We start from the raw sequence: 72,089 nt of genomic DNA on the forward strand, positions 1-72,089 counted from the left end.
TAGGAACCCCCTTTAAGACCTCATTTAAGTGTAATCATCTCCTAAAAGTCCTATCACCAAATACAGTTACACCGGGGGATGGGACTTCAACATGAATTTTGGAGATTCACAATTCAACCCATAAAATTCACTATTAGAAATTATAACCAAACAATGTTTTTGTTTTATTATTATTCCCAACTTTCCGCCTATTCAGGATTAAGAGAAGATACGCTTAGGACTCTTCTCTCATTTGAATATTTACTGTAGATTTTATACCATTGGCAATAATGGCAACAACAATAATCCTCAAGTATTGGTTGTCTTGATTTTCCTTTTTGAGGAATCATTAGGATGAACTGTACGTCTAGATTCATGATCTGTGATGGGGGCGGGGAGGTCATCTGATTCTCGTTCCTAAAATTTGCAGAGAAAGGAGGACTATTCTTTAGTTAGAAGCTCTAAATCAATTTTAAAGAACCATTAGTAGAAGATTTTAGGAATTCTTTATCTAGTGCATTTAAGTACACCACACTGCTCCCACACAGCAATAGACATGGGTTAGATCAATTTACTAATAACATTTGCCAAATGATTTTGGTGGGTTACTCCATAGACAAAACAAACAGTTGATGGACTGCACTGGGGTCTTTTCAACTGGTCACTCTGACATATTTTAGATAAAGCCAATATTATTTTAAGGTAGAATGTTAAGCAGATACTACACTTCTTCCTCTCACATGAATAAGTGAATTCTTTTTCCTCTCAATCTAATTGCAAAGCCATCTACAGTGAAATAACTTGCCCAGGAAGGATAGGATTCACACTTCTCAAATGAATTTGAGTGGAAGAGTAAACTAAATGTTGGATGGAAAGTATAAAGCTTACATCTTATCAAATTTTAAAACATGAAAGTCCTTAATAGAATTATGATTTTCTGTTCATTTTATATTTTTCTCTTAAATTATTGCCATGGGAAAATACTCCTGGACTGTGAACCAAAGGACCAGGTCCAAGTTCTGCTTATACATGTAACTAGCTGCATGAACTTGGATGAGCTCTCTAACTTCACTGGGTCTCAGTGTCCTCTTTAATGTCCTGACAGCAGGGATGGGTTCCATAGGGTTAATTGAGATGATGCATACAAAGGGATTTTGTTTAGTGCTTAACATGTAGTAAACATTTATAAATACTGGTGGTTGCTGTAATGGTAGTTGTTGCCATCTCTTAGGCCCTTTTTAACAGTAACATTCCATTTTTTTCCATTTCCATTTTTGGCTAGGGGTAAGGTTTTATAGACAATAACAGGGGTAAGATTTCATAGAATTTAAGACTTTCAGCAATAACAAGATAATAATAATAACTCAAAATGAGTAAAAGATGATAGTCATATGTTTGCATCATGAAAAAACATAGACTTGCATTGGATCTTTTATGGAAAATGGAGACAAATTTGCTATTGCTGATGAGGGAAGCCCTCAATCAACAAACCCACCAAATAAACAAAAATGTCTTTTAAAATGATGCTGTTGACACTTTGGGAGGCTGAAGTGGGAGGGTCACTTGAGGCCAGAAGTTTGAGACCAGTCTGGGCAACAAAGTGAGATTCTGTCTCTGTGAAAAATAAAAAAATTATCTGGGTGTGGTGGCATGTGCTTATAATCTCAGGTACTCAGGAGGGTGAGGCAGGAGGATGACTTCAGCCCAGGAGTTTGAGGCTGCCGTGAGCTCTGATTACACCACTGAACTCCAGTCTGGGTGGGAGAGCAAAACGCTCTCCAAATAAGAAAAATGATGCTATTGAATAAAAACTTCAAACTTTTAGAAAGAAGGAATAAATAATCCATGCCTGTCTAATAAGAATATTTACATATGATTTCCCATTAAATGGGGGCAGATAATAGAATCATTAAGCCTCCATTTCAGTCTCACTTAAATATATACATTTTATTTTAATTTTCATATATGCATTCATATTCATATATATTTTCAAGTATTAAAAATCACCTGAGAACTGAACCAGTTATGGCATGTATTGTTTATCATTTTGTCTTTAAGAAGAAATTTAAAAAATTATAGTATATTGTTATGTCATAAAAAACATTGAAAGGCTTAAATGTTTCACCTTCAATTTTTCTATTTCTACCAAGTGACTCTACTTGATTCCAATTATTTTGCATCCTTTTCTCCCCCTTTAATTATCTTTTACAAGGTGTTCAAAGTCTGTGTCTTAATGATGAATAATCTTAGAATAACTGTAGTTTATCTCCTCATGCCTTGTGGACATTTATCCACTAGATCAAAAGCTTCATGGACTTCCCAAGCAATAAACAATTAGCCTTAGAAATTTTACATAAACCGTTTAGGTTAGGCAGCATTTCCATTTTCCCCCCTTATTTTTAAATAACTTTTCTCACTGTGGAAGAGACTCTTGATCCGACAGATGTCTTTTCTTTTTCCCTTGGACTCTTTCAGTTTGTGTTGTAAATTTTAAAAAAATCCTTAAAAGACAACATGAATATAATATGCTTGGTAAGACGTGTTCTTTTTTTTCTACAAAAATTAAACATTGACATATAAAAACAACTCACATTGTAAGGGGCTTCCATCTTTCATACTGAAAGTGTTACTGACACATACCAGGTGAAACGAGTTAAAGAGTAATTTTATCTCAAAACGTCTGCAGATTTTTTTTGTCCTTCACCTATACAAAATGACAAATAGGAATAAAACATTCTTTATCACATCCTAGAATACTCATGAATTTTTATATCAAGTGACTGATGTCTATTTTTCAAAAAATATTGTTTTCGTGACATGAAAGAAAAATGTAGTATACACTGGGCTGATGGCTGTTTGTAAGATGGCAGCATACTTTGTCATCCCACAAATTTTTCGACAGGAAAAATGTTGAGAGGGACGATATCTTTTTTGACTGCTTGTTTCTGAAATGTTAAATAAGCTACATTAACATGCTTCACTTACATTAATTCCAAATATGCAAAACCATCAGAGGAATTTTCATCATTAGGATAATCCATGCCAATTTCTTTTCTCCAAAAATATAAAGATAACAGAGAAACTGGTATTTTGGGAAAGAGCTTAAATTATCTAAACAATTGCCTTCCTTCCTCCCTCTGCTTCACAATCATTGTAAGTTCTTAAATATTCTAAAATATTTTAGCTTTCTTTTCTCATATTTTAATGTTTGGTCTGGGCCAGATTGAGGTAAACATGCTGTTTCACTTACAATTACATCCAAAAGAGTGGGATCACTTTGTCTAAATCATCTTTTTATTTCTAGTTTCTATAGTTGATTTCCTTTGACGGCATGCACAATGTTAACTTCAGTTAACAGCTACCATTCCACAACCAAACTCGACTGAGAGTTGTAAACTTGTGGAAACAAAAAAACTTAAATGCCTCTGACAAAAGGGAAAAGGATTTTTAAAAAGGTGGGCAAGACAAAAGTTATCATGAGGGCTGTGGGTAACTCTATAGTGTAAGTAGCTATTGACCTGTCTACCAAGTTACTGAAACCTCTCCCCAAGCTCCAGGAAGGAAAATAAAGTGTTAGTAGAAGTTTCCTGTAATCCTTCCTCATTGTGACATAAGATCCCTTGGGAAATCTGCTGCTGTTGTTGGATTTCTCTGCTTCTATGTGGAATAGTGGTTATCTTTCCAATGCCATATTCTAGGCCCCTTAGCGAGTGGTCCAATTCATTCTTACTCAGATACCATCTTCATCAGCAGGTCTTCTCAAATTGCTGTGTTTTTAAAATTCTACTTTCACTTCAATATGGGCACATAAACAGTGTGTAAAGGTTACAGTTTAGCACACTGGAGCTCTTTCTTCAAAATGGCAAACAGCATATAGATTGCATTAATTGACTGAAAAGAAAAAATTAACCAGACTTAGTATTTTAGGGATATTATGACAGAATTTCACTTTTTAGCAGCTTTTTGGAAGTATAATTTGCATACCATAAAATTATCTCTTACAATTCAATGATCTTAGTAAGTTTTTAGAATTGTGAACCATCACTACAGTACAATTTTAGACCATTTCCATTACCCCAAAAGTTCTCTCCTGCCCATTTGCAGTTAATCCTCACTTACCTAGCCCCAGGCAATCATTGATCTGTTTTCTGTGTCTAAACATTTGCCTTTTCTAGACATACTATAGAAATTATAAAGTACATGAATCAGAGTATGTAATCATTTGTGTCTTCCTTCTTTCACTTAACATGTTTTTGGGGTTCATCTATATTATGGCATATATGTATGTGCATTTTGTTCCTTTTAATTGTTGCATGGTATTCTTGCATTTCAATTTTTAACCAGATATTTGGCATATTATGGAAACACAGATCCAGCTAAAGGACAGCATTTTTGACTTTAGTATTAAGAACTATATATTAAGTGTTTTAAAGAGAAACAAAATAAGTACTCTCCTTTCACTTCTGAAAACCACAGTGGAGTGTGATGACTACTTCTTCCAGTTCTTACAACACTGTAATTTGTTGTGGGAAGGTTATAATAGATAGACCAACTTTTTCTTTCTATCAGTAATTCCTGAGAAAGAAACTATGTTACTACCATGATCTTTTCATGCAGACACTGGCTTGGATATATTATTTCTGCTTCTATTCTGGGATTATATTAGGTATGAAGAAGGAGGAAAAAACTGAACAACAATACAAGATAGAAAGCAAAAGCTTAATATTATGCACCAGGAATATTGAGACAAACTACAGCCATATTCAACATAATGGATGAATCATAGAAGCGTGCTTAATCATATGAATATTGAATGAAAAATCAAGCCATAGACTACATACAATATGATTGTATATTGTATGTGATAAAACTACATAGAAACATAAGGGATTGTTGAAAACCAAATTCAGAATGTGATTTTATCTAGGGATTTTAGGGGTATGTGCCTGGTGGAGCACAAAAATAGATTTATAGGTGTTGGCAATGTAGTTTTTGTGTTGAATGGTGGTTCTGGGTGTTTTAAATGAATGGTGACGAAGGTGTTTGTGTGGATCAAATATTATGTAATTTTGTACTTGTATGATATAAAACCATGAAACTCAATATAACCTCATAAGTTTTATAAAATCATTAATTATACCTTCTGGAATAATGTAGAAATGGATTTGTATTTATGATGATGATAGCCATTCTTTCATAGTACTGAATTATTTCCATTGTTAACATTCAAAAGAAAATCTACAGTCCATTCTCCAGCCATATGCCAGGAAGAATAAGCTGTTGAAAGTGATAACCACAGACCAAACACTTTTTTTACCCACTTGACTGAATACATTTGGGGTTTACCACTTTAGCCTTTGGGACTGAGTGTTAAGTTATTTTTTCCATTCACCTTTTGGGATTTTTCACTACTCATTAAGCACCTCCATTAGAGAAGAGGGAAAGGGAAGGAGAGGAGGTGAAATTCAAAACGCTCAATGTTATTTCAGTGTTGGTTAGCAAGTTGTACTGGTGAGAGTTACGGGACAGACACTGAAATTAATAGCCATACCAAATACTTTGGATTATCTGTGAAACTCACTATCTATTGAAAGGTGTTCTTTAAATAGAGTTACAAACAAAAATAGGCCTTTTGGATGGGTTCTGCATCAAGTGACAGAAAACCCATTTTGACTTAAGAAAGAAGTGGGGAATTTATTGGCCCGTATAGGTCAAAATTCCAAGGATATAGTTGCCAACTATAGAGCTTAAATTATTAGAAATCAGTCCACATTTCTCTCTGCCTTCTTTTTAATTTTTATTTAATTTTTATTTTTTGAGAGAGACTCTCACCTGCTGCCCAGGCTGGAGTGCAGTGGCACCACCACAGCTCACTGCAGCTGCCCAGGCTGAAGAGCAGTGGTGTGATATCAGCTCACTGTAGCCTCAACCTCCCACACTTAAGCGATCCTCCCACCTCAGCCTCCCAAATAGATGGGACTACAGGTGCACGCCACTATGCCTGGCTAATTTTTATATTTTTTGTAGAGATGGGGTTTGGCCATATCAGCCAGACTGGTCTCAAACTCCTGGGTTCAAGTGATCTTCCCGCCTTGGCCTCTCAAAGTGCTGGAATTACAGGTGCCTAGTCTTTATTCCTAAAGTGCTGGAATTACTGTGCCTGGTCTTCTCTGCCTTCTGCTGGTTGACTTCTGTGTCAGACCGCAAATGGCATTAGAGTCACTGCCTGATGGTCCAGACCTCTTCCTAGGCATAGCCTTGGTGGGAAGAAGAGGGAATGCTCTCCTCTTTCAGCTCCAGCAAAAGGTTTGCAGCTGTGAAAGGCCCACTGGACAGCACAGACTTAAACCTGAACAAATCTGTAGGTTACTTGTTCTCTCTAGTCTTTCCCCCAGGCACAGATGAATGTTTTGAGTATGTCATATCTTTGACCCCCACTTTCACCTATACTAACTCTTGTGATCAGAATTCTTTCTTTCCCAATATTCTGAACTTGCTTTCGTAAGGCCACTGTCACATTTCTAATGAAAAATAGCAATGGCCTTTTTCTTGGTTTTCATCCTCTTTGTTTTTTTCATACAGCATTGGTAGCTGGCTTATTATTGGTTTATTGTAAACATTTTATAGTGTTTACCACCAGTTTACACAAAGAGTGCATAAGTATATTTTTTATGGTAAAGCTTCAAATAAAGCAGAATCAAAATGAGAAAGTTCCACTTCACACTGCTATTCTACGCCTCCTTTTCTCTCCATGTGGTGGTCAAGCTTAAAGTCCACCAAATACTTATAGTCTATGAATATCTATCATCTATCAATTAGATATATAGACATGTGCGTGAGTATATATTTTACATATATTTTATAATGTTTTAAATTTTCTTCTTACATGTTTGGAAACTTAACCACACATATATTATTCTGTGATTTAATAATAGGGCTTGGAAATCCTTCCATGGTAGCAAGCATAGATCTACCTTTCCCAATGGTTGTGTAATATCCTGTGGTATTACATCATTATTTAATCATTTCCTGATTGATAGGCATTTAGGTAAACTTTTAAAAATGTTATTTCAAATAATGCTATATCACTTTCCAAGTCTTTAATTAGTAGTTGTACATGTATGGTTGTCCAATTAGGTTTTCCTCTGGATTTAAATCCTGCAGTTCAGAAATGAATCTTCAAATGCTTTCTGGTCATTTCCTTATGCATTTATCTCACAGGCAGCATGCTCCAAGCTAAGCTCTTTACTTTCTCTTTCAAACTAACTCCTCCATGTCAACATTGATCATTGATGAGAAGGAAGCCTTGGCTATTTGATAAGAAGAAATAATTGGGATTTCAATGAAATATTTGAGAGAATTTTGATTGAATTAATTTGAAATCATTACTGAATGTTAGATAATGTTTTGTTAAATTACAAATTTTGATTTATTTGTTGTATAAGTAGGGTTTGCATTAATAAAACCATAATATCAATAAATTGATCAATATAAAAAGTACAAACAATAGGAATTATTCCTGTCCAAGCAGGACTCTCCTTAAATATATAAAATAATGCTATCAATACCCATAACAACTCATGCTTATTGCCTGCCCCTCAAGCTCCTTTTTCATTTAGCAAATATTTATTAGTACCTTCCATGTATCAAGTAATGTACAAGATTCTGTGGACTTTTATGGTTTGCATGTCTCTTGTTCATCTCCATCTCCATCTTATTCTTTGGGTTGAAATACAAGGCACAGCATCTTGTTTCGGCCAGCAGGCTGTACTTGCAAGCTGCAAATCAACAGATGAAATGCTGAATGGGCATTTATTTTCTCCTTTCATTTAACACACATTTTGAACTGTCACATTTTCCTGTTTTAGTCTGTTTTATCAATTTAGATTTGTGCCTTAAATAAAACAATTGAGTTTTTTTGGCTGCAAAATAGCCAGATCTGAAGCCAAAGGGGATCCTTAGTTTATAGTGACCTTTCTCTTCTTTCAGTGAACTAGCTGCTGGAGGGAAATGAGTAACTATGAGAGGCAGAATAGTACAGCTAGGTTTGGTGCCAGATGAATGGATCATTCTCCTCCTTTCTGGCTGCATGAGCTTGGGCATAATTAACCTATGTAGCTTCATATGCTTGTTTTGAGAATGATGTGAAATTGTACAAATACACACACACACACAAATTAGCACATCTTAAGTACTCGATAAGTATTAACTCATTATTACATGCTCTATTCGTGCTTCCTGTACATTCCAGGTTAGAGGTCTTTTTCTGCCATTTTTTTAAGTAAAATATATTATTTCACTTATTTAGATGTATACCTTAATTTAAACTTTCTAGAGAAATCATCATTCTCTGTATAATGTGAACTTTTAATGAATTGTCAGCTACCAATCCCAATTCTATGTGCTTGGGCAAACAAAGTTACCATGGAAATCTCTGTATAACAAAAAGATTATAAAACCCATATAATTTATGTGTTTTAATAAACAATGACTAAAATGTGAATTTCAAGGCAATCAAAATATTTGAGATTTTAAAATACTTGAATTTTTGCCATAAAAGAATTAGATCCACAGTGTTGTCATAATTTTGATAAAACTACTGAGCTGTGTTATACATGTGATAGATATAAAAACACCATTCTACATTTAAAGAAGTTCAAAGCAAAGAAATATATTTGAAAAATCTGGATCCCATGCCTCTTTAATGGACATATTTCACTTTGATAATATTATATTTTACAGTTCTTCAACACATTTGGTAATTTCATACAAATATAAATTTTATATGATCCTTTGTAACAATACTTTCTGCATCGGGTGTTAAGTATTTACAAGCGTACAAACTCATTTCTCAATATTAACCTCCAAAAGTATTATTTTCATTTAAAAGGTGGTAAAATAATTTGTACCAAGGTGCACAGGATTAGCTGTTTTACATTCACTAATTACTTGCTTATTAAAAGCAAATTTAGCAATTCAAAAAACCCTCTAATTTGAAGGAAAAGATTTACTGTGTACCAGGTGGGTTGAGGGCTTTACATGCATCATCATATTCAATCTCATAATAATATTTCTAAGTAGATAATATCTCCCTTTACACACATAAAACCAGTACTTAGTAAGATTATTTACTCAAGTTCACTCTTTCAAAGCAGGAAGAAGCTGATGAAATCCAAGTCTTTCTGAGTGATATTTCTCCATTGCCTCACATCACTTCCTAATTATCTGCTTGTGGTAGAAATATTTCTTAGTAGAGAAACTTCCAAATGCCTTTATTTGTTAGGTGGACTGATGTTCTCTCAGAGATGGATTCTTGGATCTTTATAGAATTGTTCAAACTATTTCTTTTCTTTAATTTTACTTATTTATCAACAAAATTTTAAATATTTATATATTTATTTTTTAGAGACAGGGTTTCACTCTGTCACCTAGGCTGGAGTGCATATTGCAGCCTTTAACTCCTGGGCTAAAGTGATCCTCCCGCCTCAGCCTCGTGAGTAGCTAGGACTATAGGCACACACCACGACATCTAGCTAATTTTGAAACTGTTTGTAGAGACGGTGTCTTGCTGTGTTGCCCAGGTTAGTCTTGAATTTCAGTCCTCAAGTGACCCTCCTGCCTCAGCTTCCCAAAGTGCTGGGATGCCCAAACTATTTTAGGGACTTGGCTTAGTATCTTTGTAATATGTGTAGATAGCTACTAATTGCATAAATATGTATATTAACTTATTAATTATGTCTCTATTTACTTGAGTTTAAAAATTGAGATACTCCTGTTCCCAGGGGTACAGACCATGGACATAGAGCAAGCAAGCTTCATTCTTCTCGAGCAACACCTACTATAGGAGACAGAAACCCAGGATGGATTCTTGATACTTCTTCCTGTCTCATTTTCCACATTAGATAATCCATCACCAATTTCTCTTAACTCTACCATCTAAAAATCATTGGAATACATCCATTTCTTTCATCGTTCTAGCTAACACTAAAGCTGAAGCTACCATTATACTTCACCCTGATAACTGCAACTGAGTTAGTACAAAGAAGTCTCTCCATATCCTTTCTTGCCCACCTGTATTTATTCTCTGCGATGCAGTCAAAATAATCTTTGGAAACACAATTCTAATTAGCTCAGTCTTCTGTTTAAAACTCTTTCCTTTCCATTGCATTTAAGTTGAAAACTGTCTTAGTCCGTCCAGGCTACTATAACAAAATGCCCCAGACTGGGTAATTTAGAACCAATAGAAATTTATTGCTGACAGTTCTGGAGGTTGGAAAGTCCCAGATCAAAGCATCAGCAGATTTGGTGTCTTTTCCTCATAGATGGCACTTTCTGTGTCCTCATGAGGCAGAAGAGGCAAGGAGGCTCCCTTTGGCTACTTTTATTAGGGAACAAATCCCATCCATTAAGGCAGAGCTCTCATAACCTAACCACCTTCTAAAGGCCCCCTCTTAATACTATTGCATTGGAGATTAGGTTTCAACATATGAATTCTGGGGAGACACAAACATTAAAACTATAGCAAAAACCAATACTGGTTTTTGGTGGGAGATAGACTGAGTGTGGCACATATACTTATTTATGGACTAATACAATAAATTGGTTCTGATAGAGTGGAGTGCTGCTATAAGGATACCTGGAAATGTAGAAGTGACTTTGGAACTGGGTAATAGGCAGAGGTTGGAACAGTTTGGAGAACTCAGAAGTAGACAGGACTATGTGGGAAAATTTGGAACTTCCTGGAGGCTTGTTGAATGGCTTTGACCAAAATGCTGATAGTGATATGGACAATGAAGTCTAGGCTGAGTTGGCCTCAGATGGAGATAAGGAACTTGTTGGGAATGGGAGCAAAGGTGACTCTTATTATACTTTAGCAAAGAGACTGGCAGCATTTTGCCCCTGTCCTAGACATCTGTGGAACTTTGAACTTTAGAGAGGTGGTTTAGGGTATCTGGCCCCGATGCCTTTGCTGTTCCAGCCTTTGGGCTTTGGAGTGTCTGAACCGACTCAGGGCAGAAGGGATTCCCCAGCACAGCACAGCCGTTGTAGCAAACATGGCCAGACTGCTGCTTTAAGTAGGTGCCCAATCCCATTCCTCCTCACTGGACTGGACCTCCCAACCAGGACCTCCAGCCGCCCCTGCCCAAGCTCTCCAGCCAAAACAGATCTGAATTCCCCTGGGACAGTGTGTCCAGAGGGAGGGGCGGGCCACCATCTTTGCTGTTTAGGCAACTTAGTTGTTCTAGCCTTTGGGCTTTGGAGAATCTGAGCCGACCTGGGGTGGAAGGAATCCCCAGCACAGCACAGCTGCTCTACCAAAATGGGACCAGACTGCTGCATTAAGTGGGTGCCTCACCCTGTTGCTACTTACTGGGTGGGACCTTCCAAACAGGGCCTCCAGACACTCCTGCCTGAGTTCTCCTGCTGAGAGACATCTGAATTCCTCCTGGAACAGCTCTCCCAGAGGGAGAGGTGGGCCACCATCTTTGCTGTTTGGGCTACTTAGTCATATCAGCCTTTCGGTTTCAGAGTGTCTGAGGTGACCGGAGGCTGAAGTGGACCCCCAGCATAGCATAGATGCTGTAGCAAAACATGGCCAGACTGCTTTTTAAAGCAGGTCCTGATCCCAGTCTTCCTCATTGGGTGGGACCTCCCATCCAGGATCTCCAGCCACTTCCTACAGGTGTCTTTGGGCCAGCAACAGGTCTGTAACTCCCTGCGACAAAGCTTCCAGAGGGAGGGGCAGATTGCCATCTTTACGTTTTTGCAGTCTTCACTGGTGACACCTTTAGGTTCTGGAAAATCCAAGGTGACTAGAGACTGGAGTGGGCTCCAACCATACCACAGCAGCCCTACAGAAAAGTGGCCAGACTGTTACATGAGTGGCTATTCCCATATCTCTTTACCAGGCAGGTCCTTCAGGCCTGGGCCCCCAGCCACCTCCTGCCAAAGCTATTGAGCCAATACCAACTCAGCAACTATCTGGACGGAGCCTCCAGGGGCAATTGAAAGCCTCTTGGCCACTTCCCCTGCAGTGGAACTGTCCTTGCCACCTCAGACTAACGAAAGAGCAAAGACCCTAAGTGCCTTATCCATACCTCCAACAAGTTGTAGTCAGCCTAAGGAGAGGAGGCCAGTCCATTTCCCATAAGTCCCACACACTTCCCATGGCTCATCACTAGACAGGGAACCCCTGGGTTGAACTCACAGCACAAACCCTCCATCTTGCTGACTGAACTGCGTGATTGCTGACCTGCATCTCTCTGGGATGGAGCCCTCAAGAGACAACCAAATGGCCCATGGCCACAGCCACTACTAAGATCTCTTCCTCTGCTGTCTCTAAGCTGGGGAAGGAACATAAACACTGAGATTGTCCAGAGCTACAGTGGGCAGCCCAGGAGTGCCAAGTTGTGAGCTACAGGCAGCACTCAAGGGGGAGAGGAATCCACATTTTCAGATAACTGAGAGGGAACATGGCTGCAACTGTGAGGAAATATAGGGGAGCCACACAACTGAGCAAGAGTCTACTAACTGAACAATACACCTCGGTGTCACCCACTGGATCACATCCAAGGCTTCAACACCAAAAATACCTCACTGACATACCTCTGAAGCCAGAGGCAAGAAGTCAGCTTCAAATAGAGACCCTACACAAAGCCCTGTTTCAGTGAAAACATCCAAAAAAGAAGTCTATTGACCGTACTCAGTGTACACTGGAGTTAAAGGAACACCCACACACAAAGAACTCCAGTAACTCAAATGGCCAGAGTGTCATATGTCCTCCAAACAACTACACCAGTTCTCGAAAAAGAGTTCTTAACCAGGCTGAACTGGCTGGAATGACAGAAATAGAATTCAGAATATGAATATGAACAAAGATCATCAAGATTCAGGAGGATGGCAAAACCAATCCAAGGAAAATAAGAATCAAGATAAAGTAACATATTTGCTGAAGGATGTATAAAAAAGAAACCAATGGTTCTGACAGAGTTGAATAACAAAATATAAGAATTTCACAATGTAATCACAAGTATTAATAGCAGGATAAAACAATTTGAGGAAAGAATCTCAGAACTTGAAGACTGGTTCTCTGAAATAAGACAGTCAGACAAAAATAAAGAAAAAAAATAAAAAGGAATGAACAAAACCTCTGAAAAGTATGGGATTAGGTAAAGAGGGCAAATCTATGAATCAGTGAATCTATGAATCACTGAAAGGGAGGGGGAGAAAGCAAACAACTTGGAAAATATATTTCAGGATATAATCCATGAAAACTTCCCAAACCTTGTTAGGGAGGCCAACAGTCAAATTCAGGAAATATGGAGAACTCCTTCAATATCCTACACAGGAAGATTATCCCCAAGACACATAATTGTCAGATTTTCTGAGGTTGAAATGAAAGAAAGAATGTTAAATGCAGCTAGAGAGACAGGGCATGTCACCTACAAAGGGATCCCCATAAGGCTCCCTGTCACCTACAAAGCGATCCCCATAAGGCTAACAGTAGACCTCTCAGCTGAAACCCTACAAGCCAGAAGAAAATAGGAGCCAATACTCAACATTCTTAAAGAAAAAAATCTTCAACCAAGAATTTCATATTCAGCCAAACTAAGCTACCTAAGTGAAGGAGAACTAAGATCCTTTGGAGATAAGCAAATGTTGAAAGAGTTCATTACTACCAGACCTGCCTTACAAGAGAGCCTGAAAGAGGCACTAAATATAAAAAGGAAAGACTGCTACCAGCTAATACAAAAACACACTTAGACACACAGACCAGTGTCACTGTAAAGCAACCATACAAACAAGTCAACATAATAGCCAGCTAACAGCACAATGACAAGATCAAATCCACACATATCAATACTAACCTTGAATGTAAACAGGCATAAATGAGCCACTTAAAAGGAACAGAATGGCAAGCTGGACAAAAAAGCAAGACCCAATGGTATGCTGTCTGCAAGAGACACATCTCACACATAATGACACTTACAGGATTAAAATGAAGGGATGGAGAAAAATCTACCAAGCAAATGGAAAATGCAGGGGCTTCAATTCCAATATCAGAAAAAACAAATTTCAAATCAACAAAGATAAAAAAGAACAAGGAAGGGTATTACATATGGTAAAGGGTTCAATGTATCATGAAGACCTAACTATCCTAAATATATATGCACCCAACTCAGGATAATGAGTTCTTCTTGATGAATTGAGCACCCAGATTTATGAAGCAAGTCTTAAGAGACATACAAAGAGACATAGACTACCACACAGTAATAGTGGGTGACTTCCACACTCCACTGACAATATTAGATAAGGCAGAAAATTAACAAAGATGTTCAGGACCTAACCTTAGGGTTGAGCCAAATGAATGTGATAGACGTTTACAGACGTCTCCACCCCCAAAAAACAGAATATACATTTTTTTCATCACCACATGGCACATACTCTAAAATCAACCACATAATTGGAAATTAAAAAGTCCTCAACAAACGTAAAAGAGGCAAAATTATACCAGACACACCCTTGGACCACAGTGAAATGAAAATAGAAGTCAACATAATGAATATTGCTCAAAACTATGCCATTACATGAAAATTAAACAACATGCGCCTCAATGACTTTTAGGTAAATAATAAAATTAACGCAGAAATCAAGAAGTTCTTTGAAAATAATGAGAACAAAGATACAACATACCAGAATCTCTGGGACACAGTTATGGCAGTGTTAAGAGGGAAATTCATAGCACTAAATGCCCACATGAAAAAGTTAGAAAGATCTTAAATTAATAACCCAACTTCACAACGGAAAGAATTAGAGAAGCAAGAAAAAATCAACCCCAAAGCTAGCAGAGGATGAGAAACAACAAAAATCAGAGCTGAACTGAAGGAAATTGAGACAGGAAAAACCATTCAAAAGATAAATGAATCCAGGAGTTGGGTTTTTGAAAAGAATAATAAATAAATAGGCCACTAGCTAGGCTAAAAAAGGAGAACAGAGAGAAGATCTAAATAAATACAATTAGAAATGATGAAGGCAATGCTACTACTCACCCCACAGAAATAAAAGCAACCATCAGAAACTACTAAGAACACCTCTGACCACACCAGCAAGAAAGCCTAGAAGAGATGGATAAATTCCTGGTCACATACACCCTCCTAAGACTGAGCCAGGAAGAAATTGATTCCTTGAATAGACCAAGAAATTGATTCCTTGAATAGACCAATAATGAGCTCTGAAATTGAATCAGTAATAAATAACCTACCAACAGAAAAAAGCTCAGGACCTGCTGGATTCACAGCTGAATTCTACCAGATGTACAACGAAGCACTGGTACCATTCCTATAGAAACTATTCCAAAAAACTGAGAAGAAGGGACTTCTCCCCAACTCATTCTATGAGGCCAGCATCATCTTGATACCAAAACCAGGTAGAGACATGACAAAGAAAGCAAACTTTGGGCAAATATCCTTGATGAGCATTGATGCAAAAATCCTCAACAAAATAATTGCAAACCAAATCCAGGAGGACATCAAGAAGCTAATCCACCATGATCAAGTAGGCTTCATCCCATGATGCAAGATTGGTTCAACATATAAAAATCAATAAATGTAATTCATCGCATAAACAGAGCTAAAGACAAAAACCACATGGTTATCTCAATAGACGCAGAAAAGGCATCTGATAAAATTCAACATCTCTTCATGTTAAAAGCTCTCAATAAACTAGATATTGAAGGATCATATCTCAAAATAATAAGAGCCATCTATGCAAACTCACAGACAACATTATACTGAATGGGCAAAAGCTGGAAGCATTCCCTTTAAAAACTAGCACAAGACAAAGATCCCTTCTCTCATCACTTCTATTCAAGATAGTATTGGAACTCCTAGTCAGAGCAATCAGGCAAGAGAAAGAAAGGGCATCCAAATAGGAAGAGAGGAAGTCAGACTCTCTTTGTTTACAAATGACATGATTCTATATCTAGAAAACTCCATAGTCTTGGTCCAAGAGCTCCTTCAACTAATAAACAACTTCAGTAAAGTTTTAGGATACAAAGTCAATGTACAAAAATCACTAGCATTACTATACACCAACCACAACCAAACTGAGAGCCAAATCAGAAAGGCATTCCCATTCACAATTGCCACACACACACACACACACACACACAAATAGCTAGGAATACAGTTCATCAGGGAGGTGAAAGGTCTCTACAATGAGAATTACAAAACACTGCTCAAAGCAATCAGAGAAGACACAAACAAATGGAAAAATATCTCATGCTCATGCATAGAATAATCAATATCATTAAAATGGCTGCACTGCCCAAAGCAAGTTACAGATTTAATGCTATTCCAATCAAACTACCAATGACATTCTTCATAGAACTAGAAGCAATTATTTTAAAAAGTATATGAAACCAAAAAGAGTCCAAATAGCCAAGGCAATTCTAAGCAAAAAGAACAAAGCTGGAGGAATCGTGTTATCCAACTTCAGACTATACTACAAGGCTACAGTGACCAAAACAGCATGGTACTGGCATAAAAACAGGCACATAGACCACTGGAATAGAATATAGAGCGTAGAAATAAAGCCGTATGTCTAAGACCATCTGATCTTTGAGAAAGCTCACAAAAAGAAGCAATGAGGAAAAGAGTTCCTATTCAATAAATGGTGCTGGGATAACTGGCTAGCCATATGCAGAAGATTGAAGCTGGATGCCGTCCTTATACCATATACAAAAATTAACTCAAAATGGATTAAAGACTTAAATTTAAAACCCAAAACTATAACGACCCTGGAAGACAAACTAGGCAATATCATTCTGGACATAGGAATGGGCAAGGACAAAGACACCAAAAGCAATTGCAACAAAAGCAAAAATTGACAAATGGGATCTAATTAAACTTAAAATTTTCTGTACAGCAAAAGAAACTATCAACAGAATAAACAGGCAGCCTAAAGAATGGGAGAAAATATTTGTAAACTACGCATCTGACGAAGATCTAATATCTAGCTTCTATAAGGAACTTAAACACATTTGCAAGAGAAAAACAGCCCCATCCAAAAGTGGGCAAAAGACATGAACAGACACTCCTCAAAAGATGACATACGGGCTGGGCATGGTGGCTCATGCCTATAATCCCAGCACTTTGGGAGGCCAAGGCAGGCAGATCACAAGGTCATGAGATCAAGACAATCCTGGTCAACATGGTAAAACCACATCTCTACTAAAAATACAAAAATTAGCTGGGTGTAGTGGCTTGTGCCTGTAGTCCCAACTACTCAGGAGGCTGAGACAGGAGAATCACTTGAACCCGGGAGACGGAGGTTGCAGTGAACTGGGATTGTGCCACTGCACTCCAGCCTGGTGACAGAGTGAGATGCTGTCTCAAAAAAAAAAAAAAAAAAAAAAAAAAGAAGAAGAAGACATACATCTGACCAACAAGCATATTAAATAAAGAAAGCTCAATATCATTGATCATTGAAGTAATGCAAATCAAAACCACAATGAGATAACATCTCACACCAGTCAGAATGGCTATTATTAAAAAGTTAAAAAAAAAAAAAAAAAAAACAAGAAACAGATACTGGCAAGGTTGCAATGAAAAGGGAACCCTTACACACTGTTGGTGGGAGCGTAAATTAGTTCAACCATTATGGAAAGCAGTATGGCGATTCCTCAAAGAGCTAAAAGCAAAACTACCATTTAACCCAGCAATCCCATTACTGGGTATATACCCACAGAAATATAGAGCATTCTATCATAAAGACACATGCACATGAATGTTCACTGCAGCACTGTTCACAATAGCAAAGACATGGACTTAATCTAAATGCCCATCAATGACAAACTGAATAAAGAAAATGTGGAACATATACACCATGGAATATTATGCAGGCATTAAAAAGAACAAGATCATGTCTTTTGCAGGAACATGGATGGAGGTGGAGGCTATCATTCTTAGGAAACTAATACAGGAACAGAAAACCAAATACCACATATTCTCACTTGTAGGTCTGAGCTAAATGATAAGAACTAATGAACACAAAGGGGGAAACAACAGACATGGGTCTACTTGAAGGTAGAGGGTGGGAGGAGGGAGAGGAGCAGAAAAGATAACTATTGGGTACTGTGCTTAATACCTGTGTAATGTTGTAATATGTACAAGAAACCCATGTGACATGTGTTTATCTATGTAACAAAACTTCACATGTACCCCAAAACCAAAAATAATAATTAAAAAAATAAAAGTATTGTTATAACTAAATAGAAATGTTAGTAATATCACAAAAACATATGATGAAGCACTAGACACAGTCTCACTGAAGTCAGAGACAAAAGATATATTATCTCTACTATTGTTTATTATGGTTCTGGAAGTCTTAGCCAAGGCAAGTAAATAAGAGGAAGAAATTGAATCAGTAAACTGCATAGGACAGTTTATTATTGTTTTCAGATCATAAACCTGTATACCTGGATAATTGAAGAGAATCAGTTGAAAAGCTATGGAAAGGATAAGAATAATAAAACAATAAAACAAAGGAAACAATATTTAGAAAAAAACTCAAAAAGCAATGCTCAGGACCTAATAATAATTAAGAAATACTTTTTGAGCATTTACTATTGCCAAACATTGTTTAAGTGCTTTGAATGGAACTTTAAATTCTTTTAATTCATTTCATTCTTATTACCACTCTCTGAGGCAGGTGCTATTGTTGTTTCTATTTTGTTTGTGAGAAAATGGAGGTACAAAGTGTTTATGCAACTTACTCAAGGTCTCATAAACGTGAGTCTATGCTCTTAATCAGTATAATATACTTCTTCCTGTACAATCTAAATCTCACAAAGGAGCATTTTTATAACTTGGGAGAAAACCTTCTGCCATAAAACCATAGTTGCTCTGGGGTAAGAAGATTCAATATTTTGAAGACACCAATTCTCCCTATCTAATTAATCAATTCAGTGCAATCTCAATCATAATATATGTACATTTTTTAAAGCTAGGTACACTTGTTCTTATATTGCCAGAAACATTAAAGAAAAGAATAAGTAATAAAGTAATGAGGGAGGAATGTTATATATGTATTAGTATATATACACACTAATATATATTAGTATAATTAGTATATATACTAATATATATTAGTATATATAAACAATATATATACTAATTTAAATAATTATGTGTTGACACCTGAGTAAACAGATACATTATTCAATCAATGTGAAGAGCCTAGAAACTCAAATATAAATAAAAATTTAATTTATGGGATAGCTGATATTTTAGATCAGTGGAAAAATATATTCCATAAATTGTGTTAGGACGAATAAACTATATCCTTACTTCACTGTTTGAACCCAAATAATTTCTAAATGGACTGAAGATGTAAAAGTAAAAAATGAAGGCTATAAAAGTACTAGAAGAAAAGTGAGAAAAGTTTTTAAAAATGTAATTTTATCGTGTGTGTGTATAGGCAGGGGAGGGAGCTTTCTTAGCAAATGTAAAACCTAAAAACCACGAAAGAAGATTGATAAATGTGTTTACATATATGTGTAAAAATAAAATAAAAAGACACATTTCAAGTAGAAAAACATTTGGAAATATATGATAGAAAGACAGCTCATTTCCTTAATCTATCAATAAATTTTCAAACCAGTAAGAAAAAAGCCAACAACTTAAATTGCAACATGGATAAAGGAAAAATACTTCTATCATATAATCATTTTGTATTTTAAAATTATATACATGTAAAACTTTTGAACAAAAAAGTAGAACATCATTATCCTGTGATAAACCACCTCTCTATATATCTTCTCAGATCTTTTTTATGATTTTATTTTTCACAAAAAATGAATTATATTTTATGATAATCCATTTTGTGATCTAACATCATAAACATCTTTGAATGTCATAAAATTTTCTTCTACGACATAATTGATGACAAAATGATTTTTCATGTTGTATATATTTATTCCTAGTTTTTTATTACTGTGAATATTCTCTAAGTAAAATCTTTGTGTCTGTCCTTATTTTTTATCAAATAAACTCCCTGAAACAGAATTGCTAAATTTAAAGGGTATATGCGTTGTAAAGTCTTTTACTAATGCCTTTGGACATTCCTAGGTTGTTCTAATTTACACATTCTCAAACAGTATTTGGGAGTGGCTCTTTCATTGAATTCTTGTCAATATTGGGTGTTACATACTAGGAAATTTTGACTAATTAGACCACTCGAAAGATAATACTATTATTATTTTAATATTACATAAATGATTATAATTGAGATTGAATTTTAATATATATGCATATTGGGTTTTTTTTCTTTTGTTAGTTTAGGCATCTATTTAGAAGAAATTAATGCTGTGCCTATTTGACTAAAATAATTATCTGGACTGATCATTTTGCTTTCCATAATCATTAAGTAGATAGCCTTGCAATCAGTTTAACAACAGTGCCACAAATAGTATCTTGACTAATCTCTTAAATAGCTGCTTTTGTCGGGAACCTATATATGCAGATTCACCAAGCAGTCATATAAGAAGGAAAGCCTGATGAATTATCACAAAATTTAGATGGTTCTCCAGTGTTCATGCAGACCGTAGAGTTTTTACAATTGCTTCCTCTACTTTTTTTCTTATAATTTCTTTACATAATAAACCCGATAATTAGAACTCTCCCTTCAACCGGATTGGTTTCATTTCCAACAGTCAAGGGAAGACACAAACAGCTCGGTGTTACATTGTCAATTAAACCAAGGTGGAGGAGGGGGAGGGTGGGCACAGTGATAAATGAGCAGTCATTTCAATGTTTTCTTTCCAGGCGAAATCAGAGCCAGATTACACTTTATCTCACCCTGACTTTTAGCAAGATAGATAGCCACGCAAAATTTTCAGGTTCAAATAGTCTCCATCAAAAGGGCTAAAACCCTCATCTTCTGGCCACATTGAACTTTCATCTTTTTAACTCTAGGTATCTGATTCCTTTTACTGAATAAGAAAGAATTTTATTCAATTTATTCTCCCAGTCTTAGGTCTTTAACCAAAATAAAGGCAAACAATTAAACAAATTAACCTCACTGCTTCATGCACAGCTTTTTAGATATTGTCCTATCTAAAAAGTGCTGTTTAAGATCCTGAAAGCAAAGTGATTAGGTTTACTTGTTATCAACAGGGGAGTTCTTGTTCAGAACTACGTATTTTAGATATCTAAGGCTGCATATTCTGATAAAACAGCGTTGGCCTTAAAGCTGAGGCAGCAATAAATTACATTAAAAGTAATAGACTTCTGGAAAAATAATTCCTTTTGATTGCATTGCAGTTAGAAATTTACCTATTTATGTTTGTGCGTAGATATTTAATACAAATATCTTAGTTTTTAAAGGATTTTAATGTAGCACCTAATATACTAACAACAGAAATAAAGTTCAGAAATACAGAACGAATGAATTTGGCAGTGGTTTGTTCTTTTCACATTAGGAGCAAGGCTTGCAGGGTTTTGGAGCGGATCTGCTGCAGAGTCACTGACACCAAGGGTTATCTGCTGTTAGGAACCAGTATATTTTAGTTACCTTTAATATTAAGTGGAATTAAATTTCACGTTGAAATCACTTGTCAGCGCAAAACAAAACAAAACAAAACAAACAAACAAAAAAAAGACTTCTAAACCACCTCTCAGATCTATGACCCGGATGCTGCCAGACCAAATGCCTTTTATCCAGGTGAACCCTTCGCGGGTACTGGTCACCTGCAGGGTAACTGGGCAGGAGCTCAGATTTGGTGATCGTCTCAGAAGCTGGGGAGAAGGTGCCGACGGAGAGTTAGCGGAAATCTCCCTTGGAGGCCTGGAGGCAGCAGTCCGAACCCTTCAAGCCCCTCAAGCCGGAGGGGGCACCCTGGCTGGCTGGGGCCGGCAGCGCTGCAGCCGCGCGTCCGCAGGTGAAGATGCGCTCCCGCGGGGCATGCACGCCCCCTGGGTTCAGCAGCAGGTGGGAGGATCCTACCTTCCGCCCCAGCACCGCCTGAGGTCAGAGGGACTGTCCTCTCTTGCACTGCCCAATTTGTCAAGGTCCCGTATCGAATAAATAGCTGTCTCCCCAGACCTTTATAGTGACTAATCCAAATAAATCGCAGTCACTTTTACTGTGCGTTTCAGCGGGCAGCCTGGCTTTAATGGCTCTGCCTCCTAGACCTCCGGGGAAGACTCGCCGCGGCCTCTCCGCGATCCTCAGCTCCCCTGTCTGGCCTCAGAGCCTCAGCCTCCCCTCCGGGTTTCGTGGGGTCACAGGGAGCGGTCGCAGCCCATCACCTGCACGCTGGCACTATCTGCTGACTGGAGTTGCCCTCTGGGGTCCCCAAGGTTAAAAGCGAGGGTAAAGCCTCCCATCTTCCATGTGAGCCTGTCTAACATGGGCTCTCCTCTGAGATCTTGTTTACTCCCTACCTTTCCACCCTCTTCCCCCTGCTCCTCTAAACCTCAGAAATTCGAATTATCTTCCACATTCCACTTAAACCCCTTCGGCCAATCAATCCGGATGTTACCGATTTCCGCTGGGATCTTTAAAGCTTTGATCCGCAGGTTTACAGCTCCATCTTACGCACTCCCATCTTTCCCCTCTGGGATCCCTCTAGCTGCCTGCTCAAAATACCTGCTGGCGCCAGAGGAAATTCACATGTAACAGATACCCAGCGGGTGTGAAACCAGCACTCTGCTTCCAGGGTCGTTTTCCTCCTCACCTTCCCCATCAAATTGTCGATTAGTGAGTGCTAACACTAGGCATTATTGTGAATCATGAGTGCGGGGCTGGAAGATATGGAACCGCTTTAATAGAGCCGATGATTGCTAACTTACACGTGGCATCAAGCACTCCTCCCTCCCCTACTCGGGGCAACCCTGGGTGCCCGACGTCTGTAAAATTAATATGAGCCCCAGGATTGGTCCGCAGGTAGCTTTTGTAAAGTGGTCCAGAATGACTTCAAGCAAACTTCAAGATATCTAAAGTAAAAGATAATTATCTTTTAATTAGAAGCAGTTTTGCTTCTAAAACTGTTACTGAAGTAGAAAAAAATCAGAAGAAAGCAGTAAATCTCACTCATTTTATTTTGGTGAAAATAAACTACTAGGAAGATATTACTTCTCGTATATGAACTACTACTAGATGTTACTAGGTAACATCAATTTTGCAATGAATTTATTCCAGATGTCTTTTACATTTCATATATAAGGTAAATTATCCATGAAAATAACCACATTATATGAATGCAGATGGCCAGGATGTTGAAACAAATGAAATTGGCTTCAGAGAGAAACAGTAAATAAAAGGGAGACACACTTTCCCTCCCTAAACATTTGCAAGAGTGTCAAGGAGGTTTTATTTGAACCAATAACCTTATTATAATATTTCTTTTCAAAAAAGCAAAAACTGGTGGTCCATTAATAAAATTTTTTTTACTGTTGTATTTTTCTCATTCAATTTATTATTTAATATCTGATCTTTTTCAAATTTTACACTTTACAAATCATTTGGCATACATTGATTATCATCAAAACTGTTGAGCTTTATAAAATACTAAAAAAAAGTATGTGTTGTGTTTCTATTCCTAACATTTGAATTTCTTGGGGAGATAGTGGATAATCCCCAGTGATTTTACTTGAACATCTCACCTGACAATTGTCTTTCAGAGGAGGTGTGGCTCTGGAGTTGTTTCTGCCTGGCTCTGTCTTTGTGCTGCTGAGCAGAGTTCTTGGCTCTCAGGAGAAGCTCACAGAATTCCTTTTGATTGATGGCGAGGGGTGATGGCCTATGCAAAGGTCTCTACTTCCAGCTTCCCTGTCTGCTATGGCAGCTTCAGATTAGCTCGGTGGGTGTGGGGTGGAATTTTCAGTCAAGATGCATAATGCCTCATGGTTTACTTTCTACTGTAGCATCACTCTTACGGTTAAGAACTAATGGAACACTGTTGAGCAGTTGCCTCATTATCGATTTTGGAGATCTTGGCCTATTTGTTATTTAGAGATGGATTTTAAACAGTGATAAAGATAAGGTACAGATCTACACTGAGAATTAGTAAGATCTTCCTTTGGAAAAAGATCTACCACATTTCAGAGATTTGGAACTGTTAGTGGAGACAAGAATGACATATAATTTTTGTTACTTGAGGTCTTTCTCATTTATCCAGTTTTCCAGTTTACTTTTCTGCCAAACAGAAATGGCAGAAAACATCAGCATATGAAAATTTTAACTAGAAGACAATATCGTCTAGGTTCTGGGAAAGCTAGAATGATTTTAAGGAGAATACCAGGGAGAGCATAAGAAATATTTTACAAATTACATTTAGATGTCAGTGTTACAATTGTTGTTTCTTGAACCTTTTAGAGAACATGAGGGATTAGGATTATCAAATTAGATTTCTAAGTTGTCCATCATAAATTTTTTATTTATTTGTTTGTTTGAGACAGGGGCTCGCTCTGTCACCCAGACTAAAGTGCAGCAGTGCAATCACAGCTCACTGCAGCCTCAACTTCCTGGCCTCAAGGATTCTCCCACCTTAGTCTTCCCAGGTGCACGCTACCATGCTTGGCTAATTTTTGTATTTTTAGAAAAGATAGGATTTCACCATGTTGCCTAGGCTGGTCTTGAAGTCCTGGGCTCACGTAATCCACCTGCCTCGACCTCCCAAAGTGCTGGGATTACAGGCATGAGCCACCAAGCCCGCATATGGAATTTATTTGATGGTTAAATTGTGCAAGGTCAGTTAAACTGATTGGATTTTCTCACTCCAGAATTTGGTAGGTGGCAGAGCATAACACTGTTGCTTGAGATATTAACTTATCCTAAAAATAAGTCATTTTTGATAACACCTAAGGTAAAATTATTAGCTTCAGGTTAATAAAGCATGAAAACAAAGTTTCATTTTGTTAAAGTTGAGGTAAGTTATTATAACATTAGAACAGACAAAAAACAACAACAAATGAATGGAGAATAAAATATTAAGATCAAAACAATAATTTAATGCCAATTGTGATAATTGTATCACTTTTGATTATCTTCTTTTGAAAGTAAAATTTACAAAAGTCTATTGTACTTTTAACTGTCTCAGTATTTTTTTTAAAGGGAGAGATTAAGAAAAGCCTTAAAAACAGTTTAGAAATACAGGAATTACATTATCAAGAAAGTACAGCCAACAGTAGTTTTCTAGTGAATTTGAATTGTGAAGGAAATTAAGTAGGTAACGGTGCCTCCAAATAACAAATCTAATCTCAGATAATTATTCAAACCTCTTCTCCACGTTTTCACCAGAAACCTCTTGCTCATTGGCAGTCACTCCTATTCTCCTCTCCCAACCCCAGCCCTATGCAACAACCAATCTATTTTGTCTTTATAGATTTGCCTACTTCAGAATTTCATATAAATTGACTAATACAATTTGTGGTCCTTGATGGCTGGCTTCTTTCACTTAGCATATGTTTTTGAAGTTTATCCATGTTGTAGCATGTATCAGTAATTTATCCTTTTTAATGGCTGAATAATATTCCATTGAATGGATGCACCACATTTTGTTTATTCATGCCTCAGTTGGTGGGCATTTTGGTTGTTTCCATTTTTTGACTATTATCAATGATGCTGCTGTGAACATTCATGTCCAAGTTTTTATGTTCTCTGCCTTGATTGTGTAGATAGCACCAAGCCTGACTTGGTCTGTATGTCCATGTGATATTATGGAAATTTGCTCCCTACCTTGAAGAAGTAGAATTCTAACCCAAGTTTTTCCTATTCATTTACCAGGTTGAGAGTTGTTTTCTCTGATACATGCATGTGATTTATCTCTAAGAAGTACCATAGGAATGAAGAGTTGTCTATTTATTTGAACCAGTTGGAAACAAGGGATCTAGAAAACAGAAAAATATTTGTTTTGTTTGCATCTAGGCAAATTAATATAATTAACCAAATTAAGTTACTTTCAAGTGTTAGGAACTAGCTATATTTGCTTATGGACTTTCCATCTGGTACAATTTGGATGATTATTTTTTATTCTGCTAATCCCCAATTCTTTTTTCTTTTTTTTTTTTTTGAGACGGAGTCTCGCTCAGTTGAGCCCAGGCTGGAGTGCAGTGGCGCGATCTTGGCTCACTACAATCTCCGCCTCCCAGGTTTATCTCCTGCCTCAGCCTCCTGAGTAGCTGGGACTACAGGCGTCCACCACCAAGCACGGCAAATTTTTGGTATTTTTAGTAGAGACGGGGTTTCACCATGTTAGCCAGGATGGCCTAGATCTCCTGACCTCGTGATCCGCCCACCTCGGCCTCCCAAAGTGCTGGGATTACAGGTGTGATACACTGTGCTCAGCCTACTAATACCCATTCCTTGAATGCTTGCTATTGTACTTCCTATGCAGAAGGCCCCCGATTTACAAAGGTTTAACTTAACAATTTTTCAATTTTACAACGGTGTGAAAGCAATATACATTCGGTAGAAACCACACTTTGAATTTCAAATTTTGATCTTTTCCTGGCCTAGGGATATGTACCATACCCTCTTCTGGTGCTGGGCAGTGCAGCTCCCAGGTAGCCACACCATCCCAATAGTAAACAACAGATACTACACAGTGCACTGTAGTCAATAAATTACATGAGATATTCAACACTGTATTATAAAATAGGCTTTGCATTAGATAATTTTGCCCAACTGTAGGCTAATGTCAGTGTCTGAGCACACTTAAGGTAGACTAGGCTAAACTATACTGTTTGGTATATTAGGTGTTTTAAGTGCATTTTCAACTTATGATAGTTTCAGCTTACAATGGGTTCATCAAGAGGTAACTCCCATCGTAAGTCAAGGAGCATCTATATTCCCATAGAATATGCATCTTACACTTTATGTAATATTCTATTCCATTTGGTAAGCATAGCTTCTTTAACCTTTTTTTGGTTTGATCCTATCTAGGAATATTTGATTTCTATGGCAGCAGGCTTATTTGTTTTTGTTTGTGTGTGTGTGTGTGTGTGTGTGTGTGTGTGTTGAGGAGGTTTAACAGAATACTTCTGGTATTCTGTCTTGCAATGGTGATGAATCTGCCTCCACCATGTATTTTAAAACAACGTTTCCAAAGTAGAACTCCAGGGACATAACATGGTATGATATTGGATTTTATGAATGGCTGTTAGCACTTATACATGTTCTCTGTATAAAGGGGTTATACATTCATTCAACAGATATTTATTGATTTCCAACTATAGCTATTAAAATCTCTCTGCTTTAGGATATTATAAAAGTGTTATTTATTATACAGATTCACCTAGCACCTCTTAGACTATCTGAGACCTTTTCGGAACTCAAAAGTTAAATGGAACATGATCTGTAGCGCACAGCAGTTTACTGTCTTTGAAATAACGAATGTAACTCCAACTGAATTAAGGTTTACATTGCACAGAGTGAATTATAGAGCTAGTGGTTATTACTATATAGTTAATACACATTAATAATTGCAGATAATTCAGAAAACTTACTTTGGTGGTATCAGCAACGCTTTTGCAAAAATCTCAATGTATATGATTTTTTTTGTTTAGTTTTGTTTGTTTTTTGATTTTTTTTTTTTTGGTTTTTTTTTTTTTTTTTTGAGACGGAGTCTCGCTCTGTCGCCCAGGCTGGAGTACAGTGGCCGGATCTCAGCTCACTGCAAGCTCCGCCTCCGGGTTCACGCCATTCTCCTGCCTCAGCCTCCCAAGTAGCTGGGACTACAGGCGCCCGCCACCTCACCCGGCTAGTTTTTGTATTTTTAGTAGAGACGGGGTTTCACCGTGTTAGCCAGGATGGTCTCGATCTCCTGACCTCGTGATCCGCCCGTCTCGGCCTCCCAAAGTGCTGGGATTACAGGCTTGAGCCACCGCGCCTGGCCTGTTTTTTGATTTTTTTTGAGACGAGTCTCAGACTCTGTCACCTAGTCTGGAGTGCAGTGACATGATCTCAGCTCACTGCAACTTCTGCCTCTTTGGTTCAAGTGATTCTTCTGCTTCAGCCTCCAGAGAGCTGGGACTACAGGCGTGTGCCACTACACCCAACTAATTTTTGTATTTTTAGTAGAGATGGGGTTTTGCCAGGTTGGCCAGGCTGGGCTTGAACCCCTGACCTCAGGTGATCTGCCTGCCTCGGCCTCCCAAAGTGCTGGGATTACAGGCGTGAGCCACTGTGCTTGGCCAAAAATCTCAACATATATAATGTTTCAAATGAAATAAAGTAGATCTCTTTCAATTAGCAAGAAAGAATCTTAGATTCTAGTTATTCAGGCAACTATGGCATCAGGGTTAAAATAATAACCCCTGAAAAAGATGTCATTGACTCTTTTATAATCTCAGCAGTCCAGATCCAGTATTATATTTTGTTTGAAAGAGAACATGGGCTTTCCTGGACTGTGTGAGCTGTAGAGTTAATGCAATGAGATTCAACAGGATTTTAGAGCTTTCCAGTTCCCTTTCTCTCATGTGTGATCTTGATTAAATGCATCTGTGTTCTAAACCTTGGTGCAAGCTAATCCCTTACCTTGAAGTCCCTTTTTAAAAACCTGTATAGGCAAGAAGCGTGTTTTGGAATTGGCTACAGCTATTTGTCTGAGAACAGAATTTTAAATATGGTAGCATGGTTCTTGTGGTATGGAGTTCAGGTGAGGATATTTCACTCAGTTGGTATCTTATTGGCTAAAGCTTTTTACTGTTTTGTCCTGACTAGCACTTCAAAAGATACTCTACACAGCAAACATTCCCTTGAGTGTTGGAAGGCTTGGTTCCAAGTGTGCTTCTACATGGAATCAAGGATATTTGGGTGTTGAATACTGTAGGAAGGTGCTTTGGTGCAATGAAGAATGTCGGAACTGTTTGACAAGGTACTTGGGCACACCAGACATAAGCTTCTTCATTGCACAACTATTCTCTCGTAATTTTCTTTGCAAGAAAAGAGACCTGACTTCCTTTCATGAATATAAATAAACTTAATATTTCTTATAGCTGTGTATATTTATCTTCTTAATGACACAGAAATTTATAACATAAATATGTTACATATCACAGGACAAGTAGCAATTTATAACATAAATATGTTATTTACATATCACAGGACAAGTTGCATCTTGACAAACTGTCCTCAGAATAGAATACAGTAATTAATGTTTGTGTGTGTATGTGTGTGAAACCAAACACTTTTTTTTTTTTTTTTGAGATGGAATCTCACTCTGTCGCCCAGGCTGGAGCGCATGGCTCAATCACTGCAAGCTCTGCCTCCCGGGTGCACCCCATTCTCCTGCCTCAGCCTCTTGAGTACCTGGGACTACAGGTGCCTGCCACCATGCCTGGCTAATTTTTTATATTTTCAGTAGAGATGGGGTTCCACTGTGTTAGCCAGGATGGTCTCGATCTCCTGACCTCGTGATCCGCCCGCCTCGGCCTCCCAAAGTGCTGGGATTACAGGCATGAGCTACCGTGCCCGGCCTAACAAACATTTCTTTAATAATGACTTTTGAAAAAAAATGATGAAAAGTTATAAATGAACCATCAGTGTTCAAATGAGGTTTCTGTGATTTTTATAAAGGCATAGCATCTTACAAATACTATAAATTAGTTGGTGGATATTTAATACGATAGAAACTATTCCATCTGAATTTTCTAGGGAGGTCAAAGTTAGTTTGGTATTGTGACTCTTTTTTTTTTTTTTTTTGAGACGGAGTCTCGCTCTGTCGCCCGGGCTGGAGTGCAGTGGCCGGATCTCAGCTCACTGCAAGCTCCGCCTCCGGGTGTACGCCATTCTCCTGCCTCAGCCTCCCGAGTAGCTGGGACTGCAGGCGCCCGCCACCTCGCCCGGCTAGTTTTTTGTATTTTTTAGTAGAGACGGGGTTTCACCGTGTTAGCCAGGATGGTCTCGATCTCCTGACCTCGTGATCCGCCCGTCTCGGCCTCCCAAAGTGCTGGGATTACAGGCTTGAGCCACCGCGCCCGGCCGGTATTGTGACTCTTTTAAGCCAAATTAATTGGGTTATGTTTTCTTTTCTTTTTTCTTTCAACTTTTATTTTAGGTTCAGGGGATACATGTGCAGATTTATTACATGGGCAAATTTCATGTCACTGGGATTTGTTGCATAAATGATTTTGTCACCCAGATAGTGAGCACAGTACCCAAAAGGTAGTTTTTTGAATTTCTCCCTCCTCCCCCACTCCACCTTCAAGTAGGCCCCAGTGTTTATTGTTTCCCTGTTTGCACTCAGTGTTTACCCCCCATTTATAAGTGAGAACATGTGGTATTTGGTTATTTGTTCCTGCATTAATTCACTTAGGATAATGGCCTCCAGCTGTGTCCGTGTTGCTGCAAAGGTCATTTCATTCTTTGTTATGGCTGCATAGTATTCCATGGTGTATATGTGCCACCTTTTCTTTAGCTAGTCCACCATTGATGGGCATCTAGATTGATTCCATGTCTTTGCTATTATGAATAATGTTGTGATGAACATACATGTGCATATGTCTTTTTAAACTACAGATATTTTGACATAAGTAGCATGCAAATCACTTTCTAAAACCATTATATAGACCGTCTAATAGTTTCCAGTTAAACTTAAAAGACACAAAGATAAGTGAATAAATAAGAGAATGAATGATGGAATAAATATACTATAAAATCCAGATATCTGCTTTCTTTGTAGGAGGGAAGAACAAATTTATCACGGACTTTTGAATCTAATTCAGAAATTTGCATTCTATCATCTTCTCTCTTGTCTCCTTGCACTATGAGAATACAAGTTACTATTATTACTACCTGGACAGTTAAACAGTTTGGGCTATTTTACTACACAGGCTTTCAAGGCTTATATTCTAGGGAAGAGGGAATGAATATTTGGAAGATAAGCATGTATCTCATTAGGAATTTAAAATGTTTTAGTTTAATTCTTTTGTAGATTCTGTGTTAATGGGTGGGGCTGGATCTTGATGAAAATACAGAGGACAAAGGAACTGTGGTAAACATTGATCTTCCCACTTTAGGAACCTGAGCTCTATTATTGTCTAACACCATGAGTGCCCCGTAAATGTCCAATGATTGCTTGAATAATTACTATGTGTTCAGATATACAACTCTGTGCTTTTGTGTGTGTGCACATGTGTGTGAAAAAAGAAGGAGATTTAAAAGAACTTGAACTTGCCACTCTGTAGTAACTAACAAAATTAGGTACATAGTGCTCAAAATAAAATTTCATATTTAGGATTGTTAGAAGAATAAACAGAGAAAATTATTAAATTTTAAATTTTGTAATAGGAGACAGAATAAACTCAGTTTTCACTATAGTACAGTATTTTTTTTAGCAGCAATCCTTACAAAATACAACTGAAAATCAATTACATAATTTTGCCTTCAAGGAAAGAACTCTGGTTTCTATTACTCCTGTGTTTTTAATGTCTGTGTGTATTTAAAAGATGGGTTAGGAGATCAATAGACAAGTCCTTGGAACATTAAAAACTATTATCCTAATTTCCTTCTTTTAAAAATATGCATATTTAATCTATTTTGGAACAATCTGAAAATTCAGGAAGCATAAAGTAACAGATAATTATAACCATGACTCAATTCTGATTAAATCTCATAATACGACTATCTTTCTTTTTTTAATGGTTGCCTATTGAATTGCTAAGTAATTAACACCTTCTATATATTACACATGCAACAGAAAGATTACAGGATCTCATTGTGCAAAATTGGTGTAAATGAATGTCTCTTAAGGCTTCTGTCATTTTGCATGGATAAACAGAAATAATAACAAGTATAACAAATACACCAACATTTGCTTCTTTTATTTTGAAATTAAGGGAATACGTCCAGCCGGTGGTAAGAGCTACACATGATTTTATTTCAGAGGAAATGGACCTTTGAAGAATTATCTGTGTTCCTTTTGGTTGTAAAACTTTCAAAATATGTACTAAAACAAGAAATAATAAATTAGTGTTGTATACAACTCTTTTTTTCCCAGGAAAGAACAGTGGAAAACTGAGAAATTATTTATTCAGTCCAATTGAATCACTCTTATGAAATAAAAAATACCGCCCTAAGAAACTGTGACTTCTTTTATTTCAGATAACCCAAACCTGTCAGGGTAAGCCCAATCTATACCATCACTTAAAGCTGACAGGAAAATAAATGTATACTATAACTTTTAGTTTAAAATAAATACCACTATGCATGTTTTTATAAATTATTCAAGTCAATTAAAAAATTATGTAGCATTCAATATGAACTGAACAATTCAGAATAGCAGGTTCTTGTAATTAATATTTGCACAAACTTCTAATAATTATTAAAATGGCCTTTATTTGTTTTTTCTTGCCACTGACCTATAGGATATAGTAAAAGAAGACAGATCAGTCTCTCTCCTGATAAGAGTCACTAAGAGGAACATCTGTAATAACTAGGTTGTGAGGAATTTCTTTTTTAAATGTACATAAAAATATGTTAATGTACACTGCCTTGGGTAGATGAAATGTGTTATTTCTTTAATAAGTTTGAAAACATTTACAGAAAAACAGTTAACATAGGTACTTGTTTCTTTATTTTTTATAAAGGAATTAGTAAAAATGGAAGTTCCAGAAAATGCTAATTTCTTAGAATAAGATCTGTTTAAATTTTTCCAGTGCATAACAAAACACTTAAAACATTTTTTAAAACATTAAATTTAACATACTATGTTTTAGAAACTATATGAAAGCAACCTGGATTTAGAGGGTTTAGACCAAGGCTTTGAAGTATCTTAAATCTCCTTGAGACCTAAAAGACTTGTTTATAACTAACAGTTGCTTTGTAAAAACAACATTATGAGATGTTTGAAAATTTTCTTGTTAAATTTTTATAAGAATATTTTGGTTGGGGAAGGAAGCATCTGTATCGCAAGATGATTTTTATTATTGATTTATTTAATCTCAGGAATGGAGAACAGGATGCCTTGCAGGGAAGTTTATCTGTGGCTTGTAAACATGAAGCGACTGAAAATATGGCAAGTTCTATCATCTTTGGATGGGCCTAATAATTTCTCATTATGAGTATAAGACTAGTGATATGACATCTTTAGTAGATTTTTGTGTGTCCTTTTTCTGTAAGACTACTGGAATTTAATCCTGGTTCACCCAAGTTTGAGAGTACACTGTGAGACTATTGAACAGATCAAAGCCACTAACAAGTAATTTTCTCCCAAGTTTTGCTTTTAAAGTGATCAGAATTTATTTAAAACAGATTGACATAAGAAACTTATTTGGAAATAAAGTCTGCATTAGTATTTGGAACTATTGATAGGGAGAGAATTTTTTTCTAAGAAAAACCTTTCACTGTCTTGCTGTATAATAGAAGAGCATTTTTCACATTTGCTCTGTGCCTCACTCACTCTTGGCTATGTACTTTTGTAACATTGTCAGACTTTGCAAGAGAAGGTCAAGAAATAGAGGGAGATTCGACAAAGATACCACATTCGAAAATGCCAAGTTTTTATTTCTCTACTATGAATTGGTCTTCTAGTCATTTATTTCACTAATTAAGTCCTCCAGGAAAATGTGAACTTAAATTTGTACCACTGTTGAATCCTAAAGCAATAAAACAGTTAGGTTTTAATTAAGAGATTTAGTAGAGGGTTCAATATACTTTGCATTTTACTTCTATATTGCATTTTAGTATATATTAATACTAATATATTTAATAAATATATTTAATAAATTTAATAAACATAAATATATTTAATATTAATATATATCTAAATCTATTTAATGTATATTAATATATTATCTAAATATATAGATACAGATGAAGTGTACTTATTTTTTCTCTTTTCGATCACATATGCATTCTAGAATTTTCAGAATTGGTTGCAGTGACCCCAACAGTTTTCCTCCTATTTTCTCTAGATTCATTATTCAGACTATTAACAACTTATAGTCTCCAATACTTTGTCCTTACATCTCAATAATAAATGTATTTTGGTCTATTTTTTTCTTTAGATTTTGAGGGCTTTATTATTACAGGGTAATAGTCCTAGATTTCTTAGTATTTTGGAAATTCTATCATTAAATTACTGAGTGATTTGGGGAAAGCTGTTTTTTTGGGAAGAATTGCTTTGCACTTGATGTTTAGTTTTATGTTTTTAATCCTAAACTCTATACTATTGACAAAGCGGACATATTTGTGTTTATGTTGAAAAAAATGATTTGAGATTAATCTTTTTCTTTTTTAAACGATCTTGCTCTGTCCCAGGCTGGAATGCAGTGGCACGATCTTGGCTCACTGCAACCTTTGCCTCCCTGGTTCAAGTGATTCTTCTGCCTCAGTCTCCTGAGGCAGAAGTAACTGGGATTGTAGGTGTGCGCCACCATGCCTGGCTAATTTTTTGTATTTTTAGTAGAGACAAAGTTTCACCATGTTGGCCAGGCTGGTCTCAAACTCCTGACTTCAAGGTGATCCATCTGCCTCAGCCTCCCATAGTGTTGGGATTATAGGCGTTAGCCACTGTGCCCAGCCCGAATTGAAATTAATCTTATAAGAATTATATTTCTACTTCTCTAAAGAATCAGTGTTTATTGAGTAAATATATTCATTAAAAAGGGCAGGCTATAAAAAATGCATTAGATATGATGTCATTTTTCTAAAAACAATATACACATAGGAAAAGATTTAAAAGGATTTACGTCAAGGTACTTGGTGGGTTTTAAGGAGATTTCCCTTTGTATATCTGTATTTAGTAATTTTTCTACAGTGAATCTTAATTGATTTTATAAGTACAATAAATTTTAAAAATCATTCATGTTTTGGAATTGAGTATAGAAAGCTAGCCACACTGGATCTTGATAGATTGAGGTACACTTTATACTTTGTCAGCAGTTAGGTCAGAAGTCACATCCTCATCTGAGAGCTGAAATTGGGTGTGGGGAGGATGATTATAACTCAAGAATTGTTGAGTGCTCACCTTGTAAAGAACTCCAGAGCTGCTGTTAGGGCAGTCTTCTCCTCCATCCTGCGGATGAAGTCACTGTAGCCCTAGCTATGAGGTCATGAGTCCAAGTTCACATGGCTACATGGCTGAACCTGGTTTCAAGAAGTTATTTTCTTAGAGGTCACAGATTTGTGAAACATTTGCTGCTATGTCAGGTCTGCAGGCCTATGAATATTTAAGAATTTGGGATTCGTGTCTGCATTTAACAATCAGGAGTATTCATATAAAAATCCAGATGTCTAAGTTATCTTGAGAAAAATCTTGAAAAGCCATACTTCATGTTCTTTTCCTAAGGTAACAGGTGGAATGGGACACGGATTGCCCATTTATGAGGGGCACAAACTTTTGTTCTCCATTGATCTCACAAGAACCACCTGGCCCCATAGGCCTTGGAATTAGCAACTTCTGTATACTGGCCCCAAACAATGAAACAGTGAGAGCGTGACTCTTCATTGATAGTAATTAGGATCACCAAACACCATTTCTCAGAATGTCTTCTCAGAATGCTTCTTTTCCTCCTATACTATGTCATCTGGGAATCATTACTGAAGAGTGAAAAAAACTCATTACTGAGCTATTACTCAGTAATAATGAAGTTCTTATTAGAGTGAGAGGGTGATTCCTAAACAACAGCTTCGAGCACTTAGTGTCATACTAAGTTAGGAAACACAGTTTAAGAATGTGGATTTGTCAATCCTATGATACCTGGATAGTCAGAAAAGAGAAAGCAGCAGAAGAGATGGCTCTGGCTCATTGGGCTTTCCTGAGACCAGTTTTAGACAGCAGGAGGTAACACTGCCTTCTAAGTATCTTTTTTCCCTTGACTCATAAACCTTCCACTTATATTCATTTATATAGTAATTAATACTTGATTTTTAACTCTGACAGCACCCTGAAGGAAAGCACATGTTTAATCCACAATGTGAAAAATGCATTGCGAAGTCTTGACTTGAGTTCAAAGTCAAGAGGATGTCTTAGCTGTGATGTCATTTCTAGAGCATCCTCTCTGAAGGCAAATTATCAAGATTTGTTAGAGATACCTATTCATGTACATCTTACTAACCCTTTTCCAAGATGGAAGCGGATTCTGAGATGGATGTTAGCATGACAATTAAGGGCAAATGGCAGGACATTTTACTCAAGAGGCAAAGAAAAGCCATATATGGTTTGAATGGGATGCCAAGTAAGGTACTTGCTTTTCCCATACTTTATAATGCTGACACTTACATCTTGAAGACATTGTAAGTTTGGATTTGTTTGGAGGTTCCATTATACACTGTCATACATGCAAAAAATTTTATACATGCTATAGTTAGAGATTCCAAAGTACTTTTGGTTATTTTATACTTTTCTAGAATAACTCTCATATCTTGGCTCTGAATGACCAGATGACTTGCTTACTGTAGATTCATCTTTATAGCTGCATTATTGAACTTGACCAGTTTTATTTGAAGGAAAATATTAATCTAAGCAGAAGCATTCAGAACATGTGTGTGAATCATTTCTCCCAGTACACATTTGTTTTGTTGACTTTAGTTCTCAGTGTCTCACCAAGCTGCCTCTAGCACCATTTTCTTGTTAATCTAAATAGAGAAGTCTTCTTCAGTCCTTCACGACTGTTTACAATTTTGCATGACTGTTGATCAATTTTGTTTGATTTTTAAAAGTTTTAAAATTTTAAATAAATTTTGTTTGATTTTTGTTTGATTTTTAAAAGTTGTTATTAAACCTAAAGAGAATACTTAATATTTAAAGCATACCACTTTAAACATCTTTTTCCTGGTTTTATTCCTAATTTAATAATTAGGACATGAGAAACTGATTCCTAAATAGTTTTTGGCTTAAAATCACACACGGTTTTTTTTTTTTTTTTTTTTAATACAATGCTTAGCTATGGCTTTTGGCCAGCGTTTATTCCTTGCATGTCATTTGTGAATGCCTTCAAATAAAAAATGTGCAGAGTTGAATTTATATTTTTGGCTTCAGAGACAGCATAAAAACTGTTTCCATTTTAATTTTAAGCTACTTCTGTAAAGAGATATAATGCTACTTAAATTTTAAACACATCAAGAATCTCAAACGAGGCTGTGTTATGTTATCACATCTGGTCGTTCTTTGCATTAGGATTATTCCTAACGTTTTGCAATGTTCACTACTTGGGCATCCAAAATCTCAATAACAAACCAAGACCCTAAACGGTCCCTATTCGAGAGATACTATCAAGAGTAAAGAATAGTATTGAAATACACTTTTGTCTTTAAGACCAGTTTTTAAAGTTTTGGGTTCACGGGTTTCTCTGAGAATCTAATGAAAGCTGTATAGCCTTCTCCAGAAAAAGGCACACACAATGGAAAAATCTGAATATTCAGTAAAGCTCTCATCATGTCTCTAAGTTTATAGATCACAGGTTAGAGAGCCCTGTGACAAACTGATATAGATACATGTTCATAGATATGTATGTATGCACTGTATATGCTATATGCTATAGGATATACATGTATTTAATTTTTTTAAAACTTCCTTTAAAATCTCCTCAAGTCGTTGAAAGCTCAAGAATCTTGGTTGCTTCTATCTAAGGATTGTTTACTTCCATAGAAGGCAGGTAGATGTACTGAGTTTTAGAAATCAATATATTAATGAAATAAGAATGTGTCTAAAACAAGCAACTGACCTAAAGGTAGGTCATCTAACTACAGCTGTATGACACCATCATACCCTCATCCCTTCAACAGTTTTTGACTTCTAGCACTCATGACACACCAGTTTTCCAGATATGTTTATAAAAACAGATACGACATTCATTGTCTTCAGTCACATTCAGATCAACATGTTTCTAATTTTACTTCTGATATATTCTTTGGATACAGGACAAATTGAGAAGTTTGTTGTATAATTCCAAAGTTCTTAGAAATGTCTTATTAGGTTTTTTCATAATTTTCAAGTATTTTGGGTTTTTATATATTTCTTTTTGTTTGTGTTTTCTGTTTTCTTTCTGTTATTGTCAGAAAACATACTGTGCATGATTTCAATCCTGTGGAATTGATTGTAATTTGGTTTTTATTTAGCCTTTTTAGTTGAATGTTTTGGATGCACTTAAAAAGACTGTTCTGCCACTGTTGGTTATAGTGTTCTGCATATGTCAATTAGATCAAGTTGGTTGATATATCTTTACTGATTTTTGTCTATTTTCTCGATTACTGAAACTGGAGTGTTAAAATCTCCAAATATAATTGTTGTACTCGGTTGAGTGGTATTCCTCCAAAATCTATGTCTACCCAGACCTGTGCATGTAACCTTGTTTAAAAATAAAGTCTTTGCAGGTATAAGCAGGTTAAAGTGAAGTGGGGCTGGATTAGGGCGGGCCATAATTCAATGGTTGATGTCCTTACATACCTAGAGATCTGGACACACAAGTAGAGGGTAGAAGGCTATGTGAAGAAGGAGGCATAGATTGAAGTTATGGTCAAGGAATGGCAAGGACTGACAGCAAACACCAGTAGCCTGAAGAAGGAAGGAAGGATCCTTCCCTAGGGCCTTTAAGAGATCATGTCCCTGCTGATACCTTGATTTCAGACTTGTGGTCTCTATAACTGTAAGACAATAAATTTCTGATGTTTTAGGCATCCCTCCCCCCAAAAAATAAAAGGTGTTAGGATGCAATAATTATTTTGACAGATTTCTCTGGAAAGCTTTAAATTTTTTAGAAAGCAGAAATACCCCATCACTATCCTGATAGCAATCAACATGTAGTCAGATGCTTTAGCTAGCATAGTCTTACTAACATTTGTATCAATGAGTAGGGTTGTAGTATTAAGATTTTCAACATGGGAGCAAATATTTGTCCCCTGCACTTCCAATTATAAGGTCAAATTCAAATAAAAGTAAGGACACAAAGATGAGAACCCTCATCCAAATTTTGATGTAGATTATTATTTATCAATCATCAATAGTGCCAAGCACTGGGCTGGGTGGTGTACCTTTTGAGGATTCAAAGGTAGAGTACAAGCAGTCCTGTCCTCAGGGTGCACTGGACACTGTGCGGGGGAAGACATACAACCAGTGACACCGTAATATGGGCCATCAGTACTCTAATAACGCTGACAGGGGTGATGCTTCAAAAATACTTCTCAGTTGGTGTTTCCTTATTGGCTAGCTATGCTTTCTCTCCCCGTTCCTTGCCGATCTTAAGGAATCCAAGAAAGGGGCAGACCACAGCTACTCAGGAGAGAAGAGTGGTCTTGGTGAGACTGCAGCAAGAAGGGGAAGTTTGGTGGGCGTGGTGGCGAGTGCCTGTAATCCCAGCTACTCTGGAGGCTGATGCAGGAGAATCGCTTGAACCCGGGAAGTGGAGGTAACAGCGAGCCGAGATGGAGCCACTGCACTCCAGCCTGGGCAACAGAGCGAGACTCCGTTTCAAAAACAAAAACAAAAACAAAACAAACAAAAAGGCCGGGAGTGGTGGCTCATGCCTGTAATCCCAGCACTTTGGGAGGCCGAGGCAGGTGGATCACCTGAGGTCAGGAGTCCGAGACCAGCCTGACCAACATGGTGAAACCCGTCCCTACTAAAGATACAAAAATTAGTCAGACGGGGTGGCACATGCCTGTAATCCCAGCTACTAGGGAGACTGAGGCAGGAGAATAACTTGAACCCAGGAGGCGGAGGATGCAGTGAGCTGAGATCGCACCACTGCCCTCCAGCCTGGGCAACAAGAGCGAAACCCCATCTCAAAAAACAAAACAAAACAAAACAAACAGACAAAAAATCTGCACTAGAATAAGTGCTAGTTCTCTCTTTTCTTTAAAGACAGGCAAGATGCAATGTTTTAATTCTCATTTTACCTAATAATAAAGGATGTACCGTTAAAATCAAGTAGGAATTTATCCTTGTCTTATTGTCATTTTTTAAAAAATTGTGCTATTCTGCACAGGACCAGTTTCTCTAGAATGTTTCCTTGCTGACTTTTCCTCTAGTAGTATCAGTTATACTGAAAATCACTTCTATTCTTTTGCTTTTTTTTTTTTTTTTTTTTTTTTTTTGAGGCGGAGTCTCGCTCTGTCGCCCAGGCTGGAGTGCAGTGGCCGGATCTCAGCTCACTGCAAGCTCCGCCTCCCGGGTTCACGCCATTCTCCTGCCTCAGCCTCCCAAGTAGCTGGGACTACAGGCGCCCGCTACCTCGCCCGGCTAGTTTTTTGTATTTTTAGTAGAGACGGGGTTTCACCATGTTAGCCAGGATGTTCTCGATCTCCTGACCTCGTGATCCGCCCGTCTCGGCCTCCCAAAGTGCTGGGATTACAGGCTTGAGCCACCGCGCCCGGCCTCTTTTGCTTTATTTTACTGGGCACCATCAAACTAACAAAAGTGGAGAGTAACAGAGAGTAGGAGAAGATGGAGGATGCAAGGGAATAGGACACCTGTGTCCTAACCGCCTCCTGGGTATAGATCCCAGGTTGGGGAACTCTTTCCACAAGCCCGGAGAGAACTGGTAACAAGAGGGCGGGGCGCGTGCGAGTTTCGATCCAGGCAGGGCCTCCTGGTGGAGCGCCTGGGATCTCACGGGCACCTGGCCCCCAGGGAGCAGGCGCGGGAGGAGCCCCGATTGATTCTGCATGGGATGGGCCAGGGCTCACGGGGCCAAAGGCGGCGCCCAGTTACGGGGCGCGGATCCAACACAGCTCCTTCCCGGCCCAAACCGAATAAAACTCCCAGCAGCCCACAATGAGACCCAGTGGAAAAGGCGCCCTCTGCCGGAGAGGCGCAGAGGGGCGGAACTGGAAGAGACAAAACCCAAAACACCTGAACATTTATTCCAGCGACTAGAATACTTCAAGTAGGAGGCAGGGGGAAGCCGTGCCTTGTCAAGTTAAAGCGGACAACTTGTTCCTTCTCAGCACACCTCACTCCCAACTATCCTGCAGGATGGAGGTGTATCAGGAAAAAGAGAGCAGCCGGATCCCTTACCTGAGATCTAAAGAGGCCACAGTTTCTTCGCAAGTGTTCTTAAGTCAACTGGGAGGACAAAGATTGCCTGAGTGCTTGGCTTATATGGTTTCATTTCTGTTTTCCAGTTGTTCCTGTAGGCATGATCAATCTCTGCATAAACAAAAAGAAGAGGTTTAGGAGTAAAGTATCCCTGAAATTAAGATTCTAACTGTTCCCTTTCTAAGTGTATTTTAAAAGGTCACACCCAATTTCTTGATGTTTTGAATTTATTATTATTATTATTATTATTATTATTAAAGACAGGGTCTCACTCTGTCGCCCAGGTGACAATGGTCCGATCATAGCACACTGCAGGCTTGAACTCCTGGACTCAAGCGATCCTCCAGCCTCAGCCTCTCAAAATGCTGGGATTACAGGAGTTAGCAATTTCTCCCGGCTGCATTTTGTTATTCTAATTGCGCAGCTTTGTCTAGTAAATGATGGAGGACTCAAGGGAATAGGACACCTGTGTTCTAACCTCCTCCTTTTGGGTAGAGATCCCAGGTCGGGGGCCTAGTCCACCTGCCGGAACAGAGAGGTGCGGCTGCGCGTTTTGGTCAGGAAGAGGCCTTGTATCAGGGGTAGTTCTCCCTGCCTTTGTACACCTCTTCTGTTAGTTTGATGGTGCCCAGTAAAATAAAGTAAGAGTACGACTGATTTTCAGTATAACTGATACTACTAGAGAAAAAGTCAGCAAGGGAACATTCTAGAGAAACTGGTCCTGTGCAGAATAGCACAATTTTTAAAAAGTGACAGTAAGACAAGGATAATTTCCTACTCGATTTTTAATGGTACATCCTTTCTTTATTATTAGGTAAAATGAGAATTAAAACATTGCATTTTGTCTGTCTTTAAAGAAAATAAAGAACTAGGACTTATTCTAGTGCAGGTTTTTTTTTGTTTTTTGTTTTGTTTTTTTTGGATGGAATCTTGCTCTGTCGCCCAGGCTGGAGTGCAGTGGTGCGATCTCATCCCACTGCAACCTCTGCCTCCCAGTTTCAAGCCATTCTCCTGTCTCAGCCTCCGGAGGAGCTGGGATTACAGGCATCCGCCACCATGCCCACCTAATTTTTGTATTTTTAATAGAGACAGGGTTTCACCATGTTAGCCAGGCTGGTCTAGAACTCCTGACTGCAAGTGATCCACCTGCCTTGGCCTCCTAAAGTGCCGGGATTACAGGCCTGAGCCACCGTACTCAGCCTTTAGTGCAGGTTTCTACATTAATCTTTCTCTCCTTTGTTCTTGTGAGCTGACTATCAAGACCAGATTAGGATATGTGGTTGTTTCCTAAGAGACCTATGCTTGGGGGACGTGTGTTTGTTTTGGGAGTATGTCAGTATGTATGTGTGTGTGAGTACTGTGGGCAAGGGAAAGAAAGATGAGATCTACCCTGTCAGTTTAAGGTAGCCTGGGTCTCAGGAAAGAAATGAGGTATGAGCTGCATAACATTTGGGTAATGAAGCAGGGCTGTGAAGAACCAGTAGGCCTCCAGTGTCTCCACCAATGGCCATAGGCATGGAATCAATGAAATGGATGAGAGTAGGTTCCAGGTCAGGATCATGACCAGGGAGTTGAGAATTCACTTTTCTTTCTTTCAGAAGACCAATTTTAATTTTTCCACCCAACAGGGGTCAGCAACACACAGAAACTTGTCTTAACTCTTTCCCCTTCTTTAAAATATTATGTATATATAGATAATTTCCCCTGCTTTAAAAATCATCTATAAAATTCTCTCTCTACATAAATTGATAATTTTTAAAGGGGAAGATATATACATAAAGATATATATGTTTACTATATAATTATGTATGTATAACTTTTATTTTATATATTTGATAAAACAAAAGGGAAAGAGAGAGACAGTATGCATGTGTACTCTCTTTTTTACCCAAATACATATGACTTTCTAGTGCTTTGCAGAGTACTTTGATTAAGAAGGTTCAGAGACATCTGAACATTATCTGTGAACTTTTGCTATTCTGATTCTTTTAAGGTGGTAAATTATAAAATTTTTAAATGTACAAAGTTGCTTTAAAACAGCCAGTGGGTTAGTCGTTGGTAATGCTAGTAGCTAATAGTAGATGACATGTAAGTGCTCACTATGCCACTATGCTGGGCAACACAAGCAAATACCGCACATACATTATAGGACATGAATTCTCTCCAGCCTGATAATACCAGTGTGTCTCAGGCTTTCTATGTGGTATCCACTGCACTAAACACTTCAGTAATGCACTGTTTGATTTATTTTTTCTTAACCTTACAAAATGGGAACTGCTATCAATTCCACCTTAAAAATGAGAACACTTTTGATTACCTCTGTAGAAAAGGAAAAAAAAGGAAAAAATGAGAAAATCAAGGCTTAGGAAGGTTAATTAGCTTAAAGTCACACTGGTAGTAAGTGGTGGCACTGAGGTTTGAGGAGGCAGACTGGTCTTCGCCACTCTATTTATTATACATTTTACACTATTTTACAGAGGAGTTAGTTGAGATTCTTTAGAGGTAAATCAAATCATGTTACTCTTATTCAGTATCCTTTAGTGATTTCCCATTTCTATCAAAGTAAAATCCACATTCTCTATTATCATGTACAAGGCCCTCTGAGTTCTAGTTCCCTGTTACTCTGACATCACCTGCTACTGCTTTCTTGTTCTCTGCCAGCCATAGCTGCCTCTTTGCTCAACATGCCAGGCAACACTCTTCTGTCTCAGGGCCTTTGCACTTGCTGTTTCCTCTTTTGGGAATGCTTTTTTCTCAGCTATCTGCATGACCTCAGGCCTGGTGAAGAATCACATCAGGAAGTTAGGGACTACTCTATTCCAAGTTGCTACCTTCCTTTCTACTCCTAATCTTGACATTCCCTATCCTTCTCTCATTCCTTATATTTTTTCTTAAATGTCTGTGTTTTTAAATCCATCTATTAACAGTTATTCTTCCTCTTTAAGATATAAACATCACAGAGGGCAGGTAATTTTGCTTCCCTGTTTAAATTGCAGCATCAGCATTTACAATAGGATGTAGCATGGTAACAGGCACTCAATAAGTATTCGAATGAATGACAAGAGCTTAGGAAACTCACCCAAGTTCACACAGTTAGCAATAGGTGAAGTGAACTTTGTTACAAATCCAGTACTGGATTTATCCACATATCAAACACATAAACCATCTTCCTGAACTCTTCTTAGAATTCCCCTGGTCTTTAATTATAATAGACTGGGTAAGCATGAATAAACAAACCAAACAGGAAAAAGGCAGCATTTGTTACTGTCTCTTAAAGTGGGATACTTTAAAGTGAGATCAAATCAGAGGCCAGGTCAGGGAAAGGGGACACTGGTCTTTAACAGAAAGGGAGTTGACAAGTGATGAAGTCAGGAATGTGCTGATGTTTCTGGGCTGCGTGAAGGGGCAAAGTGTGGGAAGGTCCTGGATGAAGCTGGTGTTGGGTTAATTAATTAGGGTGGGATGCCTGTGCATTAAGGGGAGGAAGGAACCAAGGGGATTGATTTGGAGTAGACTGGAGTCTCAAGTAGCATTTACAAAGGATCCTGGAGGCACAGGAAGGATGGGAGAAGTGTTGGGTACAGCTCAATTTGGCAAGTGGCCAAAGAAACATGTCAGATATTAGTGAAAACAGGCCACAGCTGCTGCACTTTACAAGCTAAATGGCAGGCCTTTCCTTAGCCCTCCCCCACCCCAGCCCATCTTATGTCTTGTAATAGTTATTTTCTTCCTGAGACAGCCAGCTATAACCCAGTTCTCACTCCAGGGCACAGAAGAAGCAAAGGGATGCCGAGGCTTCATTGCTAAGGGAAGAGGGTTCAGAGCATGAATGAAAACTCAATTTATCCCGAAGCTGAGAATTTAAATGTTAGTGTATTGAAGACCCACCTCTTTCATTCCCAGGATCATTTTAAAAAAATCATGGTTATTTCTCTTTAATCTCATGATATCTAAACTTGTCATTTCTAAGATTTCTAGAATACTTAAAAGTCTTTTAAAACTGTTTTCCTCTTCCAAATGTATTTGTACATTTTGTATATTTGTATATTTCTCCTTTCTAGAAAAAAGATCCTAGATGGTTCAGAGTAAAATAAATGTGTGTGTATATTTTTATACACACACACACACACACACACACACACAAACACTGAAAGAGAACACATGTTGTTACTGAATAATACAATTTGGTTAAGCTGCTTGGTAGCATCTCTTCCCCCGTCTTTCTTACCCTTTCCCATCCTTACCTTACAAAACTTTGCAATTAGATGTATGGACTCTGGAACTCATAGCTGCATTTCAACCCAGGCTCTGCCACCTTCTGGTTGTGTCATAGTGCCCACATTATTTAGCTTTTATTTTCCTTAATTTTCCTCATTTGTAAAATGAGGCCAAAAATAATTAACTTAAAGGACATTCATAATAAAATAGTATTAAATGTTAAATATTACTATTATTTGCAGACATTATAATTTTTTTTTAAGTTCAGGGGTATATGTGCAGGCTTGTTACATAGGTAAACACGTGTCATGGGGGTTTGTTGTCCAGGTTATTTCATCACCCGGGTATTAAGCCTAGTACCCATTAGTTACTTTTCCTGATCCTCTCCCTCCTCCCACCCTCCACCCTCGATAGGCCCCAGTGTGTGTTGTTCTCCTCTATGTGTCCATGTGTTCTCATCATTTAGCTTCCACGTAAAAGTGAGAATATACGGTGTTTGCTTTTCTGTTCCTGTGATAGTTTGTTAAGGATAGTGGCTTCCAGCGCCATCCATGTTCCTTCAAAGGACATGATCTCATTTTTTTATGGCTGCATAGTATTCCATGGTGTATAAGCACCACATTTTCTTTATCCAGTCTATCATTGATGGGCATTTAGGTTCACTCCATGTCTCTGCTACTGTGACTAGTGCTGCAATGAGCATAGGCGTGCATGTGTCTTCATAATAGAATGGTTTATATTCCTTTGTGTATGTATATATCCTTTGTGTATATTTATATTCTTTTGTGTATATATATACATATATATAGAGAGAGAGATTGCTGGGTTGAATGATCTTTCTGTCTTTAGGTCTTTGAGAAATCACCATGCCGTCTTCCACAATGATTGAATTAATTTACACTCCTACTAAAAGTGTATAAGCATTCCTTTTCCTCTACAACCTTGCCAGCATCTGTTATTTTTTGACATTTTGATAGTGGCCATTCTGACTGGTGTTAGATGGTATCTCATTGTGGTTTTGATTTGCATTTCTCTAATGGTCAGTGATGATGAGCTTTTGTTTCATATGATTGTTGGCCACATGTTTCTTTTTTTGAGAAGCGTCTGTTCATGTCCTTTGCCCACTTTTTAATGAGGCTGTTTATTATCTCTTGTAAATTTGCTTAAGTTCCTTATAGATGCTGGATATTAGACCTTTGTCAGATGCATAGTCTGCAAAAATTTTCTCCCATTCTGTAAGTTGTCTGTTTACTCTGTAAATTCTTAAATAATTTTTATATATATTTGGAACTTCATATTGGCTCTTCATTGTTTAAAGTCTAAAGGGGGTGGGAAACTGGTTTCTTAACCGGTTTTATACAGCACTTAGGAAAACTACTTCAACACTTTTATCATGTTGAGGAAAAGAAAATATAATTACAGTTCTAGCCAAATGATGCTTCTTATTCTTGATGAAAATATAAATGTATATGGCATATGAAAACTCTTCTATTTGGTGAAATAAAAGTTAATATAAAATTAAGAGCAGGTTCAACATTTAGGAAGTGAATTTATTAAGTTTTCTTAGTATCAATTTTTCTTTCTGACATTATCTAAATGTTGTGTGAAGGTTTTTTAATTATTTATTTATTTATTTTGGTAATAACACTCATTATTGTTATTACCTGAGATGGTGTAAGGTCCATAACCCCAGGAACTACCTGCTGTTTAGGATGAGGAAAGTAGTGGTTTATCAAGCACATCTGATAAGAATGAAGATTTTACTGAAATTTCTTCCTTGATTTCTTCTAACATGAATTGATACCTATGAGGGCATTGTAAAGTGTGGATAAAGCTTGTGAAAAGCATTGAAGCCAAACTAAATCCTATGTAAGTTATCAACGAATAGATTTACCTCAAATTGCTAATTTTAAGTGCGTTATTGGTTAATCAGTTGTTCTGTGGTCAGTTGATTAAACTAAATGAATTACTGATTTTTAAAAATCAGGTGCTGAACCTTGTTAAAGGGGCTAGGTATAAAAAGTCGCATAAGACAAGTCCTGCCCTCAATAGAAGTCATTTTGTATTAGAAGAGATAGCAGTGATCATCTTTTAACTGTAATGCACATGGTAATGCTATGACAATATAGGATCAGGAGGATGCTAAAAAGACAAGGACTAATTCTTCTAGAAGTAAGGGGTGTGGGTGATCTTGAAGGATGAACAGAGGTAACACAGTGTCAACTCAAAGAGCAGCCAGAGAATACTCGGTGTTTCTGGTACATGCAAATAGTCTGTTGAAGCAGGAGTGTAGGTTGCGTGGTGGAGACTGTCATGATATGTGACTGGAAAAAGGATAAAGCTGAAAACAAGGCAATGATGATGAAAATGGAGAGGAAAGTATTTACTTGATAAACATTTTGAGGTATGATAGACAAGACATGGTGACTAATGGCTGTGAAGGTCTAGGGAGCTAGAAATTGGGGATAAAGTGGCTTGAATTTGTAATATTATCTGAGATAGGAAACACAGCACAAGTTTATTTTTGTTTTATGCTTTGCTTTTACTTGGCAAGGATGTGCGTATTGCTAATTCAGATTAAAGTATTTTGAGTTTAAATATTTTGTCACCATGCAACCAAAACTACCAAAACTACCTTTGCCTCACTGTCTCTGGCATTAAGAGGATGCTAGTCACAGCATCCTCTTAACTTGTATTTGCATTGTGTCACGCATCTCATGGCTGGTCTCGTTCATTTTTCATCTCTTATGGAATGTTGTGTGCCTTTTTCAGGGCTCTTAGTTTTTAATGCTAGCGACAAGCAATATAACTGGCTAGTACCAACTAAAATAAAACAAAGAAAGCTCTTTCTATGATTCAAATAGGACACATACCCAAACAATGTAACCCATTCCCCTGAGCACAGTATTCCAGGTGACTGTTTTGGGCCTTAGAAACTTCTAGATCCCCAACCAGACATGAGAGTTAGCAAAGGAAGTAAACAGTTCATTTGAGTGCACCAGGAAACTTCTCTCCACTCACAGATACATTCCTATTCCTGAGAGTTATGCACAAGTCAATAAATATTAACTAAACAGTTGCAAATACAACTAAATAAAAGCGGAGAGTTTTAAAATCACTCAAGAATATACACATTGTAAGCCATTTCATAGGAAACCGCTGCGTGTTTGGTTTTGCTCTATTTCTTAACATGGTTTCTTAAAAAATCAGCTTTGGGCCCAGGTGCGGTGGCTCACACCTGTAATCCCAGCACTTTGGGAGGCCGAGGAGGGCGGATCATGAGGTCAGGAGATCGAGACCACCCTGGCTAACACAGTGAAACCCGTCTCTACTCAAAACACAAAAAGCTGGCCATGGTGGCAGGCTCTTTTAGTGCCAGCTACTTGGGAGGCTGAGGCAGGCAGATCACGAGGTCAGGAGATTGAGACCATCCTGGCTAACACGGTGAAACACAGCTACTTGGGAGGCTGAGGCGGGAAAATGGCGTGAACCCGGGAGGCGGAGCTTGCAGTTAGCCGAGATGGCACCACTGCACTCCAGCCTGGGCTACAGGGCAAGATTCCGTCTCAAAAAAAAAAAAAAAAAAAAAAAAATCAGCTTTGGCAGAAGAATGGAAGATCCTCCGTAAATGGGTACTTGAGAACTTGGGCTGTATTCATAATTTTCTTCTTAAACTGAAAGCCTTAATTCACACTACTGATGGATGAGCCATATATTTTCTCCCTTTAAAACTGATTTCTAACTGTAGTATAAAATGTAAACACAGGCTGGGGTGCGGTGCCTCACGCCTGTAATCCCAGCACTTTGGAAGGTGAAGGTGAAGGCCAGGAGTTCGAGACCAACTTGGCCAACATGTGAAACCCCATCTCTACCAAAAATACAAAAAAATTAGCTGGGCATTGTGGCGTGCACCTGTAAACCCAGCTACTTGGGAGACAGAGGCAATGGAATCGTTTGAACCTGGGAGGTGGAGGTTGCAGTGAGGCGAGATCAGGCCACTGCACTCCAGCCTGGGTAGAAGAGCTAGACTTCATCTAAAAGAAAAAAAAAAAGTAAACATATAAAAGTGACATGTATTAAACAAAAGCATATTTTAAGAGTTTTTAAAACAGATGAAGGCAAATATTCTTTTGGTTTATTAATTTTATTTAGATGTTAGTCTAAGAGTACTTTAAAGTACATATAATTGTGACTAGTATTTTAGAGAACAGTTATCCAATTTGTGGACTCAAAGATACATGAAGTTTTAAAAAATGTCATTAACTTTTTACTTTTGGTCTTGTTGTAATTAATTTGTGTATTTTTTCAGGATGAGGATAGAAAAATGAAGCAAATCAATTCTGCTCCTTGAATATAGCTCTAGAACAAATTCAGGTGGAATTGAGAAGATTTAAATTACTCTGGAAACTGGAATAAAGTTTCTAATGATGTGTGCATTTAGATTTATTTACACCAGTTCTTCCAGTTACAATGTAGAATTGAAAAATGGATTTAAATTATAGGAACCATACATCTTTCAATGCTAGAATGTCTTCATTGGAGAGAAAGAAATACAGAGTCAATAATTTCATAGCATATTTTATTTTTTTCTTGTAATTTGTACAAATGTATGGGCTACATATGCAATTTTGTTACATGCATAGATTCTGTAGTGGTCAAGTTAGGGCTTTTAGGGTATTCATCACCCAAATAACGTACATTGTACCTATTAACTAATTCCAAATCATCCTTCTCCCTCACACCCCTTCACCCTTCCAAGAGTCTATTATCTATCATTCTACTCTCTACATCCATGTTAAGACATTTTTTTGTTTGTTTTTAGCACCAACTTATGAGTGACAACATGAGATATTTGTCTTTCTGCTCCTGGAGTGTTTAGCTTAAGATAATGACCTCCATTTCCATCCATGTTGCTGCAGAGGACATGATTTCATTCTTTTTTAAATGGCTGAATAGTATTCCATTGTGTATATATTCCACATTTCCTTTATCCATTCTTCCGTTGATGGACACTTAGATTGATTCTCTATCTTTGTTATTGTGAATGGTGCTGCAATAGACATAAGAGTGCAGGTATCTTTTTGATATATTATTTCTTTCCATTTGGATAGATACCCGGTAGTGGGATTGCTGGATTGAATGGTAGTTCTATTTGAGTTGTTTGAGAAACCTCCATACGGTTTTTCCATAGAGGTTGTACTAACTTACATTCCCATCAATAGTGTGTAACGGTTCCTTTTTCTCTGCATCCTCACCAACATCTGTTATTTTTTGTCTTTTTAATAAGCATCATTCTTGCTGGTGTGAGGTGGTATCTCATTGTGGTTTTAATTTGCATTTCTGTGACGTTGATAATATACTTTCTTTATAAAGAGTTAAAAGTTGATTTATTTAAAATCTTCAAATGCTTTAAATATCTAATAACTCTTATTTGTGGTTTCCAGAAGAAGAATTGAGCCAGTACTGCTGGTTGTTCTGCTCAGAGTTAAGGGCTCCTCTCTGGCATAATCAGTTATTTTACTCATTTCATTTTTTAACATTAAGTTTGAGAATGTAACAGTTGCTAGAAAAGGAAAACAAAAGTTTTTTAGACATAAAAGGCTTAAGAAGATATTTTTAAAAAGTTTTAATACTTGAGTTCATTTAAAAGATTTCAAAAGTATTTCAGATTTGACTAACGTACTTATGTCAGAGTTCCTATCAGTTTTGAATAATTTCATTTTCAATTCATTTAAACTTGAAATGTTAGTACAGACTATAAAAATAATAAAATTAGTTATTTAATATTGATTAAAAGCTATCGTATTAGTTTTAATTGATCATTTCAGTTTTATTTTTTCCTCAGTTGAGGTTACTAGCAGAGCCATTTCTAAATACATTGTTGACATGCAGAATTTTCCCTCAGAAAGTAATCCCCTCCTTCTTACCATGAAGCCAGAAACCTCATGTATTTCCTTAAACAAGATTACCTACTGTAGAGACTCCATTTCATGTTCTAGAATTTTCTTTCATTTTCTCTGTTAAAACTTCTTTCGTCTTTCCTCTTGGTTTTGAGCTCTGTTCCTAGACCATCATTAAAGCATTAATGGCCGATAGGCCTTAATAATAAGGTATGCCTTCTAGGCAACATCTTTCTATAGTTCTAAGACAAAGTAATTTTAAGGAAAAAAAAATCAGGAGTGCTGTATTCGAAAGGGAGCCTTTTCATTGTTTCCCCACATCATACTTCTAGAATCTGCTTGCCTAGTTTGGTGCAATAATTTCTAATAATCCCACAGAGCATTTTATGGGTCACAACTTGAAACCATATGGGAGTGCTGACTTGATGGGCATTGTCATACTCTGGGGCAGTGGTTCTGAGAAGAAGATGATGTCCCTTTCCCTCCTCCACCCCAAAGATATTTGGTAATGTTTGTAAACATTTTTTATTGTCACGACTGGGGAAGTGCTACTGGCATCTAGTGGGTAGAGGCCAGGTATGTTGTTCAACATTCTATAATGCGAACAGTATCCTCCTACAAGGACTACTTAGCTCACAAATGTGAATAGTGCTGAGGTTGAGATATCCTGCACTAAGACAATACCAGCCTAGGATGCAGATAATTAATCTAGCCAAAAGGCTTTCCTTTTAGTCTGGAATCAGAAGTAAAGTAAGTTTTGATTTACCACCTAGAGTGGCACAGCTATTTATGAGATAGTCTACTACTTTCTTGCTTTGGCAGAGATAAATAGTTAAAATATATATACTGTCAAATTGGAATTTAATTTAAGCATTCTGTAATAAATGAAATAGGAAACTTTAGAGTTTTGCCTTGGTCATTAATACTATAGTTTTAGAAATAACACTTTTAGTGCTTTTTCTTAGTGTTATTTCCCCACTCATATTCTTTTCATTTTCTCTAGTTTGGGACAGATAACCCAGCAAGCTTCTTGGGTTTGTATGAATGCACAGTATTTATTAATATTTACTGTATTTTCTTCTGTTTCTTTAAGTTACAACTTTCTATGTTTGAGTTCCTCAAAGCTTTCTGTAGTTTGAATCATTCACGAATTTATTCATTAAATAAATGTTTATTGTCTATTGATCCAGATAAGTATGTTAGGGCTACAATGATGAATAAAATGGTCAAAAATCCATACAGTCAAGGAGTTTATATTCTAGTAGAACAGAGAGACAATAAGTGAAAATACACCAGAAAATTGCATAGGGATGAGTGCTATGGAAACAAGAAAGGAAGAGAAGGGAGAGTTTCAGGGTGAGGGATAGGGGTAAAATTTTAAATTGATTGACAGGTAAAGACTAACTGAAAAGGTGGCATCTGAGTAAATACCTGAAGAGGATTGGAGAGTGAGCTGTGTGGAATTCTGGGAGAAGTACATTCCAGGAAGGGGAAACTACAAGTGTGAATGTCCTGAGGCTGGAATGGAACGTGCTTGGTCTGTTTGAGGATAACAGAGCAGTCTGCATAGCTGGAAGACAGCGAACTGGAGATGAAAAAGCAGCAATGGAGTGAGGGAGGTGATGGATGAAAGGATCATGTCAGAATTTATAAGGTTGTTGGAGACATGCTGGCTTTTACCCTGAGTGAGAGGGGGAGCCATTTGAGACTTTTGAGCAGAAGCATAACAGAATCTGACTTGTGTTTTAAAATGATCACTTTTGACACTTGCTCATACACTGTTGGTGGGAATGTAAATGAGTTCAGTCACTGTGGAAAGAAGTTTGGAGATTTCTCAAAGAGCTAAGAACTACTATTGGACCCAGCAATCGGATTACTGTATATATACCCACAGATTCTACCAAAAACATGCACCCATATGTTCATTGCAGCACTATTTACAACAGAAAAGACATGGAATCAACCCAGGTGCCCATCAATGGTGGATTGAATAAAGAAAATGTGGTACATGTACAACATGGACTACTATGCAGCCGTAAAGAATTAAATCATATCCTTTGTGGCAACATGGATGCAGTTGGAAACCATTATCCTAAGCAAACTAACACAGAAACAGAAAGCCAAATACTACATGTTCTCACTTATAAGTGGGAACTAAATATTGGGTACTCGTGGACTTAAAGATGGGAACAATAGATACTGGGGAATACAAGTGGGAGGAGGGAAGAAGAGGGGCAAGGAGTGAAAAACCACCTATTGTCTACTATGCTCAGTACCTGGGTGACGGATTCATTTGTACTCCAAATCTCAGATCATACCTTTATAACAAAGGTATGATTAGACCTGCACATATATCCCTGATTCTAAAATAAAAGTTGAAAAAAATTATCAAATAATGTTGTAGAATTCCAAAAGAAGATAATTTATTAAACTAAAATTTTAATAATTAAAATAAATAAAACGTTCACTTTTGCCCACTATCTGGAGAATAGGCTAGTGGAGAAAGGGTAGAAACAGGAAGACAGGATAGAAACCTGTACATGGTGTCTGGACCAGGGCGCTCGAGGAGTGGTAGATCTATTGATGGATTTGATTTGAGAACAAGAGAGGAGCCAAGAGTTTTAGCCAGAGCAACTGGGGGACCAGTGTGGTAGATTGTTTTACTGTTTACCAAATATTTTAGTTTTACTCCATGTAGGCTCCCTTCCTATGAGGGGACAATACACCTCTGCCCTGTGGGAAATGGGAAGCCATTTGACTTGCTTGACCAATGGAAGTGGTCAGAAGCTTTAAGAGCCAGCACTTGGTTCATGTGTCATTTTTCCTTTTGCCACAAACCCAGCAATTTTCCAGATAAAAATTGCTCTGTCAATCTGGCTCCTGGAGTAAAGCTGATGTGGATGGCAACTACAGGGACAGGTAGCAAGAAATAAACCTTCGCTTTTGGAAACTGGTACAGTGTTCAGTTCATTTATTGCTGCAGCAGAACCCAGCTGAGCCTGACCAATACAGATAGGGTGGGCATTAACTGAGATGGAGATGTCTGCTGGAAGAGCAGGTGTTGGATGTGTATGGAGAGACCAGGAGTCTCAGTTTAGGTAAGTGAGATTTGAGATGCCTATTAGACATCCAAGTGGAGCTGTCAAGTAGCTGGTTGTCTATAAAGAGCTGGAGTTCAAGGAAGAGGTCGTGGGTAAGGATCTACATTTGAGAGTCATCAGCCTGAGACTGAACAAAATTACCAAGGGAGTGTGTAGATGTATAAGAAGCCCAGAAACTGGGCTTGGGAGTATTCCAACAATGAATAAATGAGACTGAGAAGGAGCAGCAGTAAAAGAGGAGGAAGACTAGGAGAGCATATTATCCTTTAAGCAAAGTGAAAAAAGTATCTCAAGAATGATCAACTTGTCATACGGTACTGATACATCAAGTGAGGTTAAGAGTGAGAATTGACTTTGTGATGCAGCAATGTGGAGGTCACCAATGACCATGACAGGAGCAGCTTAGACAAAGTGTCTGTAGGAAAGCCTGAATGAAATGGGTTCAAGAGGGAATGGTAGGAAAAGAGTGAGACAGCAAATATAGATAACACTTCCAAGGAGCTTTCCTGTAATATGGAGCAGAGAGTGATAGCTGGGTGATATGGTCTGACTCTGTGTCCCCACTCAAATCTCATCTTGTAGCTCCCATAATTCCCATGTGTTGTGGGAGGCACCCAGTGGGAAGGACCCAGTGGGAGGTGAGTGAATCATGGGGACAGGTCTTTCCCGTGCTGTTCTTGTGATAGTGAATGGGTCTCATGAGGTCTGATGGTTTTAAATATGGGAGTTTCTCTGCACAAGCTCTCTCTTTGTCTGCCACCATCTATGTAAGATGTGACTTGCACCTCTTTGCCTTCTGACATGATAGTGAGGCCTCCCTAGCCATGTGGAGATGTAACACCATTAAAATCTCTTTTTCTTCCTAGTCTCTGGTATGTCTTTATCAACAGCATGAAAACAGACTAATGTACTAAGGAAGGAAATGGGGCAAAAAGGTGTTTGTGTTTTGCTTTTTTTTTTTCTTTTTGGTGAGATGGGTAAAGTGAAAACTTACTGATTTGCTAATGAAATGATCCAAGAGAGGAAAAATAATTGATGACGCAGATGAGGGAGGGAAAATTGCTGGAGACATGTCATTTAATAGGCCAGAAGAGATGGGATGTGGTACACAAATGGAGATGAAGGACCACATACAGTCCATTTACACGAAGAGGATGGGAAGGAAAGTATGTGGATATAGATGGGTGTGGGGTGAGAGCTTGTAGAACTTCTGGTTGCTTCTGTTATTCTCATTAAAAATGGAAGCCAGGTCATCCACTGAGAGTGAGGATGGGGAAAGAGCCGCTAAAGATTTGACATAGTTGTGTGTTTTTCTCCATCTATGTTCAGTTGGATATAATGTAGGTGTGGAGAGATGGAAAGATGCATATAACCATGGTTGGAGGTTTTCCTAGCAAATTCAGCAAGGCAAAGGAGGATGAAGTGTTTGTGGGTATATTCAGGGGAGCAATTACAGTTAACAACCATGGAATTTTAGTTGGGTAAGGAGAGATGTGAGGAAATGGGGGCACTGAGAGACAGTGAGAAGACGGTACTGTAAATGGATTGGAGAAGTTGGAGAAGTAGAAGGAATACATTGCAAAAACAGAAGCTGTTGGTCAGAGAATGGGCTGCTTAAAGTTGAGATTCTAGAAAGGCTGCAATTGGTAATGGCAAAGGCTAGGGTATGTCAGTGGAAATGAGTAGGGTGTAGAACAAGATCCTGGAAGTCTTTTACTCTGAAGTTGTTCTATTTAATTCATTTTTTTTCTTAAGCATTTTCTTTCATTGAAATTCTTCAATTAAACTCATATTCCTTGTGAGTTCCATCCATACGGATTTCAAATCTAATGAAAATGGACAAAGCCAAACTGAATAAGGAAGGAGTTTGTTGAGTATTATTTCAATAATTAAGATGTGTTTATATCAAAGATGACCTAATCAGTCATTAAAGTCCCTAAATATATTAGACAGTTAAAAATTGGTTATTTATTTTTTAATATTTGGCTTCATGCTACCTTTATAAATTATTATCTTTAATATCACTCTTCTTACCATCATCTATTGAACTATTTATATTCTTAGATATTGTTTAGTGTTGGGCAGTCACTCATTATTATGTTGTGAAAATCAGATAGGAGATACCTAATTATTCAAAAAGGTGAATGTATTGTTTATCTTAAACAATGGAAAAAGTCCTGTTTTATACTTGTGAAATCACAGAAATATAAGTTAACTTTGAAGCATCAGTGCTGCAGGCCAATTTTGGATGCTTAGAAAAACTTGATGGTAATCATTGAATTTATACAAAAAAATAATTACAAACAATTTAAAGTCTGAGATTAAGAATGAGACTTATTGCTAAGGAGAAGATAAGGTTATTGATACTAACCTGACTGATTTTATGTCAGTCTTTTACATTGACATTTGATTGATATAAATCTCATACAACCCCAAATTTTGGATTAGTTTTTTTCCCAATGATTTCCAATGAATGCAAATTCATATGTATTTCTAATTTACAGATATGTTATATAAATTTAATTTTATGACTGATTCTGAGGTTGTTAAAGGTCTCTAAGGCAGAAACTGTTATCTCCCAATTATCCTTCTCCTTTCTTTAATATAAATACCTGATTTTGTCATAGCATTTTGCAGCTTAAAGACTGCATTTTCCAGGCTTGAAAGCAGCCCAGTGAGCTTTGGGACTAGGTTGGGGAATTTTAGGTGGTTCTTCTTAGAAGTCTTCTTTAAAGTGAGCATGCATGCCCTTCTTTTCTCCCTCTGTCTAGTTTCCTGGAACTCAGATATACACGTGATGTCTGGAGCTCTGGCAGCCATGTTGGATGATGAGATGAAGGAGTTACCAGCACTAAAATTGGCAAAGAAGACCTGGAAGGTGTCTGGGTTGCTGAAGAGCTCATGAGGCCACTGCATCAGGCTGGACTGCTGAATATCAGTTTTCTTGACAAAACAAAATCTTATTTGTGTAAATCACTATTATCCAGGTCTCTCTTAGTTGCAGCAAAATTCATTTTCTACAGATAAAGTAAGAATCATTTGTTCTCATCCCACCCATATGTCTTTAAAAGAAATTTTTCTTTTATTGACTAATCTTCTGATACCTCCTATTTCTCTATAACTTCCTAGGGAAAGACAAACTTTGGGTGGGCCACTGTTTTCATGTACGAGATTTCTAGCCATTTGTCTTAGTGTTCCACATCTATGACAGCAGTTTGATCTCATTATGAAGTAACAGCTCAAACAGTAGTTCTACATGAGGATGAGGGTGGGGGAGTTGTAGAATCATTTTGGAGAGTTTTTCCAAACTACACATTCCTAGCTCCATTATCTCTGCAGAGATTCTGATATTCTTTATCAGCTCACATTTGAGACTTACTTATCTGTAGCACATCCGCAAGTTTTTACTTGCTTCCAACTGGCAAAATGTAACATTAAAAACAAACTAGGAATTCTGTGAAGTGAAAAACTGCTTAGAGCATTACAAGATAGTAGAAAAAAGGTATACATTTTTTAATATTTTGAAATCCAGTTAGAGGCTCACAAACTTTTAATTTAAATGGGTCTTGGATCTTAGTTTGAAAAGCCTCAGTCAAATATAAGTGGCCTAATGTAAATGACCATATATTTTTTCTCCACTAGTTTCTTCCTAGAATTGCTCCTTCAGAAATGTGGGGAGAAAGTTTGGAGGAAGACACTGGGCTATATGTCTGTCAAACCACTATTTTTCTTTTTTTTTTTTTTTTTTTTTTTTTGAGACGGAGTCTCGCTCTGTCGCCCAGGCTGGAGTGCAGTGGCCGGCTCTCAGCTCACTGCAAGCTCCGCCTCCTGGGTTCACGCCATTCTCCTGCCTCAGCCTCCTGAGTAGCTGGGACTACAGGCGCCCGCCACCTCGCCCGGCTAGTTTTTGTACTTTTTAGTAGAGACGGGGTTTCACCGTGTTAGCCAGGATGGTCTCGATCTCCTGACCTCGTGATCCCCCCCGTCTCGGCCTCCCAAAGTGCTGGGATTACAGGCTTGAGCCACCGCGCCCGGCCAAACCACTATTTTTCTTGTCATTATCACACTTTCAGTAATATATATTAAACACTAAAGCATATGTGTTGCTGTGCTAGGTACTATATGCATTTGCCCATGGCAAAACACAATTATCTCCTGTTTCCATCAAAAGCTCTTCCAGGTCTCTGTGGGAGGACTCAGGGTCTTTTTACTCTCTTGGTGGGTGGCCTGTTGATTTGGGCTTACACGGCTCAGCATGTACTCATTTGGCTAAGCAGTAATTAGACCAAGACTGTTGTGGCATTTCTTGCTTTGTCTACAAGACGTGGTGATAGAAGAGACAAAGATTGAATTATATATATACTTGGTATATTTGATGAAGAAGTAGTGTGTTCGGGACAGGGGAACTCTATAAATAAAAATAATCAAAAACAGAAGCAAAAAGTGAAAAGAGAGTAGGATTACATATAACAAGGAAATAACCTTAGCTCAGATGTGTGGCAGCAGCATTGCCGATTTTAAAATTGAAAAAGAAATCGTAGACTGCCTTCAATGATTAGTTCCACAATTAGAGAGAAACTATTAGGATGCAAATACTGTACTTGTGTGTACTCAGAGCATTGCAGAACACAAGGTCTTGTGCAAATCGTATGTTCAGGGAATGTGTATTATTGACTACTTTTTTTAAAGTAGTAATTTTATGCTTTGGGTGATACTGAAAGTTCATTTCAATTTGAGTATGCTTTTGATTTAAAAATTTTATTTGTGCAACTTTAATTGTACAGTCTTATATTCTTTGCTAGTTTATATAAGTTGTGTGAAGTCAGGGATTTATTATGGCATTCAGCACAAGCTTTTAATAAATAATGGGTGGACTCAGTAAGTACAAGAGTAAAACCTCAGCATTTTTCTGAGATTTGACTTTTTACCTTATTAATTTTCTTTTTACCTTATTGACTAAGACATAAGCCTTATGTACTGGATTTGAGAGAATGGCTCTGGTCATCAGCTATCTACCTGAGTCCAGTCTCCTCTGCTTTAGTGAAGGGAATATTGCCAGGCAAATGCTAAGACTTCCTTGGCTTTTGAGTGAAAGTGACTTGTGTCAGATCTGGGCTGGCTGAAGCTTTTTATAAGTGCACCTGTGTGGTTGTCCATGCTCTTCTCCAGTTTCTGTCCACTGGATACAGATGATGATGCATCACTAGAAGATAGGAGAGCCACACGGTATGTTGTGGAGAGAGGCCCACTAGTATGAATACCAGCCCTCTGCTCCTACATATGTGAGAAATAAACTGCTATTGCTTTAACTCACTAAAATGTCCAGGTCTACTGATTACATAAGTTTAGTTTATTTTAACCAGGACAGATTTTAACTTATTTATTTTACATGAAAATTAATTATTCAGTCATTAAAATACTAATTAAAGTAGAAACAGATATATGCTATGTACTACAAAAGTCTGAAAAAGTAGCTGAATTAATGACCACTTTCAAAGATGGGAAAGATTTTAGAAAAATGAGATTTCTGGGAGCAAACTCGTAGGATGGAGACTGTATGTTGAGTAAAGATCTTGATTTTTGGTGCCTTAACATGACTGGAGTTCTATTCCTTGTTTTGCTGCTTAAGTAGTTGTGATCCCAGGAGGCTGGGCTATGGTTTTCTCATCAGTTGAAAGAGGTTAACCTACTGCTACTTCCAAAAAGGCTAAAATTGGGGAAGATACTCTATTTTTGATGAGTTGCTATAGTTTTTTGGGCAATTTGAGATTATCATTGAGTTTTTATTAACTCTGTCCTTTCACAGCTTGCTTCTGTTGCTGTACACAGTGTTCATGCTTTGTGAATTATAAGTAAAATGTCATCAGATTTTCTAAAAATATTACTTAGCTTTCTTTCAGCCTCTTGCTTTAGTATATTTTTCAATTTATAAAACTAATAGTGCATGGAATAAATGTATTGACTTACACATTTAATTGTATGCTAAATAAATCTATTTATTTCTGTTCAGTAGCATATTTAATACTGATGTGGTTTAGGCTGTGCCCCACCCAAATCTCATCTCGAGTTGTAATCCTCATAATCCCCACGTGGTAGGAGGTGGTTAGATCATGGGACCTGTTTCCCCCATGCTGTCTTCATGATAGTGAGTGAGTTCTCACGAGATCTGGTGGTTTTATAAATGGCAGTTTCCCCTGGACTTTTCTCTCTCTCTCTCCTGTGGCCTTGCGAAGAAGTTGCTGGCTGCCCCTTCTGCCATGATTGTACGTTTCCTGAGGCCACTCCAGCCATGTGGAACTGTGAGTCAATGAAACTCTTTCCTTTATAAATTACTCAGTGTCAGGGACATTCTTTATAGCAGTGTGAAAATGGACTAATACAAATACATTTAATAATATTTGGCACCATATTGAATAAATGCATTTTCCTCATGTCTGTGTTTAGGTCATAATGAATGAGCTGGATTATTTGCTGTAAGGTTCTTTTCTAAAAACTGAGATGTATTTTTACAGGAGGAAGTTTGCCCAAATGCTGTAAAGGGGAAGTATTAAGCAAAGAAGAGGCAGACTGTCCAGTCGACTCCAAGACAGACACAAGCTGGGAGTCTTTGCTTTCACGGGATAATTCCTTTTAATCCAGTACATAGCAACAATTTTTGGATTTCTTCTTCACTCTCAGTTCTCCCCTCTGCAACTGTTCTGTTCTACTGCACCATGCTGGCACTGTGGTTCTAGGAAATACCCTGACTCTAGGGCCCAGGTCCTGGCATTTTTTTTTTTTTTTTTTTGACACAGTGTCACTCTGTCGCCCTGGCCAGATCACAGTGGGGGAATCTCGGCTCACTTCAACCTGTGTCTTCCAGGCTCAAGCTATCCTTCCGCCTCAGCCTCCGGGGTAGCTGCGACTTCAGACACACACCACTGACATGCGACAATTTTTTTTTTTAATACTTTATGTTCTAGGGTACATGTGCACAACATGCAGATTTGTTACGTATGTACACATGTGCCATGTTGGTGTGCTGCACGCATTAACTCATCATTTACATTAGGTATATCTCCTGATGCTATCCCTCCCCCCTTCCCCCACTCCACAACAGGCCCTGGTGTGTGATGTTCCCCTTCCTGTGTCCAAGTGTACTTCTTCAGGTAGATAGGTATTGCCCAGGCCCAACAGGCTGCGTGTGCAGAGCCTCACTTGTCCAGTAGGGGCGCCGGCCACACTATGTTTGGTTTAAACTCTAAATTCCCTTTGGGTCTGGGGTGCATATTGTGTAACGTTCTTTCTCTCTGCAATCACTCTTGAAACACATTTTTATCTTATTTTAAATCTGTAATTTATTTTATCTACTTATTTAAAATCTTTATAACACTTTTATATTAGTTAGCAGATTGCATAGGAACAAAATAGTACTTGAGGCTCCGACTTTTAATTATGGAGTAAAACATTTGATTAAGATATAGATGTTCAGAATAAGGCTCCTAATTCTTAAGAGCTGGAATCATCTTTGCCTAAAAATTTGCTGTTGTCCTGAGCAATTGTTTGGTCTGACTCTGCCAGCACCTATCTATTTTTAAAAAGGGTATTTTGGCCGGGCATGGTGGCTTACAGTTGTGATCCCAGCACTTTAGGAAGCTGAAGCTGGAAGATCGCTTGAAAATAGAAGTTCAAGATTAGCTTGGGCAACATAGGGAAACCCTGTCTCTACAAAAATAAAAACGATCAAACAAACAAAAATGGTATTTGTGTTTAATGTGTCATGAATGAAACATTTTCCTTCTCCTTCCATTTGCAACTGAGAGAGAAATCCTGACATTACAACAGCATTGTCCATTATACAAGCAGCATCTGCAGGCCTGTTCTTCCTCTCCCACTGCCAACTCATTATGGATATATTGGGATGCATAGGTATCCAAGGCTCATTAAATACACAGTAAAAAGTTGGACAGGAGAAAAAGGGGTCAAACTCTATGCAGAACTCTCCCAGAGAAGCTAAAAGGCAAGAAGGTCAAAGTTTCCTTGTGTGTGTTTCAAATTTTTTTAAGTGAAAGAAGATACTGTTTTTACGTTCTGTGTGTCCAAGTGTTAACAGAATGAGAAATACTTTTTGTTCACATTCCCTTGTAACCTTGAACTAACTGAGAATGTTGAAGTTTTTGTCTTTCTTTTTTATTGCATCCCACAAAAAGGTTATTCCAAATTCACTTGGCAATATTCAGACAAGCTATTTCCTAATTCTCAAAATAGCTTTTGTTTTGAGTGTTTCCCGAAAGTCTTAAAATATGTTCATGTTCATGAACTGTATATATGCTTCATTACTAAACTTTTGGATTGAAAATCCTTAAAGGAAGAAATGAAACTTGAAGAGCAAAGATTTTTAAATATTGTAAATCTAGATAAGCAGAAAAGCACATTAAAATATCATCTTTTTACTAATAAATAGAAAGTAGCTTAAAGTTACATACTCAGAAAAGAACCTCATTAACACTGGAAAGTTAAATTTTTGTTGTTCTTATTGCGAATCATACTAATTTATTGATTTTTCAACCACAGAAATTTTTTTACTTAACATAAAATTACTCATGGAGTAACAAAGTAATATTATGAAATCATTCAAAATTGAACGTCCTTTCGAAGCATTCCACGTAGTGTGGATTTTCTCCTAAGGAAACACATTCTATTTTCTGAAATTGTAAACTCATTCATTTACTCATTCAACAAATACTCACCGAGGTCCAGCTGGCACTGTACTGGTACTGATAATACAACAGTGGAGGAATTAGACAGTAATGAAATAATCACACACAACTCTATAATCACAGATTGGGATCTGTATGATGAGGGAAATAAGTTGGGAGTCTTGGGAGACCTGATTGAGGCTGAAAAATTGGGAAGAACCTTGTGAAGAAGTAACCCTTGAGATGTGATGTGAAGGATGAGTAGGAATCAACCAGGCACACAGCGAATCAGGACAGCATGTACCATGGTCCTGGCATAAGAAGGAGCACGGCATCTGTGAGGACCTGAAGGAAGGTGAATGTACCCAGGGCACAGAAGGTGAGGGAGGATGTGTCCCCTGGGTTCAGCCAGGTCTGTATCCTGTTGGATCTGAAACTGTGCTAAACATTTTGATTTTATGTTAAGCCCAAAGTAAGTTTTTAAGGTATTTTAAGAAAAAATGGAGAAAGACCATATGAGCATTTAAAAAATTGCTCTGGCTGTATCATGGAGGATAAATTAGAGAGGGAAATAGGTGTGGATGAGAGAAAGCCAGATAAGGAGCAGTGTTAGTCCATTCTCATGCTGTTATGAAGACATACCTGAGACTGGGTAATTTATAAAGAAAAGAGGTTTAACTGACTCACAATTCCACATGGCTGGGGAGGGTTCAGGAAACTTACAATCATGGCAGAAGGCACCTCTTCAGAGGATGGCAGGAGAGAGAATGAATGCGAGCAAGCAGAGGAAATGCCAGATGCTTATGAAACCATCAGATCTTTTAATAACTCACTCACTATCACAATAACAGGATGGGGGAAGTCGCCCCCATGATTCAATTACCTCCCACAAAGTCCCTCCCATGACACTTGGGGATTATGGAGATTATAATTCAAGATGAGATTTGGATCTGGTACAGCTAAACCATATTAGGGGCTATTAAAATGGTGGAGGGGGCCGGGCGCGGTGGCTCAAGCCTGTAATCCCAGCACTTTGGGAGGCCGAGACGGGCGGATCACGAGGTCAGGAGATCGAGACCATCCTGGCCTACACGGTGAAACCCGTCTCTATTAAAAAATACAAAAAACTAGCCGGGCGAGATGGCGGGCGCCTGTAGTCCCAGCTACTCGGGAGGCTGAGGCAGGAGAATGGCGTAAACCCGGGAGGCGGAGCTTGCAGTGAGCCGAGATCGCGCCACTGCACTTCAGCCTGGGCGTCAGAGGGAGACTCCGTCTCAAAATAAATAAATAAATAAATACAATAAAATAAAATAATAAATAAATAAAAATAAAATGGTGCAGGGGAGAGTTGTCAATAGTAGCAGTGGAGAGAAAGTGATAAGTAGAGAGGTTCAAGAGATTTTTAGAAGATAAAATCAACAGGAAACTTTCTAGAGTTCTCACATAGTGAACCTTAGAAGTGAGGGCAAAAGCCTAATTTGATGAGGCACCCATCTTCCTCATTGTTGAAAGGTACACGGCATTTATGTCACATCAGCAGAGACGGCTGCTGAAGAAGGTAGACAAGTAATAGGCTATTGCATGCCAGAAGTTTCAATCAGAAACAGAAGAGCCAAAGTTAAGGCAAGATAGTGGCCGAGCTAAGGCCAGCAGCAACAGCTGGGATCTCTCTTAGGAAGGCTCCTTGAATGAAGCAACTAAGTTGACATTCAGTGCAGGCTCTATATGGGGTGGCTTGTGATTCTCAGGCAGATCTGCTTCTTCACCAAAGTAACCCTAGAAAGCTAAACCTGCCAAGCCACCTGACTTATCTCTGCAACTGTTTGATGTGTTCTCTCTCTTTCCAGGTTGCAACACAGTACTCAGGGTTCCTCATCCCTCCCTCACTGAAGAGAAGTTGATGTTCTAGAAAGATTTTGGAATAGGGAGTCAAAAGGTTGGGAGCTAAACGCTAGCCCTAAATGTTTTTAGTAGTGTAAATTTTAGAGACACAGTTTCCCTCCTATTTAAACTATGGGTAATAAGATCTACAACCTTGCAGTGTGGTTGTGAAGATTAAGTAACAGGTACTCTGCAAATGGTAGCAACAGCAATAATAATAATAAGTAATAATTTTTTATTGTTGAATATACTTTTCTTTCACATCTTTTTTAAATAGTTATTATTGAGATCACTTTTTTTTCACAGTTATAGCTTCAGCTATATCTTTATTTGGCAAATGTTGCATACTAGTTAGGTGCCAGACACCACAGAAGGTGATGAAGTTAAAGTGCAGGAGACAAATATATTCTCTGTCCTCACAGACTTTTTATTTTAAATTTTCACTTTATATGTATATTTTTTGAGACAGAGTCTTGCTCTGTTTCCCAAACTGGAGTGCAGTGGCATGATCTTGGCTCACCGCAATCCTCTAGTGCTTCATGCAGGGGCAATGGTGATCACCTGCTAACTTATAACATTCCCAGCAGCCTCCCTCACTTTCAGTCTGTGCTGCCAGCCCCTGTTACATTAGCCTCCTGAAGCGTTGGTGTTATTACTTTCTGCTTAAGTTCAGTGCTTCTCCTTATCTATCAAAGTGAACTCTTTAGCCTTGTATTCAAAGTTTACTGTAACCTAGTCTCATTTTATGTCTCTAGCTTTTTCTCCTATTATTCTTACCCATGATTCTTTTTTTTTTTTTTTTACCCATGATTCTTAATGCAAACAATATTGGCCTTTGGGAAGGAATATTATTTGTTGAGCCATAACTTCCCAGGAATTATAGAGCATTTAGCCACATTGAGCCCAATCACTAAATGCCAGGAGAACTCTCTGGGCATTATAAAATAATAAACATGTCCATAAATTTTGGAGAAGGGAGCAGAAGACTGTCCCTGGTTGAGAACGCGTATGACTACACTGTTAACAAAAGACAATATGTATTTATTGAGTCTGCACCACTCTGTTATTTCCTTATTTAATCCACATAACAACTGCCTGAGCTAGGTGTTATTTTTATAAATATAGATATGTGAAGAAAAGTTGGCTCAGGAAAGTGAAAGAGTTACATAGCTATTGAGAGAAAGAGAGCTGGCTCAAAATGTTCACTTGTATACTTCATCCAGATTGGGCCAACATGCTCTATTTTGTACTGATTCTCTTCATTCTGCTTATTCTGCCTGATATGGTTTGGATATTTGTACCCTCCAAATCTCATTTTAAAATGTGATCTTCAGTGTTGGAGGTGGCCTAGTCGGAGGTGTTTGGGTCGTGGGGGCAGATCCCTCATGAGGGCTTGCTGCCACCCTTGTGGTAATGTGTGAGTTCTTGCTTTATTAGTTCACATGAGATCTGGTTGTTAAAGGAGCCTGGAATCTCCTCTTCTCTCTCTCTTGCTCTCTTTTGCCATGTGACACGCCTGCTCCCTCTTCATTTTCTGCCACGAGTAAAAGCTTCCTGAGGTCTCACTAGAAGCTGAGAAGCTGAGTAGAAGCTGAGTCTCACTAGAAGATTTTAGGCCACTAGAAGTGCCATGCTTGTACAGCCTGCAGAACCATGAGCCAAAGGAACCTCTTTTCCCTAGAAACTACTCAGTCTCAGACATTCCTTTATAGGAAAAAAGGAATACATTGCCTAAATACCCCTAATTTCTTCCTCTCTCTTTCTCTCCTTCTTTCCTCCCTCCCTCTCTCTCTCTTTCTCTTTCCTTCCTTCCTTCTCTCCCTCCCTCCTTCCTTTCTTTCCTTCCTTCCTTCCTTCCTCCCTCCCTCCCTCCCTCCCTCCCCCCTCCCTCCCTCCTTTCTTTCTTTCTTCTTTCTTCTTTCTTTTTCTTTCTTTCTTTTCTTTCTTTCTTTCTTTCTTTTTTCTTTCTCTCTCTTTCTCTCTCTCTCTCTCTCTCTCTCTCTTTCTTTCTTCTTTCTTCTTTCTGTTTTGCTCTTGTTGCCCAGGCTGGAGTGAAATGGCACGATCTCAGCTCACTGCAACCTCCGTCTCCTGGGTTCAAGTGATTCTCCTGTTTCAGCCTCCTGAATAGATGGGATTACAGGCACACACCACCACACCCAGCTAATTTTTGTATGTTTTCATAGAGATGGGATTTCGTCATGATGGCCAGGCTGGTCTCAAATTCCTGACCTTGGGTGATCTGCCCACCTCGGTCTCCTAAAGTGCTGGGATTAGAGGTGTGAGCCACTGCACCTGGCCACCCCTTGCTCTGTCTTCAAGCACGAGTTTCTATACCATTCCCTTTAGGAAATCTTCCTTGATCACATTAACCAGGGACCTTTAAGGAGCCCTGTGATGCTTTCTTCTGCTGCTCAGCCTTTTCTACGGCTTGTATTGGACCATCCTCTGTGCATCCTCTTCTCCTCCCATGTTGGGGCATACACTCCTTAAGGGCAGGACTAATAATATTGAAGCCATTGGGTTGCCATGAGAAGTAAATAAGAATGTATAACATATTCAGTAAATTAATGGGAACTATTGGAAGTAATAATGAAAATAATTACATATCAGGGCTTTAAAAAAATCAAAACAAATGTTTTTCACTGCTGACTTGGGCATTTTTCTGAAAGTCCAGGACTGAATTATCTCTTTACGGGCATGTCTGGGACTGGTGTCCATGATGTGATTTTGGTTTCAATGCTCACTTTTCTTACACTATTCAGGTTGGTTCTGAACCTGGGAAAGCACAGAACTAAAGGGCAGGCTTCCCCTAATACCCCCTAGTAAGCTCCTCTATAAACCTGGCTATAAAGGTAAAAGAGGAGAGCTCTTATTCTGATTGTCACAGGAATTTCACTGGGACATTGTACATCTAACTTTACAAGATGGTGATATGAAACCAACCATTCATCTATGTATCCACCTATCCATCCTTTCTTCCTTCCAGCCATTCATCCATAGGCCACATGGCATTTTTAAATGCCACCTATGTATCTGTATTATGCTAGTAACTAGAGCTGTAATGAGTAAGAAGACATAGTTTCTATCTTCAAGAACATTACGGTCAAGAAGGTCAGAGAGAAATGTAACAAATACAATGAACACAGTTATCAAGTCAATTGTAGAAGCATGCATAAAATGCAAAGTCTTCTGGATCTCTAGACTGCCAATAGACTTGAGGACTATTCTTAGACTTTAAAAGAAGTGATAGAAAACAGCTTGCTTTGTCTAGGAAAGTAGGGTCATCCATTGTGTAAGTTAACTGTGAAGTTAGAGGGATCAGAGCATACAAGGCCGCCCTCATTTCTGATACCAGTTGCAAATTCAGCAGATTCCCAAAACGACTTCAGATTTGATAACTTGTGAAAAGGGCTCACAAAACTCACTAAAAGCTGTCATGCTGACAGTTATGGTTTTTGGAAGGGAAAAGAAACAGGTTAAAATCAGCCAAAGGAAGAGACACATAGGAAATGTACAGGAGTACATCAAAGAGGGAGCTTCCAGTTGTCCCTTGTGGTTGACTCAGGACAACATTACTTCACTAGTGTCACGGAGTGACAATATGCATGGAATACTGCCAATCAGGGATGTTTACTTGATGTCCAGAGTTTTTATTGGGGCTTCATCCTATAGGCATGATTGATTGCTCATATAGCTGATTTCAGTCTCCCGTCTCTCCAGAGGTCAACCGATACCACATGACCTAAAGTCCCCACCCTAATGACATTGTTATTATTAACTTAATCAGTAGCCTAATAAAACTACCTGGTGTTTCCAGCTCCCACTCTAAATCAAATTGTTAGGCTATCCAGTATGACTCAAGTCTGCCAGACAAACAAAGACACTCCTATTGAGCATGACATTCCAGGAGCTCAGAGATTCCTTCCAAGTAGCCATGGGCAAGGCCAGACCTCTCTTTGGGCAAGGCTAAATTCTTTACCACAAATTCATCTATAGTATTTTCAATTTAAAAATTCTCACAGTTTATAGTAACTGAATTTTTATTATCTGCTCATAATCATCTACCTAAATGAATTTTGGAAGTTCTGCTCAAGGGTTGAGGATGAAGTGATTAAGATGACTAGATGAGTTTGGTGGATTATCAGATACATTATTTGGGATTTTAGTTACAAATAATAAAATCTTTGCAGCTCTGGTATGAGAAAAAAAGTGGGATTTATTAGGAGGGTAAGTTCATGAAATTCACATATGTGCTTCTTTCTTCCTATAGTCCAGAAGGAGGAACTTGGTCACTCCGTGGTTCAGGATATATATGATTTAGGTTAAGTAAAGGAGACACTGATTATTTCTTTTATAGTACCAATTCCAAATTCCAGTTAGAAGTATTTTGATGGGCTCAACGTGAAGAAGCTATTTACCTCTGGGTCAGTAAGCTAGGACCAGTGGAATAGGGCTACCAGGTGTAAACGTGTGGCAGAGAGCCAGAGAAATATGACAGGGAAGCTGTCCTATTAGATGTTGACTATAGAGATCCAGATCCACTGCAAGGGTTGATCACCCATGAAATGTCATATAGCAAAAGGACTCATTGGCAGCTTAAAATCAAGGTAGGCTAGACGACTGGGTAAACCCTGGGATTACAAGAAGGATGCTTATGTTCTCCTTTTAATTTTGCCACACATTTACAGCATTATTTTATGTCAGACTATGCATTAACATAAGAAAGATGTGGCATCTGGATACAAATAAACCACATTTAGCCTCTTACTAATATCTATATTAATTATCTTCTTGGAGCCTTTGTTAACTTTTTTGTGAAATACGGAAATTCCCAACTCATGAGGTTGTTGTGAATAACAAATGAGATCATGTATGTGAAAGCACTTCCTAAAATACTGAGCACACATTAACAATTATCTTTTGGAAGTAATTTATTGACTTAATCCAAAGATTTTCTAATTTGTGTACTGAAGAAAATGTATACATTTAATTAGTCTATTAAGTATTTTGAACTCAAAATTATATGCAGATCTAAGCATAAAGATTCATTTTGGGCCGGGCGCGGTGGCTCAAGCCTGTAATCCCAGCACTTTGGGAGGCCGAGACGGGCGGATCACGAGGTCAGGAGATCGAGACCATCCTGGCTAACACTGTGAAACCCCGTCTCTACTAAAAATACAAAAAAACTAGCCGGGCGAGCTGGCGGGCGCCTGTAGTCCCAGCTACTCCGGAGGCTGAGCCAGGAGAATGGCGTAAACCCGGGAGGCGGAGCTTGCAGTGAGCTGAGATCCGGCCACTGCACTCCAGCCCGGGCGACAGAGCAAGACTCTGTCTCAAAAAAAAAAAAAAAAAGATTCATTTTGATGCAAAAAAATGTTTCTTAAGGAACTATAGGACTTATTCAACAATATCCTCGTTAAACTTGATGATTGATTGTTTTACAGCTGACGAGATGGTTAGTTAGTTAGGAATAATGCAACATGTTTCAACAATTCTTTAAAATCTCAGAATACTTCAGTTAAAAAAATGTTGAGTGGTCATGATGTGCAAAGAATTGTTTTTCCTTAAAAGGAAAGAGGGAAATCTAATTAATATCATGATTCAGAAGGTTGGTGCTACTTCTTTAATCCTCTTTTTTGATGTATTACAAAATCTAGATAGAATCTATTTATTAGACCCTTACTGAATTAACTATAATAAAGGAATTTATTTTCCCTGTGTTTCTAAGTTAGCAGATATAACTGATATCTCTTATTTCACCTTGGGGTATATAGTATTTAGATTAAATGACTGAGCATGTGGTCTATGAATAAGAAAATGTCTTACTTCTTTCCCAGAGATCTTCTTCCAACAATAACTTCGAGATCCTCCCTGAAATTTTTGTATAGTCCAATGAGTCTGTCCTACTTCCTGTTTCCTGTTGTCCCAGTGAGAGAACAGGAGAGCTTAGGAGTCTCACTGTGACTGTCACTGAAACACAGATGTTGTGTTCTTTCTAGTGGTATCTTCATTTTTGCCTACTAAAATAAAAAAGTCCTTCAATGGTAGGGTCTCCACTACCATGGCTAGCTGACTTATGGTTTCTCCAGTATGGTTTCCCTGTGCTGCTTTCACCTGCCTTAATTGCATGCTCATACCATCATTTTCTCTCTGGCAGACCTGAAGGCCAAGGGAGTTGGGTCTGTGGGGTTTCCAGCCTACGTGACTGTATTAGTCCATTTTCATACTGCTTTAAAGACATTCTGGAGACTGGGTAATTTATAAAGAAAAGAGGTTTAACTGAGTCACAGTTCAGCAGGGCTGGGGAGGCCTCAGGAAACTTACAATGATGGTGGAAATGGAAAAGACACTTCTTACATGGCAGCAGGCAAGACAGAATGAAGAGCAAGGAGGGAAGAGCACCTTATAAAACCATCAGATCTCATGAGAACTAACTCATATCATGAGAACAGCATGAAGTAAACTGTCCCTATGATTTAATTAACTCCATTTGGTTTCTCCCTAGACACGTGTGATTATAGGGATTACAATTCAAGATGAGATTTGGGTGGGGGCACAAAGCCTAACCATGTCGGTAACATACTATGCCAGCCTTCTCCCAAACCTTCACATCCCAGCATCAGAATGTGACATTCAGTGCAGGGGAAAAACTCCATCTTGTTATACAGAGAAAATGTACTTCCTAAAGGCAATTCAGAAGACGTATTTTAAGTAATATGTAGTGTGATTTAAAGCTAAAATAACTGCTTCATTTTGTTTACAATTAACAAAACCTTGTGCTATGCAAACTACTATTCCTCATTATTATGCATATGCTTAATTTCTCTTTGTAGTTGTGGCCATAGAATGCTTGGGACAGCTTGGTTACATAAAGAAGATAACAAATTCAATGAAGAAACTCAGAAACGGAAAACTGACAAATAGAATAAACAAGTTTATCATATTTCCAAAGGGAAAACATAAAGGGTTTGCCAAGGGGATTGTAAGATTTGCTAAACTTCAATGTGTATGAATGTATAATGTAGTTTCTAGGAATTTTGGCCATTTCCCTCATATAACACTGCTAAGTTACAGAGAAATCAGACAAGTAAACAAAATATTTACAAACATCTCAGAGGACATTTATGGGCCTTTGGCTTTACACACTCTCTTTGTGTTTGTTTCTTACCTCAAGTTGTTCTTCGTTTCCCAACAGAAAGATATCATGTCTGTTTATTATTTAAGTCAGGCAGATTTCCTCTAAAAACTACATTCTCACATATCTCCATAGAAATAATGGACACTGGTTTATTTCAAATCTTCCAAATATAACCAGAAGTAAAAAATGTGAAAGGCATTAATCATATTA

The 72,089-nt window shown here is 37.9% G+C and overlaps 1 long non-coding RNA gene across 1 annotated transcript; it reads right to left on the reverse strand.

Annotated features, from left to right (window-relative positions):
- Nucleotides 1–23,062: 23,062 nt before the first annotated feature.
- LOC117097510 lies at nucleotides 23,063–57,379 on the reverse strand. Its single transcript, XR_004442973.1, has 4 exons — nucleotides 56,792–57,379; nucleotides 40,940–41,071; nucleotides 23,147–25,870; nucleotides 23,063–23,114 (listed from the first exon to the last, which is right to left on the reverse strand). It is a non-coding gene; the product is annotated as an uncharacterized LOC117097510 (long non-coding RNA).
- Between the last annotated feature and the right edge of the window lie 14,710 nt (nucleotides 57,380–72,089).

The sequence above is a fragment of the Trachypithecus francoisi genome, unplaced genomic scaffold (genome assembly GCF_009764315.1).
Source record: "Trachypithecus francoisi isolate TF-2019V2 unplaced genomic scaffold, Tfra_2.0 Lachesis_group15, whole genome shotgun sequence".
In the NCBI taxonomy this organism is placed as follows: domain Eukaryota; kingdom Metazoa; phylum Chordata; class Mammalia; order Primates; family Cercopithecidae; genus Trachypithecus; species Trachypithecus francoisi.